At 34.8% G+C, this 72,089-nt stretch overlaps 1 protein-coding gene across 1 annotated transcript; it reads left to right on the top strand.

The window, feature by feature from the left end:
- The first annotated feature begins 46,074 nt into the window (after positions 1 to 46,074).
- LOC133038416 (uncharacterized mitochondrial protein AtMg00810-like) lies at positions 46,075 to 46,652 on the top strand. The gene is made up of 2 exons (XM_061116560.1): positions 46,075 to 46,171; positions 46,309 to 46,652. Exons 1-2 carry the CDS (start codon positions 46,075 to 46,077, stop codon positions 46,650 to 46,652), a joined length of 441 nt encoding a protein of 146 aa, XP_060972543.1.
- Positions 46,653 to 72,089: the final 25,437 nt, after the last annotated feature.

Below are 72,089 nucleotides of genomic sequence, written 5' to 3'. Positions count from 1 at the left end.
AATTTTTGGAGAAGCTACAGCTAAAAGCTAAAGCTGTTCTAACCCAATTTTTAGAGAAAGCTAAACTATTATAATTTTTTTTTGTATTTAAACCATATTTAATTATTGATTATATATTAAAAAAATAAAATTATTTAAAATAAATTAATTATCATAAATAAATCATTATGAAATCTCATAATTTGTTTAAAATAATAATTTATATTTTACTTTAATATCTACAAACAACATCAACCTAAAAAATTTCTTATATACTTAAGTTTCTATTTTTTTTTTTTTTACATTTAATAAAACATAATATAAAAATACTATAAATTATTTTTATCAAATGCATATAAATTAATATTTGAAAAAAAAATAAAAATATATAAAATAATAAAATATTACATAAATAAGTTTTTACATATTTGTGATTATGATAAACTAGATTATAACATTATCATTATCATTATAATATATATTAACAACTCACAGTACTTTAAAATTTATATTTACCAAACACTCAGCTAAGTTTTTTTTCTATAGTTTTGCTGCAGCTGCTTTTTCTTACAGCACAATTGCAGCTGCTTTTTATCAGAATTAGGGAGTCTGTTAGTTAGTTAGAGCTTAATCTTGATTAGTTATATTGTTACAACTAATTACTAAGGCTTCTGTTATTTCCTAAACTAATGCAGCTAGGTTTCCTACTGCTATATAAAAACCCCCTTTGTACTGTAAAAACATAATAGAGATTTATCAATAAAACAGTACTTTTACTTTCCCTGATTTCTCTCTTCTCTCTCGCTCTGTTCCTCATATGGTATCAGTAGACAACCTTGGCCACTCTTCCATGGCGAGGCCCTCCACACGATCGCAGGATGGTACTCATCCACCTACCTCTGATCTCAATCAATCGGATCTTCCCCCCGATTCTACTTCCGCACCAGTAGCCAACAACACCATGGCTCCAAATCGCATTCTAAGCTCTCGATCCAGATCTCAACCTGAGGAAGACAACCAAGAACCTGTTCATTCATCTCCAGTTCCACCAGCTGATTCATCTCAACAAAGGAGGCGTTCACTTCTTGATCGATTGGCTCATGAGGACATTTCCAGTCCTTTTTTTCTCAGTTCAGCCGATCATCCAGGCCTCCTCCTTGTCTCCACCGTTCTCAATGGAACAAACTATCAGTCTTGGAAAAGAGGTATAACCATGGCTTTGAATGCAAAGAAAAATCTGCCTTCATAGATGGCACTCTTCCTCGTCCCGTATCTGGTAACGCCCTTCTTAACTCTTGGAATCGTTGCAATAATATGGTCATGTCTTGGCTTGTAAACTCTGTGTCATCTGAAATAGCACAAAGTATCATGTATTTCGATCTTGCCACCGATATGTGGCATGATCTTCAAATGAGGGTAATGGACCTCGAATCTTTCAGTTGCAAACTCAACTCACACGTTTGCAACAAGGTGATCAATCCGTCACCACATACTTTACCAAGCTCAAATCCATTTGGGATGAGCTCCAAGAATTTCAACCTAATGTCGCTTGTTCCTGTGGTGCTATGAAAGTGTTTCTTGATTACTACAATCAAAATCAAGTATTACAATTCCTAACCGGCCTCAATGAATCTTTTGCCCATGTGAGAGCCCAAATCCTCTTAAATGAACCTCTTCCCGACCTATCTAGAGTGTTTTCGATGATAGTTCAAGAAGAGAGACAAAGGACCTTAGGTTCCTCTGAATTGTCTTCTCTTGCATCATCGGTTCGACCCTCTTCATCCACCACCAACCCCAAATCAAAGAAACCCATGCCTTCTTGCACTAATTGTGGCAAACCGGGACATTATGTGGACAAATGTTACTTTCTTCATGGATTTCCACCAGGTTATGGGGATAAAAAGAAAACTGACAAAGGAAAAGCTGCTGCCAATACTGTTACAGCAAGCTTTAAACCAGAAAATTCCACCAACAACACTCAGGCTGACCTTACCACTCAATGCTAGCAGCTCATCTCTTTACTCAGCCAACAATTGAGCCAAGGACCATCTCGGGATGACCCAAACAATGCCCCTGCTGCTTCAAACATGGCTGGTAACAAGCTTTTATTTCACAAATTTTCTTGGATTATTGATAGTGGAGCCACACATCATATGTGTTCCACCAAATCTTGCTTTTCTTATTTCATTAATCATGCTTTTCCTTCCCATGTGCTTTTCCCCAATGGGACTCAAATCCCTGTTAAAGGAATCGGTTCAGTCAAGATAAACCAGAAACTAATCCTCCATGATGTGCTTTTTGTACCTACATTCACCATAAATTTGTTTTCCATTCCCACTTTCTTAAATAACACTACTCACATGGTTTCTATCTACCATGATTTTTGTGTTTTACAGGCTCTTTCTCCGAATGTGGCGATTGGGACAGCTAGAAGACTTGGGAAACTATATGTTCTTCTCCAAGATTCACTTCCAATAGCTAGTTCTACTTGTCCTTTACTTTCTGTCAATAATGGAGACCATTGGCATAAACGCCTTGGTCATCCCTCAATGTACATTTCTCAAAGTTTCAATAAAATGCATAATCTTGGTTCAACTAATTCTAAGAATCATTTATGCCATATTTGTCATCTTGCTAAGCAAAAAAGGTTACCCTTTATATCAAATCACAATTTTGTTGACAACATATTTGATCTAATCCATATAGATATATGGGGACCATTTAACATCACAAGTGTTGAAGGTTACAAGTACTTTGTCACCATTGTTGATGACAAATCTCGATTTACATGGACCTTCATGCTTAAAACAAAATCTAATGTGCAAAATATCATTCCCATGTTTTATAACATGGCTTGCACACAATACTCAAAAAACATAAAAGCCATTAGATCCGATAATGCCAAAGAACTTGATATGCAATCTTTTTACGCTTCCAAAGGCATTATCCATTATCACTCATGTGTTGAAAGACCTCAACAAAACTCGGTTGTGGAACGCAAACATCAACATATTTTAAACATTGCTCGGGCTTTATGCTTTCAATCCAACATACCTCTAGCCTATTGGTCATATCTCATTCTCACGGCCACATACTTAATGAATAAAACTCCCTCTAATCTCCATCATGGCAGTACATCCTATGAGATCCTTCACAATAAACCTCCCCTATATGACCATCTTCGCTCATTTGGATGCCTAGCATATGCTTCTACCTTACCTTCAAGTAGACACAAATTTTCCCCTCGAAGTCGTGCCTCTATCTTTATTGGATATCCCCAAGGCATGAAAGCCTATACTTTACTTGACATTGAAACCAAACAAATATTTCAATCCCGAGATGTTGTTTTTTATGAGAACATTTTTCCATTAACTGGCCAGCTGTCACACCAGTCCATAAACCAGTTTTTTTCTATCCCAACATCTCATTCTCAGCCCTTAGATCGGGCTCAACCATTGGTACAGCAATCTGGTGTATTTCCCACACCAGATGCCTCTCCCAATACCACACTTATCAGCCACACTAAGCCTGGAAATTTCACACAACCTGTGGCTACAACAGATGACATTCCCTCATCTGATATACAACAGCCCACATTACCTAATCCTGGTAATAAAACAACAGCAACAACACCCTCTGCTGTGCTCAAGCTCAGCTGTATCAAACCTTGTCTCACTTCCGAGACCATTACAAAAGATAGTATCCCATCTTCTGCTACCAATTCACAAGATACACAACCTATATCTTCGACCTTAGCTGTCAAATCTTCCATCCAAACACGGGTTGGCAGACCAGTTACACAACCAAAACATCTTGCAGACTATGTTTGTCATGCAACCTCCACAGCCTTCCCTATTGAAAAATTCATATCTTATGCCAAACTAAGTCCTCACTTTAGAGCTGCTGTATTAGCTGCTTATTCCCAAGTTGAACCTCGCTCTTATTCTGAAGCTTCACAATTCACACATTGGCTTAAAGCCATGGATTGTGAAACTGAAGCTCTTGAAAAAAATAATACTTGGACCGTCACTAAATTGCCTCCCGGCCACAAAGCCATTGGATGCAAATGGGTCTATAAAATAAAATACAATGAACAAGGCGAAATTGTTCGGTTCAAAGCACGTCTTGTAGCTAAAGGATTCAATCAACAATAAGGCATAAACTATGATCAAACCTATGCCCCCGTAGCTAAATTCAACACTCTCAAAATCTTCCTTGCACTAGCTGCAATGTATAATTGGGATGTCCACCAAATTGACATCAACAATGCATTCCTTCATGGAGATCTCCATGAAGAAGTCTACATGAAAATCCCCCCGGATACAAGGCCCCCCCAAACTCTGTTTGTAAACTCAACAAGAGTATATATGGTCTTAAACAAGCCTCTCGGCAATGGTATGAAAAGTTAAGTACCACTCTCAAATCGGCTGGCTTTCATCATTCTCTTTTTGATAACTCATTGTTTATCAAAAACACATCTACGTTTATACTTGCTATCCTCATATACGTTGATGACATTATTGTGGCTAGCAATAACAAGCAAGCCATCACTCACTTTAAATCTTTTTTGGACAACAAGTTCACCCTTAAAGACATTGGATCTCTTCGCTTCTTTCTTGGCTTAGAAATAGGAAGAACCAAACAAGGGATATCCGTTTCTCAAAGACCTTTTACTTTACAATTACTAGCCGATACGGGTTACCTTGGAGCTAAACCTGCGTCTACTCCTATGGAAATTAACCTCAAACTCAGCAAAGATAAAGGGAACATCCTTCCCGATCCCACTTCCTATAGGAGTATAATCGGCAAACTCATTTATCTCACCATAACGAGGCCCGATATTTCCTATGCCGTCAATGATCTAAGTCAATTCCTAACCTGTCCAAGAGTACCACATTTACAAGCCGCTCATCGCGTACTACAATATCTAAAACGTACTCCCGGACAAGGGCTTTTTTTTCCATCTAACACAACACCTCATGTTTCAGCCTTTGCTGAAACTAGCTTATCTGCCTCCAATGTTTAATTGTCTTTTTTTGCAGATGCCGACTGGGGAGCTTGTCAAGATACACGCCGATCCATCTTCGGTTATTGCGTGTTCCTCGGCTAAGCTCTTGTTTCTTGGAAATCAAAAAAACAACAAGTTGTTTCTCGATCTTCAGCAGAAGCCGAATACCGTGCCATGGCAAATGCTACCTCCGAAGTAATATGGATCATTGCTCTCCTTAAAGATTTTGGCATCTCTCTCAACAAGCCCGCGTCTCTATACTGTGACAACACCGCAGCCATTCACATAAGCAAAAATCCGGTTTATCACGAGTGCACAAAGCACGTTGAAATCGACTGCCACTTCATTCGGGAGAAAATTCAGCAAGGAACACTAAAGTTACTCCATGTTTCTTCTCAGCAAAACCTGGCCGACATCTTCACCAAAGCTCTACTACCCTCCTCTTTCAACAACATTGTCTCCAAGATGGGTGTATCTAACATATACACTCCATCTTGACGGGGGCTATCAGAATTAGGGAGTCTGTTAGTTAGTTAGAGCTTAATCTTGATTAGTTATATTGTTACAACTAATTACTAAGGCTTCTGTTATTTCCTAAACTAATGCAGCTAGGTTTCCTACTGCTATATAAAAACCCCCTTTGTACTGTAAAAACATAATAGAGATTTATCAATAAAACAGTACTTTTACTTTCCCTGATTTCTCTCTTCTCTCTCGCTCTGTTCCTCATACTTTTTCCCACAGCACAACTGTGCTAAACTGGACCGAAAATTGTAATTAACTATTTTTGCGGAAAATCAAAGTATTTATAATTTCAAATGTAAACTAAAATTAAATAAGATATCTCAAATAAATACATTGAAAAGAAAATCACTAAAGTTTAAATACTATTGCTCATTTGAAAATGTCATACATCACCAAGCTCTTAGTTTACAACCTTAGTAAAGCGTTTCAGGTACTCTTAAGTAGAGTATATACATATTCAAAGTATATACACAAGTACGATTCTTTTCAAAAAAAAATATATATATATATTGCAAAGGTGAATTTATCTGGATTTAGTATCCATTTTCCTTTTCATATTTACAATTATTTAGATGATTCCAAAGCTCATCTAAGATTTAATTTACATATATTTTTTAATTCATATGCTTTCTTTGAGTTTTTACACGTGTATCTGTAGGTTTTAATAATTTAATAGTTTTATTTTTTTTTCCTTAATATTCAATATTAAAATTAGTATCAGTCTTTTATTTTTGGAGTGTAATTATCTTTTTAAAATTGGTGTCAATAATAATCTAGTACATACAAGTGTATATTAGATAATGTATACACTCAAAAGTCATATACATCAAAGGTTTTGTAATGACCGCTCTAGTAATTTAGATCAGTAAGGACAATTAGCATTAATTTTTATTATTTTATTATTATATGTAAATTAATTTAATTGTGGACCCCAATATTTAGAAATAAATATTAGAGTTATAATTTCTCAATTCTGGAGATTTTATTAAACTCTAGGGGTATTATTTAGTTTATATGAGAAATATGTTATTTTTGTAATTTTGCTCGGCGACAACGGAAAATGCAATGGATGACTAGATTGATCACATGGGTAAGTTTAGAACCTTATTTCATAGTGGGAAATATTTTAGAGAAAATAAATTATCGGGATTGAGCGGGGTTATGGAATTTGACCATTTTACCCCTAGCTTTTGAAACACCTAAGTTGTTAATTTAAAGGGCAAATTGGTAATTTGTTTGGGGTTGGGTGGCTGCCTAGAAGTGTGGCACGTGGCCACTTGTTTTCAGCCAAGAGAAATGAATTTTCCCTACTTTGATTTATCCCATTTAGTTAATTAGAAAGAAAATACAAAATTCAAAAAGAAAAGCTTCCTTTCTTCTCTCTTTCTCTTACTTTCCGCTGGGACAAACCAAGGGGGTTTGCTATTGATTATTGAGTTTCAGCAAGGAATCCAAAGGGGAAAATCAACCTAAGGTAAGTTTCAATGAAACCCTTCTTAGTTTTCAAGCTTTAAGTTAGGTTGAAATGGTGATTTTGAGATTGAAGGGCTGTTAGGTTTAGTTAGGTTTAGGGTTCGAATTTTAAGGTTTCTTTGAGTTAATTTTAGCACTTTGCAGCTGGTTTTGTGATTGATTGTAAGTTTTATGCAACTTTGAACATTGAGTTCAAAGCTTTGAGCTTTAATGGCAAATTGAGATTTAGTGATTTGTTCTGTGAAATACTGGCTGGATTATATTGTTTATGCATTGTATAGGAGCTCTGGAAGGTTTCATTGCATTTGGAGGAAAATTGATCAAGAAAAGAAGGTTTTGGGAAACCTGGTGCAAACCGGCTAGCCAGTTTTTGCAGGGTTCCCCGGGCCTTTCATTTTCTCAATTTTTGCCATTTCGATGCCTCGGTTGGGTGTTTCCCCATTTCCAGAGTTAGAATAACCCATTAAGGATATAGCAGAACCTAGGGTTTTGGTTTTGAGTTTCCCGGGATTAGGGTTATAATCGTGTGACTTACCCGGTTTCAAAATGTGATTAGCCATCCATCTAGCACGAGATTTCTGTTCGGGTCGGCCAGCACACTTGAATTTGGAAAACAGGTAAGAACTGAATATAATATGTGATGTGATTATCTGAATGTATGTATATGTGTTTGCATATGCATGCTCAAATTATGTTTTGCACTACCAACACTTGTATGAATATGTTACAGAGTGCATTGGTATAGTGAGTATTGTTGTTATGTATGCGGTATAGTGGTTGTACCCTAGGGTTGAACGTTCATACTCATTTGTTAAGTTCTGTAAATAGGTGTATGGGCGCCTATTTACAGGTCAGAAATTATATGATATGTTATATGAATTTCTTACTGAGTCTGGCGACTCACAGTTCTGCTTCCATGTGTAGGTAAAGGAAAGGCGAAGGCTGAACAGGAGTGAACCTGAGCTCAGATGGGATTGTACATGTCAAAGCAGCGCGACCTGGAGTGTTCGGTCTCGGGACATTTGGGGATTGTATTTTGATAGTCGCTGTGCGACCTGTAATAAATGTATATTTTGAAAAGTTAAATTTACAAAGTTTGAAAACGGGATCCCGACACTTGTAAATATTTTAATATTTTCCAAAGTTTAATATTTAATGCAAAAGTTTTAATTTGACACGTTTTTCAAGAAAATTCTTTGATTAGCAAAGATTGCACTATAATTGAAAAAAACACTGTAGCGTGCCTTAGCATTAGGGCGTTACAATTTTGGTATCAGAGCCGCCAGGTTTGTCTACCGAAGCTTGCTAAGATATGTACAATCTTCATCAGAGAAATCTCGGTTCACGGTTCAGTAAGCCTGTACTTGTTTAGTATTTTAAATAAATGTGAATGTGAAAGTATGTTAGGAAGCATATTTGATTTTAATTAATTATAAAAAAAAAATAAGTAAAGTGTGTTGCCTTTAAATCATTAAGAGCGGTGTTAAGTTTTGATCGCTGTCTAACCTGCCTGGCTTATGGATTCGCAGGCTAAGTCCTACTAAATGGACGCCCCGCGAAATACAAGAAGTCAGGGTGATATGGTTGAGACCGGAGGCGGTCAGAGGAATCCCCAAAATCCTCGTGGTCGCGGCCGTGGCCGTGGCAGAGCTCAGGGTGGTCGCCCTGTAAATCCACCTCAAGCTCCTCCTGACTGGGAGCAAAGATTTGCGGAAATGCAAGATAGAATCCGCCAACAAGATGAGGAGATTCAGAGATTGAGGCAGCAGGGTCCTCCTGCCGTGCCTCCTCAAGTGGTTCAGGCCGTGGCAGTTCCTGCGGTGCCAGCAGAACAACCTGTTGTTGGCAACCGTATGGAGCCATTGTACGAAAGGTTCCGGAAGCAGGCACCTCTAGTGTTTTCTGGGAGGTCCTGATGTAATGAAGGCTGAGCAGTGGCTCACAGTGATCGAGCGTATCCTCAACTTTATGGGAGTGGTTGGTAATGACCGGGTGACCTGCGCCACTTTCCAGTTTCAGGAAGACGCTCTCGTGTGGTGGGAGTTGATAACCCTCACTCGAGACGTCACAATGATGACCTGGGAAGAATTCAAGGAATTGTTTAACTCCAAGTATTACAACGAAGCAGTCCACAGTGCAAAGCGGAAAGAGTTCACCGAATTGGTTCAAACTGAGGGAATATCGGTTACTGAGTATACGACAAAGTTTGACCGTCTGGCCAAGCTCGCAGCGGGAATTGTGCCAACTGATTTCAGCAAGAAAGAAAAATATTTGGCGGGTTTGAGTGCGAAGATTAGACATGATCTGGTTATTACTACTACTGAGGCAACCACATATGCAGAGATGGTTGAAAAGGCTTTGAGAGCCGAGGGTGCAGTGAAATTTCTTCAGGAGCCTCGGGTGACTCCGAGTGTTGGTGGAACCCCCACTGTTCCTACTTCTGTTTATGGTAGGGATGGTGGTGACTCCACCACCGAGCAGAAAAGAAAAGTTGTTACAGCTTCTGGTGGCTCGGGGCAAAGTAAGCGGTTCCGTGGGAACCAAGGCAGAGGTGGACGCCAGGGCTACTCTAACCCTGAGTGTCCACGGTGCAAGAAACATCATCCGAGTGAGTGTAACCGGAAGATATGCTTCCTGTGTGGCATGGTGGGGCATTTCGAGAAAGATTGCCCCCATGCAAAGAAAGAGGAGCCAAAAGCTGAGGTGAAACCAGTTCCTGCTCGAGTGTTTGCCATCACCCAACGTGATGCTGCAGCCAGTCCTTCTGTTGTAACAGGTCAGCTTCCCGTCAACAACTTTTTGTTTTCAGTATTATTTGACTCGGGGGCTACACGTTCATATGTAGCTAAAAGAGTAATTGATCTTTTGGGTAGGCCTTGTGATATTTTAGAAAGAGGGTTTGGAACCCTAATGCCTAGCGGGGAATTGGTTATCTCTAATAGGCGCATTAGGTCTATGCCGGTTAGGATCGAAGATAGGGAGTTGAGCGCTGACCTTATAGAATTGAAATTAACTGAGTTTGACATTATACTGGGAATGGATTTCTGTCCAAATATTCGGCCAGTATAGATTGTAAGCGGAAAATGGTGACTTTTCAGCCGGAAGGAGAAGATCCATTTATTTATGTTGGATCCGTTCAGGGGTCTCGGATCCCGGTTATTTCTGTATTAAGGGCTAGGGATTTACTATGCGATGACTGTGTAGGATTTCTAGCGGTGGTATTTGACTCCAGCAGACCTGAAACATTTGGGCCTGAGGCAGTCAAGGTGGTGAAAGATTTTCTTGACGTGTTTCCCGAGGAGTTGCCGAGATTGCCGCCACAGCGAGAAATTGATTTTGTAATTGATCTGGCACCTAGAGTCGAACCTGTTTCTAAAGCTCCATATAGGATGGCTCCAGCAGAACTCAAGGAGCTTAAGTTGCAACTTCAGGGGATGCTTGACATTGGGTTTATTCGACCCAGTGTATCGCCTTGGGGGGCTCCGGTTCTGTTTGTGAAAAAGAAGGATGGTTCCCTCAGAATGTGTATTGATTATCGGGAACTAAACAAGCTGACGATTAAGAACAAGTACCCGTTCCCTAGAATCGACGATCTGTTCGATCAACTTCAGGGAAAGACAGTGTTTTCGAAGATTGATTTACGGTCTGGTTATCATCAACTTAGAATTCGAGAGGAGGACATACCGAAGACTGCTTTTAGAACCAGATATGGGCACTATGAGTTTCTGGTAATGTCATTCGGATTGACTAATGCTCCTGCGGCCTTTATGGATCTCATGAATAGGGTATTCAAGGATTTCCTCGATAACTGCGTTATAGTGTTTATCGATGACATTCTTGTATACTCTCAGTCACAAGAGGAGCCCGAGCATCACCTTCGAATGGTATTGCAGCGACTTAGGGATCACAAGTTGTATGCAAAGTTCAAAATGTACAAATTCTGGTTGTCTGAGGTGTCTTTTCTGGGTCATATTGTTGGGAAGAATGGAATTATGGTTGATCCAAACAAGGTGGAATCAGTGAAGAATTGGCCGAGGCCCAAGTCTGTGACGGAAGTTCGAAGTTTTCTCGGTTTAGCAGGGTATTATCAGCGTTTCGTCGAAGGATTTTCTAAACTTTCTATGCCCCTAACCGAATTGACCAAGAAAAATCAGAGATTTGTGTGGTCAGATAACAACTCCGGTGTTAGCTTTGCCATCAGATCAAGAGAAATTTGTGGTGTACTGTGATGCATCCAGACAGGGTCTGGGATGTGTACTGATGCAAGCTGACAGAGTCATAGCCTATGCCTCTCATCAACAGAAATATTATGAGCAGCGCTATCCAACTCATGATTTAGAGCTCGCTGCTGTGGTTTTTGCTTTAAAGATATGGCGACATTATCTTTACGGTGAAAAGTGCGAGATTTATACTGATCATAAGAGTCTCAAATACTTTTTCACCCAGAAAGATTTGAATATGAGGCAGAGAAGGTGGTTGGAGTTGGTTAAGGACTACGACTGTGAAATACTGTATCACCCCGGGAAAGCCAATGTTGTGGCCGATGCTTTAAGCAGAAAAGGTCCCGGGCAAGTTTATACCACGGTTATGATAGCCCCTCAACTAGCCTCTGAAATGGTTAGTGCAGGGATTGAGTTCGTGGTCGGGAAATTACATAATTTAACACTCCAATCTGATCTGTTGGAGAGAATCAGAAAGGCACAACTGGAAGATCCCGAGCTAGTTAAGGTTCGAGATGAAGTAATGGCTGGTCGGCCTTGGGGCTTTTCAGTCTCGAACAGTGGAATGTTGTTATACAAAGCTCGAGTTTGTGTTCCTAATGTTGATGAGCTTAAGAGAGAGATACTTGATGAAGCTCATACCACGCCTTATTCATTGCATCTGGGAACCACCAAAATGTATCAGGATTTAAAACCCTACTTCTGGTGGTATGGAATGAAAAGAGATGTGGTGGACTACGTGTCCAAGTGTTTAACCCCAGCAGATTAAAGCTGAACATCAGAGGCCGGTAGGGTTACTGCAACCTTTAGTCCTTCCAGAATGGAAGTGGGAGGACATTGCAATGGATTTCGTAACGGGTTTGCCTAGAACTACGGGGATGTATGATTCAGTATGGGTCATCGTGGACAGATTCACAAAGTCAGCTCACTTTCTACTAGTGAAAGTTACATATTCAGTGGATCAGTACGCTGAATTGTATGTGAAGGAGATAGTTCGTCTCCATGGAGCCCCTAAATCTATTGTGTCAGATAGGGATCCAAAGTTTACATCGAAGTTTTGGGTGAGTCTTCAAAAGGCTATGGGTACCAAGTTAAAGTTTAGCACAGCCTTTCACCCTCAGACTGATGGTCAGTCAGAAAGAACTATTCTGATTTCGGAAGACTTATTGCGAGCCTGTGTCATGGACTTTGAGGGTTCATGGAGTAAGTACTTGCCTTTAATTGAATTCTCCTACAACAATAGCTACCAGAGTACAATAGGGATGGCTCCCTATGAGATGTTATATGGTAGAAAATGTCGTTCTCCTATTCATTGGGACGAGACGGGAGAAAGGAAGTACTTGGGTCCAGAGTTAGTGCAGAGAACCAATGAGGCAATTGATAAGATCATGGCTTGGATGCTTGCTGCTCAAAGCAGGCAGAAAAGTTATGCTGATCCGAAGCGCAGAGATGTTACATTTCAGGCAGGGGAACATGTTTTCCTGCGGGTTTCACCAATGAAGGGTATTAGGCGCTTCAGGAAGAAGGGTAAGTTAAGCCCTAGGTTCATTGGACCATTTCAGATACTCGAGAAGGTCGGGCAGGTAGCATATCGACTAGCCTTACCACCAGCGTTATCGGCTGTTCATGACGTTTTTCACATTTCTATGTTAAGGAAATACGTGTCAGACCCGACTCATGTCTTGAGTTATGAAGCCCTTGAACTGCAACCAGACTTAACCTATGAAGAACAACCTGTACAGATTTTGGATAGAAAGGAAAAAGTTCTTCGGAACAAGACTATTGCACTGGTTAAGGTGCTCTGGAGGAACAGTAAGGTGGAAGAAGCCACCTGGGAATTGGAGTCGGATATGAGGACTCAACATCCAGAGCTATTCAGGTTAGATTTCGAGGACGAAATCCTATTAACGAGGGGATAATTGTAATGACCGCTCTAGTAATTTAGATTAGTAAAGGCAATTAGCACTAATTTTTATTATTTTATTATTATATGTGAATTAATTTAATTGTGGACCCCAATATTTAGAAATAAATATTAGAGTTATAATTTCTCAATTCCGGAGATTTTATTAAACTCTATGGGTATTATTTAGTTTATATGAGAAATATGTTATTTTTGTAATTTTGCTCGGCGACAACGGAAAATGAAATGGATGACTAGATTGATCACATGGGTTAGTTTAGAACCTTATTTCATAGTGGGAAATATTTTAGAGAAAATAAATTATTGGGATTGAGCGGGGTTATGGAATTTGACCATTTTACCACTAGCTTTTGAAACACCTAAGTTGTTAATTTAAAGGGCAAATTGGTAATTTTTTTGGGGTTGGGTGGCTGCCTAGAAGTGTGGCACCTGGCCACTTGTTTTCAGCCAAGAGAAATGAATTTTCCCTACTTTGATTTATCCCATTTAGTTAATTAGAAGAAAATACAAAATTCAAAAGGAAAAGCTTCCTTTCTTCTCTCTTTCTCTTGCTTTCGGCTGGGACAAACCAAGGTGGTTTTCTCTTGATTATTGAGTTTCAGCAAGGAATCCAAAGGGAAAATCAACCTAAGGTAAGTTTCATTGAAACCCTTCTTAGTTTTTAAGCTTTAAGTTAGGATGAAATGGTGATTTTGAGATTGAATGGTTGTTAGGTTTAGGGTTCGAATTTAAAGGTTTCTTTGAGTTAATTTTAGCACTTTGCAGCTGGTTTGTGATTGATTGTAAGTTTTATGCAACTTTGAACATTGAGTTCAAAGCTTTGAGCTTTAATGGCAAATTGAGATTTAGTGATTGTTCTGTGAAATACTGGCTGGATTATATTGTTTATGCATTGTATAGGAGTTCTAGAAGGTTTCATTGCATTTGGAGGAAAATTGAGCAAGAAATGAAGGTTTTGGGAAACCTGGTGCAAACCGGCTAGCCGGGCGGTTTGGTAAAGGTTAATAAAACCAAAGTTTGCCGGTTTTGGCAGGGTTACCCGGGCCTTTCATTTTCTCAATTTTTGCCATTTCGATGCTCGGTTGGGTATTTCCCCATTTCCAGAGTTAGAATAACCCATTAAGGATATAGCAGAACCTAGGGTTTTGCTTTTGAGTTTCCCGGGATTAGGGTTTTAATCGTGTGACTTACCCGGTTTCAAAATGTGATTAGGGACTCCATCTAGCACGAGATTTCCGTTCGGGTCGGCCAGCACACTTGAATTCGGAAAACAGGTAAGAACTGAATATAATATGAGATGTGATTATCTGAATGTATGTATATGTGTTTGTATATGCATGCTCAAATTATGTTTTGCACTACCAATACTTGTATGAATATGTTACAGAGTGCATTGGTATAGTGAGTATTGTTGTTGTGAGTACGATACAGTGATACCAACACGGGTACGGGAAAAAGCTAAGGTGTGTGGTATATCACTCAGTGGTACTCAGGGTACGGAATAAACCCTACCAACACTCGTACAGTGGGGTACGTTGTGTATGTGGTATAGTAGTTGTACCCTAGGGTTGAACGTTTATACTCATTTGTTAAGCTCTGTAAATAGGTGTATGGGCGCCTATTTACAGGTCGGAAATTATATGATATGCTATATGCATTTCTTACTTAGTCTGTCGACTCACAGTTCTGCTTCCATGTGTAGGTAAAGGAAAGGCGAAGGCTGAACAGGAGTGAACCTGAGCTCAGATGGGATTGTACATGTCAAAGCAGCGCGACCTGGAGTGTTCGGTCTCGGGACATCTGGGGATTGTATTTTGATAGTCGTTGTGCGACCTGTAATAAATGTATATTTTGAAAAGTTAAATTTACAAAGTTTGAAAACGGGATCCCGGAACTTGTAAATATTTTAATATATTAGAAAGTTTAATATTTAATGCAAAAGTTTTAATTTGACACGTTTTTCGAGAAAATTCTTTGATTAGCAAAGATTGCACTATAATTGAAAAAAACACTGTAGCGTGCCTTAGCATTAGGGCGTTACAGGTTTAAAAAATGTCCCTATACTATGAGAACAAAATATGTGTACCTACCATAGAATTATTCTATATTTATATATATATATATATATATTTCCATATCTAAACATTTAAACATGATAAAAGCAAAAAGCCTAGGTTACATTCATATTAGTTTTTTTTATTACATGTTTTTTACTGTATCTAATTTTTCATTCTTATAAAAAAAAATCTTTAGTATCCAATAATATGATCTACTACAACATTTATCGTTATTAGAAGCGGAAGAGTCCGCTGGTAATAATACATTAATCTGCTGGTAAAGGGTAATAGCGGCAGGACCCGCCGGTACTACTTGGTTGTTAATAATCAGTATTAGCGGCAGACTGACACTCCCACCGCTAATAATAGTGTCAGATTTATAATGTGATAGTATTATTAGCGGCGGATGTGTCCGCCTCTAATACTTTTATTTTTTTATTTTTTTAAATAAATTAATATTTGCTTCTTTTAAATAATAACATAAATTAATTAATATTAAATATATTTAAATTAAAATATTATTCATTAAATAATATTAACAGCATAAATGCTATATAAAAATATTTATCATTGAATATTTACTTATATAAATATTTAAACATTACATACTTATACAAATTAAATAAGTAATATATAAATTTTAAAATTCACATAACTAAATAAATAATTATGAGATCTTCCATATAAAAAAAAAATCATGAGATCTTAATTTCTTACAGTACAGTAGCGAACTGTGTTGGTAAAAGTGACATTTCTTGTAGTGTACTGCGCTACTTTTACCAGCGCATTTCGCAAACTGCGCTGGCAAAGAAGTCAAAATTTTACACAGTGGTTGAAATCTAACTTTTACCAGCGGATTTACGCTCTGGAAAAAGTTATTTTTGCCAGGGCTTTTCATTTTATGCTGGCAAAAGTTTTAATACCAACATTGATTTGCCAACACATCACAAGTAAATTTTATTTTACCAGCGCAATACTAACTTTTGCCAGCATAAAAATGTGCTTGCAAAAGTGACATTTCTTATAGTGATATAGCAATTATAAATGATTATTTAATTTAATTATTTAATAGTATTATTAAATATATTTTTTTTTGGGAATCAGGTGAGTATGTATTCATTTCACAACATGTTATATACAAACTTTAGTACCACATGGCTAGAAGGATTCTATCTATATGTTTACAACTGAGCAATTTATTGTCTATCTATAACAAACCTTTGATTTAACAAGTGAAAGTGTATTTTACTTATAATCTCATACTTAACTTGCTTAAAAATTACATCATAACATTGTACATTTTGGTACCGAAAAACTTGATTCCTGCTGTTCCAAATATGATATACTGCGGCGGCTACCATTGTTGCATACACTTGGCATTTACACTTTGACATTTTGCTCTTCCAAATTCACTTCAAAAGTTAACAATAGCAGCTGTAGTGTTCCAATTGAACCAATTCTTGAGAGCTTCCAAGATCTTATTACTATTTGTACCACCAAAGAAGAGATGTTGAATGATCTTTTCATGGCTGCTACAAACAACACAAATGTTGTTTAAAGTAATACCAAAATTTGAATAATTTATATTTTGTTTTCCATCTATTAAGCATAGTCAATCAAAATAAATTTATACTTTGGAAGGCTAAGTCTTTTCCAAACCTCCTTCCTCCGATCAACCTTGGAAATAAGATTACATAACAAAGTATATCTCGTTTTAATTTTATAAGCAGATAAAATAAAGTTCTTAAATCAATCACAGGTTTAATCAAGCTATCTTTTACCTTTTATGAATTTCGAATAAATCTATGGGGTAAGGATTTCTTGTTGAAAGATTTAAAATTGTATAAAAAGTGATTTACTCTGAATTCGATATAAATATTCAAAAAAAAAAGGTAGGGAAAACCGTTTTCTTAGACATAAATAGATATTTTTATTTATTGTTTTGAACAGTTTTCCACAAAAAAATGATCCCCCAACCTCGACTAAAATTTTCGCAAAATTTCTCTTTTTATAGTAAAAATAGAGTGTATACACCTACCCAATAATAAGAATGAATCACTATTTACTCGATTTATAAACTATAATCATTATGTAGGAGAGATGGCCGAGTGGTTCAAGGCGTAGTATTGGAACTGCTATGTAGGCTTTTGTTTATCGAAGGATCGAATCCTTCTCTTTCTGTATCCTTCACCCAATTTATCGATGTTATTGGCCGCAATATATCAAATCAAATACCAATAGATGTCATTATTCCAACACCAACCGTTAGACCTTTTGTTGATATGGATTCTCAAGTCCTAATCAAAATTTTTGTGATATGGAAAATATTGGAAAGTAATGGACAAGGAATGAAAATCCCCCTAGTTAGTTTAATTAGGTTTAAGTCTGACGATAATAATATTCGACAACTAGCTAGCAATTCATTTATTTTCAAACCGACTCATTTACTATCTATTATTTGATTGATCGATCCTTGATATTGGAATGGGTTAAAAAGTCATGTATCTTTTTGCGTATAAGGAGGTTGCGTATAGTCCAATTCCTAACCCCTTTCTACTAGCCAAACCCAATGGCATATACAACAGAACCTCTATTTAAGAATACTTCATTTAAGAATAACTTCTAATTTGTTATAAAAAAAAAATCAAGTCCTAATTTGAGCCAATTATAAATAAGAATAACCTCTTAATTGTAATTAGTTATACATTTTCTAAGTCCCGTATTAACAAAGTATAATAATAACATCTTAATAAAATATATACATATATTTTTGGGATAATTACATTAGACACCTTAAATTACATTTTAATATCAAAAATAACTTGACCCATTTAACCATATTCATTATAACGTTTCTGCATAATTACATACCGTTTTTTATTGTTGGACTTAGTTTAGTCACCCACGTTTTTAGCTTTAATCTACACATTTTTTTTATTTATTTATGATCTTTAATCTAGAAGCTAAGAAAATTCACCAAAAAAATCATGACCTGATGGATACATATCTTTAATGTTATTTATTTTCTTTATTATCTTTTTATATGGCAAATCACATTGAGGGATGTGCTTCAATTTTTTTAACAATTTTTTTCTAATTTTTTTTTTTGAAAAGTAATCATATATATATATATTTAAATTTAAATAATAAATTTTAAATACTTAATCATTGTTGATGTATATCACATCCATCACTTCTAAAGCTTGCTTAATTCACACACTCAAATTTTTTCTGTCACTATTTTTTTACTTTTTCAAATTTAATTCTATTAGAATGTATTAGAAATAGTTTATTTTTCAGAATAATAATTTTAAAAAATTAGAAGTATAAAAAATTGTCAAAATAAACTAATAGATTTAGTAACATATACAATAGGATATGTTATATAAAAATGCTAACATGTAAACAAAGAATGAAAATTTATTTCAATATGCCAAAATATATGAGTATAGGCATAGTATACTCAAAACTTTGACAAGTGCATATATTGTTATCCAAATTTACTATGTAAGTCTGTAAGACATGTTATAGTCATGTACTTTGCATATACAACCAAATTTGATGTCTCAACTTGAAAAAATAGACTAATTAGTTTGTTATTTTATAGGCACACATTTTATTTGAAACAAAAAATAAATTATTGTGTCAATATACGAAAAATAGACTAATAGGTTTATTAGTGTATATCATTATGTTTGATTATAGTTTACTTTGTATTGAAAAAATATAGTGTTCCAACAAACATAAATTAGTAGGTTTATTGACAAATATAATAATAGGTTATATAAAATGAAATGAATTATTGTTCCAGTATACGAAAAGAAAAATAAAAATTTGTTTCAATATGTCAAAATAAACTAATAAATTTATTAGCATATACGATGTTAGGCTATACGAAAAATGTAAACAAATAATGAAAAATTATTTTAATATGCCAAAATAAACTAATAAGTTTATTTGACATGATCATCATCTTTTTATTTTAAAATTGATTATTTTATTAAGGTAACCAACTGGTATCTTATCGAAATCATAACTAATTGGTCTAAAAAAAGTTGTATTTGTAATGATTTAAAAGTTATTTGTAACTTCATTGTTTATTTAATTAATAAAAATGCATATAATAATTTACATTTAAAAAATATAAGTGACTTAAATATTTATGATATATATTTTTTAAAATATAATTTATTAAAATGGTAGATTATTGAATGATAAATCATTATTTTTGAAAATAAACTTGAAAGTTACTCAAATGTATTAATATAACCTAAATAATTAGTTGATTATTAAAATGTATACATGGAAGTTTTAAAGGTAACCAAAATGTATCTCAAATTATATAATATAAAAATGATATTTTTTTGTAAAAAATTTACTTGTTGGTTTATTATCAACATCATATGCAACCAAAATGTTACTTGTGAAACGCAGGAAAATAATAATAAAAAAAAAAAGGAATTTTGGGATTAGTTTAGTTTCAGGCATATTATTTTAGAATTAAGATATTTTTTAATGACGTGGCAAGATATTATTGTAATTGAGATTTGTTAAGTTATTTTTGTAATTATTTTGTACTTTACATATATTTATGAAAAAATCCCAGCCCCCCTTAATTTTCAAAACTATACATAATAAATGTATAATATATGATATATACTCCCACCCCCATCATGAAATAGATACGGTTTTATCGAAGAAATAGATAAAATTGGAAGTTTAAGTTGTTGACTTAATCAATGTTATATATAATATATGCCTAAGTGCAAAATTATAATAATTTTTAAAATGAAAATTCAATATTTTATAATTGTGTATTTTTTATTTTCTTTATTTGAATTAAATATAAAATGTGCTTTTATTATACATTTTAAAAGGGGTATACTAATGTATTACTTATATGTTTTGGTATTTAGGGAAATTTTTTAATCTAATTATTTTTTTATACTTGTGTATATATTATAGTTATTGAAGACATCTTATAAAATTTTGATAAATTTATAGGATAATTTACAATATAGAAAGTTGTATTTAAGCAGTCCATTTCGTACGCGTATAAAATAAAAGAATTATGCGTGCAAAAAACTATTTGAATCTTATTTTCAGCATGTTAAATTTTTTTAAATTTCTCAAGATTTTACAAGATGTCTTAAATAACTACAACTCACACGACTGTAAAAAAAAATTAACTAAAAAATTCTTCAAGAATGCATCGGTGCACCATAGAATTTTCAATACTATACATACATGTATTAATTATAGGTATATAAATTTGTAAAATATTAGTATGCAGAATAAATAAAATAGAACATTCTTAATATTAATGGACACATCTCTTATTCTTTTCCATTTTAGAACTTACAAGTAAATTTTGATATAGTGATACTTTAGTTTCCTAACTTTATTACCGGTGTATTTTTATTTTGATTTCTTTATTCATATTTTATAGTTTATTGTATAAAATATATTTATAAAAATTAAGATACAATTTTTTTTCATCGACATGCACTCTTCAGAAAAGAATTTTAGTCACCGAATTCCCCGATTAATTTTACTGTATGTGTTATTTGACGTTGGCTCCCCTACTATTCAGTCCTGGCTCCACCCTTGTATATTTTGTAAATTTATTTTACATAAAATTAGTAATTTTATTCAAAATTGTAATATATGTATTAATATTATATTTACTCTAAAAATAATTTTATTATAGTATTAATAATTATTTATTGTTATTATTGTTACATTAATATTGTTTGGTATTTTTTTTTAATATGATTCTATTTAGTTATAATCTCCATGTGGATTCTTAAATAGAAGTGTATATATCTTATTTCAAGCAACATAAAAGGTACATTGTATATTCTTAATAAAATAAAGAAAGTACGTATCTATATCATGAAAAATTAACAATTACCACTATTGATGACATTCCACCAATAATATGATCAAGAAATAAAAATGACCTGTCTCAAACTCCCTATCCCAACAATAAAAAATTGACATTTATCAACTTTATTGATTTTATGTTAACTCTAAAAGCTCCAATAGATTTTTAGAACGGTTAGTCATAAAAAAAATAAGGGTTGAGATGTAAAATGATTCTAAATTTGGTAATTAAGTTAGTAAATATCACTTTTTTAAAAAAATTAAGAAAAGGACAAATCTAATAAAATAGCTAATAAAAATTATAAAAATATATTTATCACATATTTTTTAAAGAAATATATATAATAATAAAATTAAGTTACATAATTTTTTTAGTATTGCATATTGTCATATTGTAACAAAAATAAATAAATATATTAGATCATTTAAATATATACAGCAGTATTAGATATATCGTAGTACTGAAAATTAATATACCGTAATAATAAAATTATATACCACAAAAAAATTATAACAATACTAAATTAATACTCAAAAAATATATATATCATGCTAACAAAATTATATATACCACCATTAAAATATGAATACATACCAAAAAAAATATATATAATAAAATAGAAACTAAATATAATATTAAATAAATGATATATTATAGACAACAAAAACCATATACTATACAATAAAACGTATATACCTACAATAAAAAATAAAACAAAATAATATAATATTATTAAAAAAATTATATATCACCTTTATGTATACTAAAATAAAATCTAAACATCCATTATCTAAAATAAAATGATATACTATACAATAAAACTTATGTACCATGTAACATAAAATATATACCTTACAATAGAAATATATATAATAATAACAACAAATAAAAATAAAAATATATAGGATGCTAATAAAATTATATATCATGTCAACAAAAGTACAATAGAGAATAAAACTTAAATATTATTTTAAAAAATTATATACCGTATAACAAAAAATACATATACCATACACCAAAACATATATATAAAAAATAATATTAATAAAAATATAGATTACTAATATATATATATAGGTATGTATACTATACTAACCAAATTATATACTACAATTAACATATGTATACCATGACCATTGTATATAATAAAATAAAAACTAATTAAATATTATTTAAAATAAATAATCACAATCAAAAAATATAAAAATAATAATTAAATATATATAGCATGGAAATAAAATTATATACATACATTAAAATATTTTTATTATGCTAATAAAATTATATACCACTATTATACATATCATAATAAAAAATAAGTATCATCTAAGAATAATAATATACCATACAACAAAATAGAAATATGTCGTATAATAAAATCTATATACCAACAACCCAAAATAACTCATAAAAAATTAAAAAAATTGACATAACTTTAAAATAAAAAAGATTTTAACAAAATTAATTAATATAGATATACCATAATATTTAAATAATTTACTTCTAATTCTAAAAAAATAAAAAAAAAATTAATGATTTTGAAATGAGAACATTTACTAACATAGTCTTATGATTTATGGTCATTTGCTATATTTTTTTTAAATGAGGACATAAACTAACATAGTCCTATGATTTGGGGCCATTTACTATAATTTCTCAAAAAATAATTATATTTACATTGGAATTAGATCAGTTCATCTTGTTTCTTTATTTGCATGCTTAATTTTTTTTATTATTATTTTGCTTTAAATTTGTAATTTTATGAAAGCTTTATCTAATAATATTTTTCTTCAATTGGTAAATACTCTATTATATTATTTTAATTATATATTTTACAGTGTATTTTTATTATTAAAATTGAAGACTTTTCCATACATTTTTTATTTTTATTTTCATTACCTGATATAAAAATAAATAAAAAATTTATGCATAACAGATTACATAGCATAATTTTTTAATCCAGTGTTTGGGCAATCCAGTGTTTGGGCATGTTACAAGTCTAGATAACTAATCCAGTTAACCTCATTTGTCTGGGATTATTTATCCCATCCAGCAGGGTGGGATAAATAATCCCATGCATGTGAAATTTTTTTTTTTTATCGTTCTTTAATTTAAATTTTATTAATATATTTTAAATTTAATAAGAATTTCAAGGAAATAATTATCACACATTTATTTATACATTTTTTTATCAAAAACTTATTCATTAAAATTAGTGAAAATGTATAATTTTGAATTATTATACATAAGTTTTTAAAATTTAGAATATTATTAATTAAATAATAGTTACTTAAATTGATTCTAAGAAAAAAAGAATATGACAATAAAATTATATATTATTTTTAAATTACTAAAAAATTTATATAAATATTTTAAAAAATTAATATTTATATTAAATTAGTGTTTAAGATAAATAATTTTATATTATTCAAGTATTTTTATTTTACTATTTTAATTATTTATCAAATAAAAAATATGACAAAATATTTTATGATATATTTATGATATATTCTTAATTATATATGATATATTATTTTTTTTGCTACGAATTATTTATTTATATTTATTTATTATTATATATTTTAATTTTAATTTATTATTATATATTTTTATTTAATTTAAGTTTTTTTTTTCTAAAAAGAAATAAATAAAATAGTCCAGTCCATTCTTAAACCAAACACAGGATTACTTTCAGCATAATCCAATCTTGTCCAGTCCAGTCCAATCCTTTTCAGTCCAATCCAGTCCAATCCTGCGTACCAAACGGGCTCCAAGAGTATATGTAAATTTATATATATATATTAGGTTGAAGTTACGTGCAATGCCTGTATACCCAATTATATATTATATGCTTTTTTTAAAAAAAAATATTATTTTTAATTGTTATAATAAATAATGTCATATATTAAATAAATAATATTCTAAAATAATTATTAATATAAGGTATGAAAAATAATAATAATAATAATAATAATAATAATAATAATAATAATAATAATAATAATAAATTCAAGAAAATTATTAAGAAAACATTTCTAAGGTTTTATAACATATATTACAACCTTACTACCTTTGATTCTTTATTACTGTAATCATGTTTTTTTGACTTACTAAATATATTAAATGTATTTATTTTCTTATAAACTAAATTTTATTAATTATAAGAAATCCAAATCTTTTAATTTAGATTAAAATGAGAATCATTCAAAAATAAATAAATAAAGATTTATTTTAGATAAGCTATCCTTACTTTAAATTTTAAATCAAATTAAAAAATAAATCAACAAATTACAAACAATTACAAGTATCAAAATTTAAAAACTATTAATATTTTTTTAATAAGAAAATTTTTCATTATATAACAATATTATAGTATAAAAAAATTAAGATTAATTCCATATACAATAAATAAAAAATATAAGTTGTTTTATGGTAAATATCATTGGACCTGCAACAAACTATCTCTCAAGAAGATCATTTTCAGCTAATATGGTGGAAATGGTTGGCCTTTCAACCGCTGGACTTGAAATTATCAATAACACATTACTACAACAACAATAGATTTCTAAGTTTCATTTAGGTGGCGTTTGGTTGGAGGTAATGAAATGGAATGGAATGGAAAGGAAATAATTTTAATTCCATTCCTTTGTTTGGTTGCATTTTAAAGTATTGGAATGACATTCCAATGGAATGCTCTTTCCACCATTTTGGTGGAATGGCTATTCCATTTTAAAAAGGAAGGAATGACCATTCCAATGTAACAAGAAAACAAATTTAATTATTTTTTTATCAATTTTTTTTATGCATTTTAAATTTTATTCCATTCCATTCCTATTCTTATTTCCATTCCCATTCCTATTCCTATATTTTTATTCCTCCCAACCAAACGCCGACTTCAATTATTGCATGTTTTGATGCTGCACGCTCTTTACCATGCTTTATTGAAGGCAGTCCTAGCTAGCATTTTTTTCTTTAAGTGTTCTTCCTTTAAGATTCCATTGATTTTTTTTTTTTTTTCACGATTCTTGCTCAAGTAACCAAGTATGTGGTTCCCCATTGGTATCTTACCACATTTACATTGTCAACTACAAATGATAATATAAATAATTAATAAAAAGAATTCGAATTAAATAGCATTTGGAAAGATTTGTCATTGAGAAAGAACTAATAAAAATCTTCATATCTTGATCATAAAATAATAATATCTTTAATCCTAGTTAATTTTGTATAAAATACAATCTTTGTCATACTAAATTTGTGGCTTGAAAACTGATCCTAAAATATTATAAGATTTAACAAAATAGAAGATTAAAGAAATGAATATATACCACTACAACAATTATGGTCATTAGCGGCGGACCCTTTCTGGCGCTAATAACAGGAGTATTACTGGCGGACCCCACTATCCGTCGCTAATATTGACCGTTTGGAGTAATTTTTTTGAAATAGTATTAGCGGCGGGCAGTTCGCCGCTAATGCCTGCCGCTAATATTATTAGCAGCGGACTCCGCCGCAATTGCTCCGCCGCTAATAGTATTAGCGGCGGATCCCGCCGCAATTGCTCCGCCGCTAATAGTATTAGCGGCGGATCCCGCCGCAATTGCTCCGCCGCTAATAGTATTAGCGGCGGACCCCGCCGCAATTGCTCCACCGCTAATGCAGGATAAGCCCATTCATTTTGAAATTAATAGCGGCGGACTATTAGCGGCGGGGTCCGCCTCTAATACTAATAAAAATAAAAAAAAACTAATTACTATTAGCGGCGGACCCCCCTCCCCCCCTCCGCTAGTAGTCCGCCGTTACACCCCCTATAAATACCCTATCAGCCCCGTTTCCCCCATTTTTCTTTCTTCTTTTCAAATTTCAAAACCCTTTTTTTTCCCTTTTCTCCACCACCCACAACCACCACCCGACCCCCTTGGCTGCCCACCACCCCGACCCCGTTGACGCACCACCACCCCGACCCCCACACTCGGAGCAGTCGACGGTCCACCACCGACCACTTCTTAGAGCAGCCGACCACCACCACCGGCTATTGATTCTCCATTTTTGGTAAGTGTTGTTTTTTTATTTCACATTTGATATTATATAGTTTTATGTTTTAAATTGGTATATACAATGTGTATATAAATTTCGAATATTATGTATTTTAGGTTTTAAATAATTTTAGGGTTTATAAATTTAAGTATTTATATATAAAAGTCTGTGTATATATATATTTGTGTATATAAAATTGGGTATATTTATATATAAAAATCTGTTTATATATATATTTGTGTATATACAATTGGGTATATGAGTTTTGATTTTTTTAATTTTTTTTATCTGTGTATATATATCATAATCTGTGTGTATATATTTTTTTTATGTGTGTGTATATATATATATATATTAATCTGTGTGTATATATATATTAATATGTATATATTATAAATATTATATATATTGTATTGTATTATTTTATAAAATATATATACTGTATATTATATATAATATACTGTGTATTATATATATTGTATATAATATACTGTATATATATGATAGTATTTTGTAAATTATAAATATATTGTATATGTAAAGTATATATTATATGGTAGTGTCTATATATAATATAGATATTATATACAGTTTATTAATATATATATATACTATATTGTATTAGTTTTGTAAATTTTTTTATTAAATTCTGTAATTTATAATATATTATTCTTGTTATTTTCAGATTGGAGTAAAATATATTTTAAGAGATTGGAGAAGCTTTACACAAAAAATCTTTTTTCAAAGGTATATTTTTAATAATATGTATTTGTTTGTTTTATATTAGATTTAATTTAAATTAAATTTGTTAATTATGTGAAATTGTAATATTATCATAAAAAAGAAAATAGAATAAATATAAAATTTAAAAAATATAATTTATGATAAATTTATTTTATAAAGGTAAAATTTTAATTTCAAGAAATAAATAAAATTTTAATTTATAGCTTTATATATAAAATTAATTTTTAAATAATAATATTTATTTTAATAAAGTAATTAGTTTTTATTTGTATAATTTTAAAATGTAATTTTAGTAATGTGTTTTTATAAATAAATTAAAACATAACTTAAATATTATAAATTTAAAAGTTTAATAAGAAGAATTTTTTTTTTTTTTAATTTAAATATAAATTGTAATTAAATGAATAAAATTTTTGTTTAAGTTTTTAATAAATAAATGTGTATGTAATTTTATGTTGGTATAAAAAATTTAGAATAATTAATAAATAAGATAAGAGAATGATAATTTTTATGAATTTGTTTGATGAAGATAAATTTGTATATTTAGAAATTAAATATAAAATTATTTTAATTTTTAATAATTAATGATTTAATATAAATTTATTAATTTTTTTTTATAGAAATTAATGAATAACTTAAAAATTAAAAATTAATTATAATTTAACGAATAAATTTTTTATTTAAATATGTGTTTAATTAATAAAATATTCATAAAATTTTATAATAATAGTTAATAATAAATATTTATAAAGAATATATTACAGTTTTGGTATACTTATAAATGTATACCATAGGTTTGCTATATTTGAAAGTATATCATAGCTTTTATGTAGTTGCAAATAAAGTCTAGAACAAAATTATTCTGCACTTTTTTTACAATATACAGGAGCGATGAATACATGGCAAAATTTGCAATAAAATTTCATAACACTTTACAAATCATTCAAATTTTTAATACTTCATTTGTCGCCTAAATTGTAGATGGCGACAATCGATAAGTCTTGGACCAAAATTAGAAATCGTGGTTGTCATGAATTTTGGAATGGTCTACAAGCCTTTTAGCAATGGCATCAGAACATAAGGATTGTGATGGAAGAATTCGATGTCCTTGTGTGAGATGTATAAATAATAGGTTTGAAAAAATAGATAGGGTTAGAGCACACGTATTTGATCGAGGTTTTATGCAAGGATATGAGAAGTGGATTTATCATGGGGAGCCTGAGGATGCTGTCGATGATGTAGCAGTTGGCGATGTTGAATCAAATGATGAAATGATTCCTATTATAGAAGACTTCTTTCCCTCGACAACAAAGGATGTACAAGGAGAAGATGAACAACCAACCACAAACCCACATTTTGATGACTTATTTGAGGAAATTGAAGCTGAATTGTATCCCGGTTGTGATTGGATTTCGTCTCTCAACTTTTTAGCAAAGCTATTGCATTTAAAAGTTAGAGGAAAAATCCCTAATAACATCTTTGAAGAATCGTTGAAGCTGTTAAAGTTTGCATTTGCGAAGGAAAATAATATTCCAGCAACGTACTACGAGGCAAAAAAGAGATTGAAGAAATTAGGTTTGGGTTATGACTCTATCCATGTCTGTTTGTATAATTGTTGGTTATTTTATAAGGAGAATTCATCCAAGGAGGCTTGTCCAGTTTGCTGAACTAGTTGTTGGGTTACTTCCGAGAACGGTAAAGGAAAAAAAGTTCCTTACAAAGTCATGCGATACTTTCCGTTGACACCTCGACTGAAAAGATTATATAGTTCGAGGATTAAAGCGAAGAGCATGATATGGCATCATACTGGAAAATTAAAAGATGATGGGGTGTTGCGACACCCGGTCGATGGTCTCGCTTGGAAAGACTTTGATGCAAGACATCCTGAGTTTGCAAGGGACCCAAGAAATGTTCGACTGGGGTTAGCTGCTGATGGATTTAATCCATTTGGCAATGAGTCTTGCATACAGCATGTGGCCAGTGGTGTTGGCTAATTATAATCTACCACCTTGGTTATGTATGAAAGATAATTATTTTTTGCTATCTACCCTAATTCTTGGTGCAAAATCTCCGGGTAAAGACATGGATATATTTTTAAGACCGTTGGTGGATGAATTGAAGGAGTTGTGGAATAATGGGGTACCAACGAGAGATAGTTCGACCAACTCGATGTTCACCGTGCGTGCTGCGCTTTTGTGGACAGTGAATGATTTTCCTGCTCGTAGTAGCTTGTTTGGGTGGAGTGGTCAAGGTTATAAAGCTTGTCCTACTTGTAATGAAGACACAACGTCTATTCGAGTGATCGGGAAGACATCATATGTTGGTCATAGAAGGTTCTTGCCAAGTAATCATGCAATGAGAAGGGATACTCGATTTGATGGTAAACTTGAAAGAAGACCTCCTCCAAGACGATTTACTTGTGAAGAGATATTATCACAAGTTAATACTCTCGAACCTCAAATTCCCGAACATCATGAAGATTTTGGGGGTGTGAAACGTAGAAGAGTTGCAGAAACTTCTAATTGGAGGAAAAAAGTATTTTCTACGAGTTGGAGTATTGGAGCACGAATATTTTAAAACACAACCTTGATGTCATGCATGTTGAGAAGACTGTGTGTGACAGTCTCCTAGGAACCATCTTGGATAATGATAAATCAAAGGACACAACCAATGCACGACATGATTTAAAGAAGATGGGAATTAGGGAATCGTTGTGGATTTATGAAGATGGGAATGGCAGGCTAATGAAACTGCATGCTCCTTATGTTTTGACTCGTGAGAAAAGACAACTATTTTGTCAGTTTGTTAAAGGAATCAAGTTTCCCGATGGCTTTTGTTCAAATTTAAAGAGCAAAGTTTCTCCAGATGAGTCTAATATTATTGGGTTAAAATCTCACGATTGTCATGTCATTATGCAGCGAGTACTAGCGGTTGGTGTCCGTAAATTTCTACCTCGTGACACTGCAACCACTATTACTCAGCTGTGTAATTTTTTTCGACAATTATGCTCCAGAACTCTAAATGTAAAAGATATGGAGGATGCTCAAAATAATTTAATTCTGTTATTGTGCAAGATGGAATTGATTTTTCCTCCAGATTTTTTTGACATAATGATACATTTGGTATTCCATTTGCCTGAAGAAGCAATACTGGGTGGCCCGGTCTTTATGAGGTGGATGTATCCTTTTGAAAGGTACATGAAAAAATTGAAGAATTATGTGGGAAACAAGGCACGTCCTGAAGGGTCAATTGCAGAAGGTTATGTTGCTGATGAGGCAGTAACCTTTTGTTCAATGTACTTTAAAGGGTGTGAAACAAGATTTAATCGTCTTGATCGAAATGAAGATGCGCCTTCTGTGTCTCGCTATGTAAAGCCCGCTTAGTTAATTTGGAAATTAGCAGTTGTTTATGTTTAATCATGAAATTATTTATAGCTATTTAAATAATCTATGGTACTGTTATTTATGGAATTCAGAAATGCATGATTATGTCATCAGTAGTTTTTATATTTTGCATTTCCGGTGTCCGGTATTTTGGAACTCGGCGTTTGGCTCAGTAGAAATCACAACTTAGTATGTTAGTAATTTGGGGACGGGTTTTAGACATTGGGAATGTCGGGAATGGCCGGGAATTTAGAATTTCCCAAAAATACCCCTTTAGTATGATTTTTGTGATTTTATGGTGGAGGGGCAAAATGGTCTTTTTGCCCTAATGACTTTTTGTCTTTAGTGACTTTTTATTTGAAAAATTAAATGTTTATTTCATGGTTTATTTGGCTGAAATGAATAGTGCTTAGTTAGTTTAATTCTTTTTCATTTTCTCAAAATACTAAGTTTTGAAAAAAGAAAGAAAATTTCAAGCAAAACACTCTCTTTTCTCTCTCTCTTTTTGGGCTGAAACTTGGGGTGCTTGGAGCTGGATTTTGTGGTGATTCAAGCTTGATTTGCAAAACTCTAGTGAATTCTTGATTGTGGTAGGTGTCTTCTAGCTTTCTCCTCTTATTTTCTTAGGAAAAGTTTGATATATTGTTGATGCATGCATGCTTTTGTGGCTGTTTTTATGGCTGTGTTTGGTTGTTATTTTCTGAGGTTCAAAGCATGTTTAATTGATGTTAATTGAGTTGTTTGAAGCATGATTAGTTAGGTTGTTCAAGCTTTGAGTTTTCTATGTAAAATGTGGTTTTTTGGAAGGAAAATATTGTGAATCTGTTCTGTGATGTTGCTGTTGTTTCTATTAGTTTTCAGAGGTGATATTATGCTTATTTGAGTAGAATTAACTAGGTTTGGATGCATGTTAGGTGGATTTGCTCAAGCTTGAGTTTGGAACTCAAAGCTTGAGCTCCAATGGTGATTTTTGTATATGTGTTTTCTGGGTGGTTTTGATGCCTTGGATTTGTTCTTGGGATAGTTTAGAGCAGGTCTGGAAAGTTTGGGACCAATTGGGGTTGAATTGGTCGAGTTATGAGAATTTTAGTTGGCTGCCTGCGAGGAACCGGAATTCCGGTTGTGCATCCGGAATTCCGGATGAGGGTTCAGTAATTCCCAGAACCGGAATTCCGGTTGGGCAACCGATGCTGTAGGTTGGGGAATTTTTCCGAACCCTAGTTTTCCTCGTTTTTAGGTTTTTAGGGGTATTGCCATGCTTTTTATCGATAGGGAAACTTTTAGTTCCAAGTTTTAGTCCCCGGGAAGTGATTTAGCGTGTCACTTATAGCGTTGTGATTTTTATGGTTTAGGAGCCGATCCGCCGCTCGGCTTCGATTCCGGTCGGGTTGACGGCACACCTGAAATCGGAATCCAGGTAAGATTAGTATAACAGTATGCATATGTAGATTACATGTTTATCGTGCATGTAGGAAGCCTGCTAGATTACATTAGTTATGTATTTAGGCTTCGAACCATCCAACCCTGTCACGTCGGTACAGGCTGGAGTATGACGAGCAGCCAGAGTATGACCGGTTCGACCGATCAGGCTGACACTTGGTTGGTGGTTCAGTGCTATTGACCTATCCCGTCGGTACAGGCTGGAGTATGACCAGCAGCCGGAGTATGACCGGTTCGACCGATCAGGAGGATACTTGTCAATAGTACCGTCCCCTGAACGTTCAAAACTCAGTACCATGTTGGACATGGCAGTAGTGGCTCAGTACCATGTTGGACATGGCAGTAGCGGGACTCAGTATCGTGTTGGACACGGCAGTTAGTATTATGTATGATATTATTATGCTTTTCTTACTGAGTCTGTCGACTCACAGTTTATGTTCATGTGTAGGTAAAGGCAAGGCTATAGCTGATGGACCGTGAGCGAGCTTATGAGATTGTACATGTCGGGGCGGTTAGGCCTGGAGCGTACGATCCTCGGGACAGCAAGGCTGAATTTTTGTAACTGTCGTTAGACGACTTTTATTTTGATGTAATAGTTAAACAGTGAAACTTTTTGTAAATATTTTTATAATCGGGATCCCGAGTCTTTTATAATATGTTTTACAAGTTTAATCAAAAAGCAAAATTTTAATTAATCACGTTTTTCCATAAACCTCGTTGATTAGCAACGAGGTTTGCACCTGATACGTTTAAAAAAATCACGTAATACGCCTAAGGTAGTTAGGGTGTTACAATTTGGTATCAGAGCCGCCAGGTTGTCTTCCGAAGATCGTCACGACATGTACAATCATCATCAGCAGTTAGCTCGGTTCACGGTTCAGTAAGCCTTTATTGCTTTAGTAGTTTATTTTATTCAGTTATGAAAAAGAAAAGCCTGTTAGGAAGCATGTTAGTAGCCTGATAGTAGAATAGGCGCATGTTTCATTTCTAATTTCCAAATTAAGCGGCATTAGTAAGCTCGCCTTGAATACGACCTGATATGCCAACTCTTGGTTTCGCAGGCGGTTCTAACTAGATGGACGCCAGGCGGACTACCAGGAGTCAGGGCAACTCCGTAGGGTCGAATCAGGGACAGGGAGCTCAGTTTCCCCCACCTGCTAGGGGCCGAGGCAGAGGTCCCCGAGGCAGGGCTCGTGGCCGGGGTGATGAGAACCCGCCACAGGCTGCCCAAGCTCCCCCAGCCGATCAGGGAGCCCCGAATTGGGAGTTGCGGTTTGCGGAGATGCAAGCCCGGATCGAAGAGCAAGACCTCGAGATTCAGAGGTTGAGACAGCAGGGTGCTCCTGCAGTTCCTGTGCCCATAGTTCCAGTGGCACCTGCCCCTGCTGCCCAGGCCGAGATAGTGGTGGCGGCCCATAGATTGGAACCATTGTATGAGCGGTTCCGGAAGCAGGCACCTCCGGTATTCCTGGGAGGTCCGGATGTAATGAAAGCCGAGCAGTGGCTGACGGTGATTACCAGAATCCTGAATTTCATGGGTGTCACCGGTAACGACAGAGTGGTGTGCGCCACGTTTCAGTTCCAGGAGGACGCTCTGGTATGGTGCGACATGGTGTCTCAGATTCATGATGTCACCACCATGACCTGGGAAAGGTTCCAGGAACTCTTTAATGCGAAATACTATAATGAGGCGGTCAGAAGCGCCAAGAGGAAAGAGTTCGTTCACCTGACCCAGCGGGAGAACATGAGCGTCACTGAGTATACTACTCAGTTTGATCGGTTGGCGAGGTTAGCCTCGGGAATTGTGCCGACCGACTTCAGCAAGAAGAAGAAGTATCTGGATGGGTTGAATCCCAAGATCAAGCATGACCTGATGATCACCACAGACGACAGCACCACCTATGCTCAGATGGTGGAGAAGGCACTGCGAGCTGAGGGCGCAGTGGGGTGTATGTCAGAACCAGCCAGTACTCCGGTGAGTGGCGGAGCTCCTACCCCTCCTGCATCAGGCTATAGCAGGGGGAGTAGTGGTTCGGCCATTGATCAGAGGAAGAGGGCACCCACTGCTTCCGGCGGCTCGAGTCAGAACAAGAGGTTCCGGGGGAACCAGAACCGAGGGAGTCGTCCTGGTGGTAATGAGACCCGATTCTCCTACCCCGAGTGCCCTAGCTGCAAGAGGCACCATCGGGGTGAGTGCAAAGGTCAGGGATGCTTTCATTGTGGCATGCCCGGACACTTCAAAAGGGAATGCCCCCAGCTCCGACCAGAGGCACCGAGAGCTCCAGCGATACCCACTCCAGCCAGGGTGTTCGCTATCACGCAGGCTGATGCAGATGCCAGCCCATCAGTAGTCACAGGTCAGCTTTTCATTAACAACTCGCTTTATTCAGTGCTGTTTGATTCTGGGGCTACACATTCTTATGTGGCGGCCAGAGTCTTTAGTAAGTTGGGTAGACCCTATGATAGATATGAATCAGGGTTTGGAACCCTGTTACCTGGCGGAGAATTGGTTATCTCCAATAGGTGGATTAGGTCTATGCCGATCAGGATAGATGGTAGAGAGTTAAGCGCTGATCTGATAGAGATGAGCTTAGTCGAATTCGATATTATTTTAGGAATGGATTTCCTATCTAAATATTCGGCGAGCATTGACTGTAAAAGGAAGATGGTGGTCTTCCAACCGGAAAGTGAAGAACCGTTTGTATTTGTGGGTTCAGTTCAGGGATCTCGGATCCCGGTGATCTCGGCTATGTCAGCGAGAGAATTGTTGCACGGTGGGTGCTTAGGGTTTCTGGCCGTGGTGGTGGACACCACTCGGCCAGATACCAATCGGCCAGAGGACATCAGAGTGGTTCGGGAATTTTTGGACGTTTTTCCCGAAGAACTTCCAGGGTTACCACCTCAGCGGGAGATTGATTTCGTGATCTACTTGGCACCAGGGGTGGATCCGGTTTCCAAAGCCCCGTATAGGATGGCTCCAGCTGAACTTAAGGAATTAAAGATTCAGCTCCAAGGGTTGCTTGACATAGGGTTCATTCGGCCCAGTGTGTCACCTTGGGGAGCCCCGGTTTTGTTCGTCAAGAAGAAGGATGGATCTATGAGGATGTGCATCGACTACAGGGAGTTGAACAAGCTGACGGTGAAGAATAAATATCCATTACCTAGGATCGATGACTTGTTCGATCAGCTTCAGGGGAAGACGGTCTTTTCTAAGATTGATCTCCGTTCGGGTTATCATCAGTTGAGAATCCGAGAGGAGGACATTCCAAAGACGGCTTTCCGCACTAGGTATGGACATTACGAGTTTCTGGTTATGTCATTCGGACTAACCAATGCTCCTGCAGCATTCATGGACCTGATGAATAGAGTATTCAAGGATTTCCTCGATATCTGTGTGATTGTGTTTATCGACGACATCCTCGTGTACTCTCAATCAGAAGAGGAGCACGAGTTACATCTTCAGATGGTACTACAACGGCTTCGAGAACATAAGCTCTACGCCAAGTTCAAGAAATGTGAGTTCTGGTTGTCTCAGGTGTCCTTCCTAGGGCACATTGTGAGTAAAGATGGGATCAAGGTGGATCCCGGAAAGATTGAATCCGTCAGGGATTGGCCGAGACCGAAGACAGTGACAGAGATCAGAAGCTTCTTGGGATTAGCTGGGTACTACCGTAGGTTCGTGGAGGGGTTCTCCAAAATTTCAATGCCCCTAACCGAGCTTACAAAGAAGAATCAGCGATTTATCTGGTCAGATAAATGTGAAGCTAGCTTCCAGGAGCTGAAGCAGAGATTGATTACTGCTCCGGTACTAGCTTTGCCTTCGGACAAGGAGAAGTTCGTAGTCTACTGTGACGCATCCAAACAGGGTTTGGGGTGCGTATTGATGCAAGCCGATCGGGTTATCGCTTATGCCTCCCGTCAGTTAAAGGATTATGAACAGCGATACCCGACTCATGATTTAGAATTGGCCGCAGTGGTTTTTGCACTGAAGATTTGGCGGCATTACCTTTACGGGGAGAAGTGCGAGATCTATACCGACCATAAGAGTCTCAAGTATTTCTTTACTCAGAAAGATTTGAACATGAGACAAAGGCGTTGGTTGGAATTAGTGAAGGATTATGATTGCGAGATCCTCTATCATCCCGGAAAAGCCAATGTAGTGGCCGATGCCCTGAGCAGAAAGGGTCCCGGGCAAGTAGCTAGCATGGTTCAGATCTCACCTCAGTTAGCAGAGGATATGGTTAGATCCAGCATTGAGTTTGTGGTAGGTCAGCTTCACAACTTAACGCTGCAATCTGATCTGTTGGAAAGAATAAAGGTCGCTCAGATGACAGATCCGGAGTTAGTGAAGATCCGAGATGAGGTATTGGCTGGTCAAGCCAAAGACTTTTCAGTGTCAGATAGTGGGATGCTTTTGTATAAAGCCAGGGTTTGTGTTCCGAACAGTGTGGAACTGAGAAATGAGATCTTTGAGGAGGCTCATTCTACCCCGTATTCTCTGCATCCCGGCACCACCAAAATGTACCAAGATTTGAAACCGTACTTCTGGTGGAGCGGTATGAAGAAGAATTTGGTAGAATTCGTATCGAGATGCCTCACTTGTCAGCAGATCAAGGCTGAACATCAGAGACCAGCAGGGTTGTTACAGCCTCTAACCCTACCAGAATGGAAATGGGAGGATATTACGATGGATTTTGTGGTCGGGTTACCTAGGACCACGGGTTTACATGATTCCATCTGGGTAGTGGTGGACCGATTTACGAAATCTGCTCATTTTCTGCCGGTCAGAACAACATTTACAGTGGATCAGTTGGCAGAGTTATATGTCAGGGAGATAGTGAGACTTCACGGGGTACTGAAGTCTATAGTTTCGGACAGGGATCCGAAGTTCACCTCCAAATTTTGGCAAAGTTTGCAACGGGCAATGGGTACGAAGCTAAAATTCAGTACAGCATTCCATCCTCAGACAGATGGTCAGTCCGAAAGGACAATTCAGATATTGGAGGATATGTTGAGAGCCTGTGTTATGGACTTTGAGGGTTCATGGAGTAAATATCTACCGTTAATAGAATTTTCATACAACAACAGTTATCAGAGTACGATAGGGATGGCACCCTATGAACTGTTGTACGGTAGGAAATGTAGATCCCCTATCCACTGGGATGAGACAGGGGAGAGGAAATACCTAGGTCCAGAGTCAGTTCAGCGGACCAATGAGGCAATAGAAAAGATAAAAGCTAGAATGCTTGCCTCACAGAGCAGACAGAAGAGTTACGCAGATCCGAAACGTAGAGATGTTGAGTTCCAAGTAGGGGAACATGTGTTTTTACGAGTATCTCCGATGAAGGGGATTAAACGTTTCGGGAAAAGAGGCAAGTTATGCCCTAGATTTACAGGACCTTTCGAGATTCTCGAGAAGATAGGTCAAGTGGCATATCGGTTAGCATTGCCTCCAGCCTTATCAGCAGTGCACAACGTATTCCATGTCTCAATGTTGAGAAAATACGTTTCAGACCCCTCTCATATACTCAGTTATGAGAGTCTTCAGCTTCAACCAGACATGTCATATGAGGAACAACCAGTGCAGATCCTGGATAGAAAGGATAAAGTCCTTCGGAATAAGACCATAGCCTTGGTCAAGGTTCTCTGGAGAAACAGTAAGGTGGAAGAAGCCACCTGGGAGCTAGAGTCAGATATGCGAGCTCAATATCCAGAGTTATTCAGGTTAGATTTCGGGGACGAAATCCTTTTAAGGGGGGGATAGTTGTAAAGCACGCTTAGTTAATTTGGAAATTAGCAGTTGTTTATGTTTAATCATGAAATTATTTATAGCTATTTAAATAATCTATGGTACTGTTATTTATGGAATTCAGAAATGCATGATTATGTCATCAGTAGTTTTTATATTTCGCATTTCCGGTGTCCGGTATTTTGGAACTCGGCGTTTGGCTCAGTAGAAATCACAACTTAGTATGTTAGTAATTTGGGGACGGGTTTTAGACATTGGGAATGTCGGGAATGGCCGGGAATTTAGAATTTCCCAAAAATACCCCTTTAGTATGATTTTTGTGATTTTATGGTGGAGGGGCAAAATGGTCTTTTTGCCCCAATGACTTTTTGTCTTTAGTGACTTTTTATTTGAAAAATTAAATGTTTATTTCATGGTTTATTTGGCTGAAATGAATAGTGCTTAGTTAGTTTAATTCTTTTTCATTTTCTCAAAATACTAAGTTTTGAAAAAAGAAAGAAAATTTCAAGCAAAACACTCTCTTTTCTCTCTCTCTTTTTTCGGCTGAAACTTGGGGTGCTTGGAGCTGGATTTTGTGGTGATTCAAGCTTGATTTGCAAAACTCTAGTGAATTCTTGATTGTGGTAGGTGTCTTCTAGCTTTCTCCTCTTATTTTCTTAGGAAAAGTTTGATATATTGTTGATGCATGCATGCTTTTGTGGCTGTTTTTATGGCTGTGTTTGGTTGTTATTTTCTGAGGTTCAAAGCATGTTTAATTGATGTTAATTGAGTTGTTTGAAGCATGATTAGTTAGGTTGTTCAAGCTTTGAGTTTTCTATGTAAAATGTGGTTTTTTGGAAGGAAAATATTGTGAATCTGTTCTGTGATGTTGCTGTTGTTTCTATTAGTTTTCAGAGGTGATATTATGCTTATTTGAGTAGAATTAACTAGGTTTGGATGCATGTTAGGTGGATTCGCTCAAGCTTGAGTTTGGAACTCAAAGCTTGAGCTCCAATGGTGATTTTTGTATATGTGTTTTCTGGGTGGTTTTGATGCCTTGGATTTGTTCTTGGGATAGTTTAGAGCAGGTCTGGAAAGTTTGGGACCAATTGGGGTTGAATTGGTCGAGTTATGAGAATTTTAGTTGGCTGCCTGCGAGGAACCGGAATTCCGGTTGTGCATCCGGAATTCCGGATGAGGGTTCAGTAATTCCCAGAACCGGAATTCCGGTTGGGGAATTTTTCCGAACCCTAGTTTTCCTCGTTTTTAGGTTTTTAGGAGTATTGCCATGCTTTTTATCGATAGGGAAACTTTTAGTTCCAAGTTTTAGTCCCCGGGAAGTGATTTAGCGTGTCACTTATAGCGTTGTGATTTTTATGGTTTAGGAGCCGGTAATGTCCGCCGCTCGGCTTCGGTTCCGGTCGGGTTGACGGCACACCTGAAATCGGAATCCAGGTAAGATTAGTATAACAGTATGCATATGTAGATTACATGTTTAGCGTGCATGTAGGAAGCCTGCTAGATTACATTAGTTATGTATTTAGGCTTCGAACCATCCAACCCTGTCACGTCGGTACAGGCTGGAGTATGACCAGCAGCCGGAGTATGACCGGTTCGACCGATCAGCCGACACTTGGTTGGTGGTTCGGTGCTATTGACCTATCCCGTCTGTGACAGCCGGAGTATGACCAGCAGCCGGAGTATGACCGGTTCGACCGATCAGGAGGATACTTGTCAATAGTACCGTCCCCTGAACGTTCAAAACTCAGTACCATGTTGGACATGGCAGTAGTGGCTCAGTACCATGTTGGACATGGCAGTAGCGGGACTCAGTATCGTGTTGGACACGGCAGTTAGTATTATGTATGATATTATTATGCTTTTCTTACTGAGTCTGTCGACTCACAGTTTATGTTCATGTGTAGGTAAAGGCAAGGCTATAGCTGATGGACCGTGAGCGAGCTTATGAGATTGTACATGTCGGGGCGGTTAGGCCTGGAGCGTACGATCCTCGGGACAGCAAGGCTGAATTTTTGTAACTGTCGTTAGACGACTTTTATTTTGATGTAATAGTTAAACAGTGAAACTTTTTGTAAATATTTTTATAATCGGGATCCCGAGTCTTTTATAATATGTTTTACAAGTTTAATCAGAAAGCAAAATTTTAATTAATCACGTTTTTCCATAAACCTCGTTGATTAGCAACGAGCTGCACAGTACGTTTAAAAAAATCACGTAATACGCCTAAGGTAGTTAGGGTGTTACACGCTATCTCTCGGTTTTTAATTCTCAATCTCGTCCTCTGACTAGCGGAATTATCAAGCCTCTTGATTATATCGGTCGTGAAAAAGCTGAGTGGTACATTCTTCAAAATTCTCCTGAAATTCAAGCTTACTTAGAGTAAGTTTGTTACATTCTTGTAAATTATTTTATTAAATTTTTAGTTTTTATTCTCTATTTCCCTCTATCGTACCTTGACATTATCATACTTCACAGTGAACATTTGGAGAAAATCAGGCATGAATATCCTAATGGTAACCACGATGTTTTGCATAGGCAAACTTTCCGTCCGTGGTTTCATAAGAAGGTATAATGACAAAATTGTAAAGTTTTAATTTAACCATTTATATTCCTCTCATATTAATACATTTTATGTATTTAGATATATGAGTTGCACAAGCTTGGAACTTTACAAAATGGTGATGAGTTACTCGCTCTAGCTTCTGGCTCCGATTACTTAGCAACATTTTACGAAGGTTGTGTGGTGAATGGTGTTCGGTTTATTGCATCTAAGAGAGACCAAAAGCGAAAGACACAAAATAGTGGTGTTATTGTTGCTGGAACTGAAGGGTTTAATTACTACGGCACACTTGAAGATGTAATCACTATATCTTATACTGGTGCATATACAGTGACATTGTTTGAATGTAAATGGTATAACACTAATCCATTAAGAAAGAAGACAATCGCTGAAAATAATATAACCAGTATAAATATACATGGATTTTGGTATCAAGATGAACCGTACATCCTTGCTAACCAGGCCAAGCAAGTTTACTATCTTGAAGATCCACTCAGAGGTCGCGATTGGAAGGTTGTTGAAGATATTAGCCATCGACAAATTTGGGATATTAATGACAATGAAGATGAGACAGATGTTGATGTTGTTTGTGATTCTAACTCTTCAAATTTTGTGTTGACGGTTGATCTTGGAGAGTTGATTTTGCAATCGAATGAACCTCCAGTAATTGTTGAATCGTCCGATCAGTTATTGGATTCTGAGATAGAGAATAATGAACTTGATGAAAATTATGTTGCCGAAGAAGTAGATGATTTACTAGTTGAACATGTGGAGGATGAAAATGAAAACTTGGTGAATGATGGAAATGATAGTGATTTGTCGGTGTAACTTTAATTTTCTAAATGTTTGTTACAAAAACTTTTTACAATTAAATGACTTTTTAATTTCTTTCGTATTAATATTTGTATCAACTTTGAATTATGTGTTTCACATTTTGTGAATTTTTACATTTTTTTATTTTTCATCTTCAAAGTAAAGTACAATGTCAGCTACTCTAGCGACATACCACGGTGGGGATGGTGATGGCAGGGATCCCCCTGATCCTTCTAGGGTACCCTCGTCCTGCGAATCAGGTTTTCATATTTTTTCAGATCTAACATTGTTCTTAATATAAATGGTGAATGTTCAATTTACTAATAAAATTATTTTTCTCTCGAATAAATAAAGTTCCACCTCCTGTCAGAAAGGGTCGTGAGCTTACAGCAAACACTAACCTTGAAAAAAAAAATAGAGAAGCTGGTAAGCCCTTAACAGTGGAGGTGGATCTTGAAACTGGCAAAGTTGTTGGCACTGAAGCAAGCAATTATGTTCGATTTATTGGCCAGCAAGTAAGCATGTTGTGCCCAGGTCATCATCTAAATTTTTCTGATGTACCCCAACAATATAAGGATCAAGTGCTCAATCGAATAAGAGTGAGTGATTTTTAATTATTCATGGTTGTAATTATTTTATATCTTTATTTGTAAATTAATATAATTTTTAAATTATTTTATTACATAGTACTATTTTGATATCGATGGGAATCCCCACCGAGACCTACTTATGGGGACTTTATATTCGGGGATGGCGGAGAGGTATAGTGAGCGAAAGACACTCAGACACAGGAATTTTAAACAACATTACAAAAAACCAGAAGATTGGGAGACAGTTCTCAAATTCCCTCCTGATTACTTGAATACCGAGACTTGGAAACCAGTTTGCGAATTATTTGTTAGCGAGGCATTTTTGAATCGCTCAAGTAAAAATAAATCGAATCGGCAACAAATGAAATATCCAACAACGCAAGGCACAAAATCGTTGGCTTCCATACGCCACGGAATGGTATAGATTAATTCTTTAATTGTTAATAATGTTTTTCCCTTATAATAAACTAACTTAATTGTTTATGTTCGTATAGGGGGGGTCCTCCTGGAGAGCATGTAGTTGACGCATGGAAGGAGGTTCATGTGAAAAAACCCTCTGGCACTTTCGTTAATGAAGCTGCTGCAAAAGATTATGTAAGTGAATAAAATGATTTATTATTAAAATTTATATTTTATATTAATTATATATTCTAATAATTTTTATTTAAATAGGAGGAACTGTTGAAGGAGCTTGATAGGAAAAGACTTGAACGACAATCCCAGAGCGATACATCAGGTACTGAATTTGATACTGGTTATCAATTTGACGTTTTGGAAACAGTTCTAGGTGAAAGATCTGACTATCAAAGAGGCGTGGGTAAAAGGCTCAAGGGCAAAGGAAAGAAGTCATTCACTCAAAGTCAATCGACGGTGCCTCCCCCACCAACTACTGAAATGATGAGCACTGTGGCAGAAATATTCTCCACTATGCGTGCCACTTGGAGGGGTAATTTGACGCCTGAACAACGTGCTCATTTATTTAACCCACGATTTGAGAACTTTATTCAAACGTATAGTCAGTCGCAGTCGTCTAGTGGTTCGTCTTCTCAGAGTTATGCCGCTCCTCCACAACAGCAACAACAACCTCCTGAACCACAACAGCCGTCTTCGCAACAATTCCAAAATTTGTCACAGCAACAATTTGAAAATTTTTTGCAGCAGCAACAACAGTCTGGTCCGCCATTGGGAAATCAGTTCTTATACTGAACACCATCAGAGTCTCCTCCGCTCGGCTCAAATTTTTTTGATTTTGGATTATTTGGGAGTTCATCGCAGGAGAACCAATTTTATTCAACTCCTATTTTTAACCAAGCTGAGCTCGGTAATTTAACACTGGGTTTATCATCAGACCAAGCATATGTGTCTTCTCCGCCACGGGCTTCGGGGACTCGTAACGATAATAATTCGGATCAAGACTTTATAATTGGAGACCTTAATGAAGATGTTAATGAATAATTTATTTATGTTTTTTAATAATTTACTTTAATTTTGAGACAATATAATTTGTTAAAGTTATTTACCTTTGAGTCATTTTTAAATTATTAATAAATTTTATTGAATTATTATAATTGTATTAATTGGAATTTTATTTATTAAATATTTATATATATTATTTATATAAATAATTATTTATATATAGGATTAATATATAAATAATTATTTATATATATTTATTAAATATTTTTTTTATTTTTATAGGTAGTAGCGGCGGAGCATTAGCGGCGGCACCCCGCCGCTAATGCTCCGCCGCTAATACTATTAATAGCGGCGGACCCCTTTTTCGGCCGCTAATACTATTAATAGCAGCGGACCCCTTTTTTGGCCGCTAATACTACTAATAGCGGCGAAGCATTAGCGGCGAACCAATAGCGGCCGAATTCCGCCGCTAATACCCTATAGCGGCCAAGAGAGAGAGTATTAGCGGGGGAGTGGTCCGCCGCTAATGCTGTAGAATGTTGTAGTGTACTTACATGAAAAAAGTTATAAAAGCACTTGCTGGACTCTTAAATTTGTTAGAGTTTCGGGCAACCTAAATATGAAAGAGGCCTACATATTCCAACCCAACAAAACACAATCTTCATACGGAACATCGAGAAGAATTTTAGGATTCCCAAATTAATTTAATATTAAACGAAAGAACAAAAATTGCAAAACAAACAACGGTGAATGGTAGACTCTGAGTCTGTTTGGGTATTTTCTTAATCTCACTATACAAATTGAACCGAGGTTGATAACATGAGCGAGAGAATGAACAACAGTATACTGCCCAAGTGAGAAAAAGGATTGAGTCACCAAAAATAAAAGAAAAAGAAAGAAAGACCTTCAACTTACATTGAACGAAGAATGCAAAAGAAAAAGAGAACGATCAATGAATCTTCTTGGGTATTCTCTCAACAAAATATTCTTCCTATTTTATCATTTTTAAATTCTACAATGATTTATTTTCTAGATGGTTCACCTTAATTTTTTTTACTATATAAGAAATTTGGTGTTAGAGAAAGTCATTACCGAGATGTAAGAAGCGAGGAATCGCCGGCAGACATGTGACCAAGCACTGGCGATATTCCACAATCAAGCCCAGGAATCCTTGTAGCCAGAACACTGTTGAACATAAAAAAAAATAGAGAGAATCAAATACCAGACCAAACCCTGTTTATTCTAATCAACAAGAGGGGGTTTGATTCTAATGAGACATTTGCCCCTGTTATCAAGCTAGTTTCTGTCAAACTCATCCTTGCGTAGGTAGCCATTCAAGGATTGGTTCTTCACCAACTTCATCTCAATAATGCAGTCCTTCCTAGTTGTTGGGTTTTATGCCCTAAATAAAACTCATTTCATATAATCAGATTTACTTATTAATAAAGATTAGAAATAATATTTTATGTTGCATGGTTCACATGATTTATTTCATGATTATATGTATATAATGTATGAATTCTTTTTAAGTCCAAAACATATGAGTTTGTTAAAGATTATAGTGTTGTCAGTACAGTGGAATATAATCTTTATTGTATGTTCAAAAGTTTATTCCCTGATTTGTCAGAACACTGGATTTAGACTGACATGGTATAATCAGCGATAGGTATTCTTACACCTTGGAAAAGTGTTATGTCCTTTCCAGGACATTGGCAAAGTTTACCAGTATCGGATGTATGGAGTATACATCGGAAGGGACCGATATTGAACTTTGATTAGATATGTTAAAATTTACCGTAATATCTATTCAATTCAATATCACCTGTTGATCCTAGATCACATGATCGAAATCCTGATATGGTTAGGCTCAATTTCAAGAGTGTTACTCGTGTTCTTTGATTTGTTAGTTAAGCCTAGTTTTGTATCAGGGTGATACGTACATTTTGGGAACACGGTAGTGCAATTGAGTGGGAGCGCTAACATAAATATGGAATCTATAGCTTCTATTTGGCAAATAGAAGTAAAGGATGATTTCCTTCGAGCTTAACCAAACGAAGATAAATGGTGGAGATCTCATTTCACTTAGGTGAAATATCATTTATACAGGGTTAAGTGTTTTAAGGATAAAATACATTGTAGGGTGTTACGATAATTTAATCCCTGTACAGTGTAAATCATCTATATAGAGGATCATTGATCACATTAGGGTTATAACAATGGATAACTAATGACGTGTCTATATCGTGTAACATATAGAGCGTTTCTATATGACTGAGAATGCAATTCCAAGTTCTAAGTGTGGATTCAATGAGGAATTAATAAGTTAGGGAATTTACTTGGTAAATTCGGTTCGACTTATTGGAAGCTCGGTTATATAGACCCATGGTCCCCATACTAGTTGAGACCATACTGCTTGTAAGACTCAGTTAATTGATTTTAATTAATCAATTATAATTCTAAAAGTTAGACTATGTCTACTTTATGAATTTTCACTAAGCAAAGGGCGTAATTGTAAAGAAAAGAGATTTTAGGTTTATTTATTGATTAAGAGACTTTATATGTCTAAATTAATAAATATATTAAATGGCAATATTATTTGATAATTATTTCCAAGTTATTAAATAATTAGAATTGGCATTTAAAAAGGTTAAATTGAAAAATTGGCATTTTTGAGAAAATGGGAATGGAAAATAACAAAATGGGAAAGTTGCAAAGTGAGGCCCAATACCCTTTGTATGACCGGCCCTATGCATAGGAAATTCCATTTGTAGTTTCTATTATTTTAATGCCATACAATTCTAACCTAAACCTAGAGGGTTTTCTATAAGTAGAAAGTGTTGGCTTGAGGAAACTAACACACACATCTTTGATCACTTTGTTTCTCTCAGAAAAAGCCTCACACGACTCTCTCTCTTTTCTTCTCTCTAAATTTCGAAACTTTGAGTGAATGAGTAGTGCCCACACACATCAAGTGGTATCTCAATCATAGTATGGAAGACTATAGAATTTCTGTATCAAGGAAGGAGAAAAGAAGATCCAGGTTCAGATCTTGGTGATGCTCTGCTACAGAAAGGAATCAAGGGCTAGAGATCTGAACGGAAGGAGTCATATTATTCCGCTGCACCCACTGTAAGGTTTTCTAACTTTATATGTGTTTATTTTCATTGTTTTAGAATTCATATTAGGTTGTTAATCCAACATACTTGTTAGTAAATCTAGATCCTGGTAAAATAATTTCCAATACTAGTGACCTACATGAGGATGTGTTTATGACTCTACCTCCAGGGTATAGTCCTAAGGGGGAGTTGCCACCTAATGCTGTTGTAAGCTCAAGAAATCTCTCTATGGCCTTAAGCAAGCCTCTAGGTAATGGTTCAAAAAGTTTTCCACAATTTTAATTGAAGTAGGATTTCAACACTCAGCCTCAGATCACTCTTTGTTCATCCAACAAAATAGTTCAACCATCATAATTATTTTGGTATATGTGGATGATGTAATCTTAGCCAGCAATGATACAACAACCTTAGAAAAATTGAAGCTTAACTTGAATAACAAATTCAAATTGAAAGATCTTCGTGGGTTAAAGCACTTCCTTGGCATTGAAATTGCTAAAACTAAACAAGGCATTTTTATATCCCAAAGATACTATGTTTTGCAACTGTTGGAAGACTTGGGACATTTGGGATGTAAACCTGGCAATACACCAATGGAAGTGAATTTGAATCTCAGTCAAGATGGAGAAGAAAAACTTGCTGATCCAAAACTTTATAGAAGAATCATTGACAAGTTACAATACTTAAGAATCACTAGACCTGATTTAGCCTACACAGTTAATAAGCTAAGTTAGTTCCTAGTCACTCTCAAAGTCACACACATTAATGTTGCACAAAGGGCTCTTCAGTATGTCAAAAGTTCTCCTAGACAGGGGCTATTCTATCATATTGATTCTAAAACCAAACTCGAGGCATACACTGATGCAGATTGGGCAGCATGTGTTGCAGATTGGGCAGCATGTGTGGATACCAAAAGATCAACAACTGGCTTTTGTGTGTTTGTTGGAAGATCTCTGATATCGTGGAAGAGCAAGAAACAACACACAGTCTCAAGATCCTCAACAGAAGCTGAGTACAAAACAATGTCAAACACCATTTGTGAACTGGTTTGGCTACTTTCCTTGCTGCAGGAGATAAAGATTTAGCATAAGAGTCCTGCTATACTACACTATGATAATAAAGCCACTCAACAAATTGTAGCCAACCCCGTGTTCCATGAAAGAGCCAAACATAAAGAAACAGATTGCCATTTGGTAAGAGAAAAGGTTCAAGAGGGAAACGTAAAAGCTGTTCACACTTCTAGCAAAGACCAAATAGCTGACATATACACCAAAGCTCTTCTTCATAACCAGTTTCAAGTTCTCAAAAATAAGATTGGAATTTGTAATATTTATACTCCACCTTAAGGGGGAGTATTAAGAGTTGTAAGCTGGAGTGTTAGTTAGGAGTTAGTTAAAGTTGTTAGCTAGTTGTTAGAAAGTGGTTAGCTTGATTATCGAAGTGTATAAATAGACATTGTATTGCTCTGTTTTCTGGTAATGAGAATTTCAGTCACTTTGATCCATTTCTCTCTTCTTCTTGTTTATTCTTTCCTCTCTCGTCCCTAAACTAAAGTAATTGAATTAATTAGACACAAGAGAAATAAACAAATGCAACAAGAGTTAACATGGTTCAAATTTAATTTCTCGAGTACATCCATGGGGAACGAATTCTATAGGACAATTAATTTCTCGAGTACAACCATAGCGCGTGGGACAAATACTAAGCCTTCTTCTTTATTGCCTCCAAGAATATTGAGTTACAAATAACAAGGATTACATAGAAGAGTTCTTAAACCGGTCTTTAGAGTAGAAAAAAATTATATCAACTCTCATGTAGAAATATTAAACTCTTTAGAAGAAACTTTCTAAACACTAATAAAGAAATACTAAACTCTCAATACAAATGGAGAATCATTAAGTACTAATTAATTCAAATAGCTTGGTTCATCAAATCTTTTATTCTTTCTCGTTCCCATCTTGAAATTGCTTTGGTCTTTACATAGAAGCCAACACCCTACCGCCTTTACTATAAACATTCTTGATAGTCACTAACATCTCGTAACTTACATGTTTAAGTATTTCAATTACTTCATCAATAATTACATTAAATTACTGAGTCAATGAACTTTCTAATTTTATTTGTTCATATATTTATTTTTAAAAAATTGTTCTTTAAATGGTTGCATTTATTTTATGATGAAAATCGCACAACAAAATAAGTAATAGTTGATTATCATTATTAGGCATTACAAATTTATCATACACACCAAATTTATCGCAATAAACAATGACATAATTTTTAGGGCCGACAACATTTGAGGCGATAAAAAGTCGCCTCTAATCAATTGTCGCCCCCTAAAATATAGTTTTTTTTTTTTAATTCTGGGAGGCGACACATTTATTTTATATTGACTTTAGAATTCTTTTGGTATTAACTTTGGATCTTTGCATCTAAATAATGTAATAAATCTTTTATGTCACAAGAGAATATACACTTATAATAATATGAGCTTTAGAGACTTATATTGTGGTGTAGCTAAAGGATGAAATGTCCTTACATTAATTTACGTTTATTTTGTTAATATTATTATATTATTTGTTTTGTAAGTTTTTATCTTTTTTTTTTTTTTTTTGCAGCTAATAAATTTTAATAAATCTACTATGTAATTCTCACCAAATATACCTGATGATATGCAATCCTTATATACATGAACTTTTCACATGCAAATCATTAAAGCTATTGAGAAGTATTTTGGGGTTGTCGATGTTAAGCGGACAAAATAAACAAATATTGTTTAATGATGTTAAAAAGAAAGTTTGGTCTCGACTAAATTCCTAGAATAATAAGCTTTTCTCTTATGGTGGTAAAGAGATACTTCTAAAAATTGTTATTCAATCTATCCTCATCTACGCGATGTCTTATTTTCACTTACCTTTGAAAGCTTGTGAGGAGTTGAAAGGGTTAATGACAAGATATTGGTTGACTTCTTCTGTGAATGAACAAAAAGTTCATTAGTTGGCATGGTATAAATTATGTTTTTCAAAGAAACAAGATGGCTTAGGTTTTCGTTCATTTATTTTTTTTCTAATCAAGCCATGTTAGCGGCTCGAGCTTGGAGAATTCTTACTTGTCCAAACACTTTACCAGCTCAAATTTATAAAGCAAATATTATCACCATACTACCTTTTTGGAAGCTTCACATTTGTGTTTTATATAAAAATGTTTTTATTTAAGGAAATATATTTCTATTTAAATAAATAAATTTCTATTTAAGGAAATAAATGAATAATTGATTTTTTGATAAATAAATATTTTATATTCATTGAATTTGGACAAAATCAATTATGTAATATTCTATATATGGTCAGATTTCTATATTCATTACCTGATTTGATTTCCTGAATTAATTGTCAAAATATTCTGAAAATTAATATGGTGCAGATACTGATGGAGTATCTCACCTATAAATATAGGGTCTCGATCCCCGAGCTCCTCACTCCTTTCTGTTCATAACAGCAAAATCCATCTAAAGAGAGTTGAGAGAGCGAGGAAGCCTGATTACCCACATCAATCGGTTTCTTTTGCAGATCAAGCTTATGTGGGATTAAAGCTCAAAGATTCAATGGCTAGAGGTATATTGATCCTTCATTGTATATATATTATTGATATGTTTATAGTTTTTCCACATTACATATCGTTTATATATATGCTATATTTCATATACTATATATTATAGTCTAACATTTTAATCTATAATGTATAATTCTTAGCACAAACTAAATCTGAGGTTAATTTATTTTTTCATATTGTCCTATTTGAATAGGATTACAGTTCCTTATAACCAACTAAATTAGGAGTATTTTGGATCAATGTATTTAATTTTTTTTAGCTTTTAGTACGTTCTCTTTATGTGTTATTACGATAGGTAACATTTATGACCAAAGTTTAACTATTATTTGATTGCTATGTTATCCTTCTATTTTCTTTTTTCTAATTTAAGGTTTAAATTGTTTAACAAAGTGGTTGACTAATAATATTATTCTTGGTCAATTTTTTTTTATTATTGTATAGTTTTACTTGGTTCATTACTACTATTTTATTTGAGTTGTGGTAACATTGGATATTTATACAGTTGTAAAATCTCTTAGCTATATCTGGCATGGTATTATTTGGGGTCACTCTTGTTGGGTTTTATGCCCTAAATAAAACTCCATTTCAATGTAATCCAGTTTATCCAACATCAATAAAGAAACATAAGTATTTTTAACTCATTTGTGTATGTTTTGGTTCATCTTATCAATTGCTTGTCTATTTGATTTATAAATTCATCTGAAACCCTTTTCACATACTTGATCCTGTTTATTGTGTTGTCAACACATTGGAAAGTAAATATGACTATGTGAATAAAGATTCCTAGATTTATCAGACATAGAGTTTGTTGAGTTTTGTGCCCTAAATAAAACCCTTTACAATCTGATTAGTTATCAATATAAGAAATTTGAGGTGATTTATGTTTGCATGAATTTTACATGCTAATAGTTTAATATGTTTATTACATTTATACACAAAATCAGTTAAGTCCAGATCATATGTTTATTCACAATTACAGTATCGTCAACACAGTGAAATGTGATTGTGATCATATGAATCAAAAGACTAAGTCCCTGTTTCATCAGTATTTTGGATTTACACTGATGTGATAATCAGCGATGATGTGTACTTACACTTGGAGTAAGTGTTATGTTCTTTCCAGGACATTAGTAAAGTATACTAGTTTCGAATGTATGGAGTATACATTGGACTGGACCGATATTGCAACTTAGTTAAGATATTATAAACTTACAGTTATATCTTTCCAAGTGAATATCAGTAGTTGATCTTAAGATTAAAAGAATCTAAATCCTGATATGTTGGGCTCAACTCAGGAGTGTTATTCATGTTCTTTGATTTATTAGTTAAGCCTACTTTTGGGTCAGGGTGATACGTATATTTTGGGAACATGATAGTATGATTGAGTGGGAGTGCTGAACATAAATATGGAATCTATAGCTTCTACTGGTGTATAGAAGTTAAGTGATGATTCCCTTCGAGCTTAGCTAAATATAAGTAAATGGATGAGCTCTTGTTTAAGTGACTAATTCTTAGATCACTAAACATCATTTACAGGTAGCTAAGTGTTTTAAGGGGCAAAATACGTTGAGGGATGAGAACGATAAAATTATCCCATCTCGATGTAAATCATCTATATAGAGGATCTTTGATCACAATAAGATTATAACAATGGTTAAATGAGATAGCATATTTATATCGTGGAACATATAATATGCTCTATATAAGTCTGAGAGTGCAATTCTAAGTTCTAAGAGTGGATTCAACGAAGAATTAATAAGTAGGAATTTACTTAGTAAATTCGGTTCACTTATTGGAAGCTCAGCATATAGATCTATGGTCCCCATTCTAGTTGAGACTATACTGCTTGTAAGACTCAATAATTGATTTGTGATTAATCAATTATAATTCTAAAGTTAGACTATGTCTAATTTGTGAATTTTCACTAAGCGGGGGCGAAATTGCAAAGAAAAGAGATTCTAGGTTTATTTATTTATTAATAGACTTTATATGTCTAATTAATAATTAAATTAAATGACAATATTATTTAATAATCTATTTTAGTTATTAAATAATTAGTTTTGGCATTTAAATGGTTAGAATTGGAAAATTGGCGTTTTGAGAAAATAGAAATAAAATTTGTGAAAACTGCAAAAACCAAGTGGGGCCCATTACACACCATGGCCGGCCACTTAAAGTGGTTTTTCAAATTAATATTTTCATTATTTTAATGCCAAATAATTCCTAACCTAAACCTAGTAGTTTCCTATAAATAGAAAGTGATGGCTCAGTCAAAATCATAACTTTGAATAATCTTTTCTGTCAGAAAATTCTCTCTTCAGAAAAACTGAGCCTTCCCTTTTCTCTCTATAGCCGAAATCATCTCTCTCTCTTTTCCTCTTCTATATTTCGAACCTTAGTGATAGAGTAAGTGCCCACACACAGCAAGTGGTAACTCAATCATAGATTGGAAGACTGTGAAGGATCACACACAAAGAGAAGGACATTCGGGCTCAGATCTTGATAATACTCTGCGACAGAAAGGATACAAGGGTTAGAGATCTGAGTGGAAGGAGACATTAATTCTGCTGCCATCAATGTAAGGTTTTCTTAACTTTATATGTGTTTATTTATCGTTTTGAAAGTTCATATTTAGGGTGTTAAACAGCATACTTGTTAGTAGATCTAAGATCCTGGTAAAATATATTCTAACAACTGGCCTCAGAGCCATGGTAATTGATTTGCTTGCAAGAAATTTGGACTTTAAAACGATTGTTTGTGATTTGGATGGTTTCATGTTGTGTTGTGTGTTGTATGATGATTGATTGATGTTTGTGAATTTTCGTGAGAAATAATTGAAATTATGTTTCTGGAATTATTTTTATTGGATATTATGGAAAAAAATTAAGTAATTTACTTTTTTACAGAACTCAATTTCGATTTAATTTGAATTAGTTATGATTTTTTGAAGTTTCGAAAAATATCGGGATGGTGTCACTGCCCCACGCGCGCGCATGAGGGGCTTCCCTCGGACAGCACGCGCACGGACACGAATCCGTGTCTGAAGTCGAGCTTCCGCGCGTGGAAATCCTGCTGGACACCTCCAGCACCGAGCTTGCTCGGCCGTGCACTCCACTTGCGCGCGCGGACAGTATGCTGTACAGTATGCACAGCATACTGTCCGTACAGCTCGCAATTTTTTCGTTTTTCTTCGATTTTTCATGCTATTTCATGGATTTAACTTCCGATTTTTTTGTGTAGTTTTGTATTTAGACATTTACTATTCCTATTTCAATTCTAAATATCATAATTAAATTAATTAATATTTTTTTTAATTTAATTCATGATATTAGTGTAATTTGAATTTGAAAATAGTAAATATCTATCTTTTTGCTTAATTATCTATTTTATTTTTAAATTTAATTATATCTTATCTTATTTTTAAATTTAAGGTCAGATATTAAATTTTTTAAATTAATTTTTTTTAAATAATTTGACCTTATTTAAATTTAAAATAAGATAACTATAATCATGATATTTTAAATAGATGTAAGATATGTTGCTAACTTTTAAATTTTGTTATTTTATTTATTTAAATTAAATCATAAAATCTGAAAAAGATATTTATTTATCTTTTTTAATTTTTATTTATAAAATAACATTAAATTTTTAAAAAAAAAAGTAGTTAGCAAATTTTGAAATGATATTGAGGTTAGTTGAAACCTAATTTTTCAAAATTGTAGGTTTAATTTTAAATATTATTTTTTAATTAATTTCGAAATATATATTTTATTTTAATTTTTTTTAATTCGAAAATAAATATTTTTTTATTTATTTTTTTTTTCGAAATTTAATTATTTAAAATTAAATAAATCCTACATCCAACTATCCAGCTAACCTTGTTGCAGGAGTATGTGTTTTAGCTTGTTTGTAAGTTTTATAAAACCTATTATTGCTTGATTGCAAATAGCCATGGTTAACTTGTTGACATATCCAATGATCTGATTTTAACTCATAACTCCCTTGGTCAAGTAAATAATTTGTAACAAGTAATTTTCACAATCTTCTTTCATCTGTGTATGACCTAGCAATATGATAGGATCCATCCAAATGTGTGCATGTGTGAGCCTATATGTTTATTTTATTATATAGATGCATATAGGTTGTTGCTAAATAAAATGTCACACCATGATAGATTTTATTTAGGTCCATTTAGTTTTTGGACCTATTCAATTAATAACAGTTATTTATTTTAAGGTTAAATTCCTCTCTTTTGGGCCTTGTGTGAGAGTTGGGGGCCAATAGAAGTGGGTACGACATACTGAACCCAGCTCCCCCTCACATGAACTACCCCAATTGTGAAGGCCCATTTGCTTGATTTGAATAACTGTGCTAGGTTAATTAAATTAGTTTAACCTAATAAAATTGATTAGCAACATAATTAACTTTTAAAATATATGAAATTTATTTTCATTTTAATATTTTAAAGTTAATTTTGAGAAAAACACTCTTAGTTTTATATATTATTTCTAGAGAAACTATTTGTATTTTTCTTGTATTTAATTAGATAAAGAATTTTAACTAACTAGATTCTTTCTGAAGCTTATTTAATTAAATATTCCTATTTAAGTTATAAATTAGTTACTTTAACTAATTTTTCTTATCTAATTTAAATTTGAATATTTTATTTAAATTTAAAATTAAGTTGAGGAATTCTAGGCATTAGTTATTAAAGATTCGTAAGATATTTTTTAAGTTAATTTTAAAATTAAAATGGAATGTTTTTCAAATTAAGTGGTTACAACTTAATTTTTGATATTTAATTAAATTTAAATTTGAAAATATTTAAGTTCTAGATTTTTTCTATAACAACTTAAATTAGATACTTTTTCAAATTTTTGTTGAAAAGATACTTAGTCAAATAAGATATTTTCTAGATAGTTATTTCTAGGCTACTTATTATTTCTAATATTAAATAGGAAAATATTATACATTGTGAAATTAATTATTTAAATAATTAATTTTGGTACAATTTAATTTAAGTATATATTTTTTCCTAGTATTAAACTAGAGATTAATAATTAAGCCTTCTCTACACTTAATTATTTATTTCTTGAATTTAATACATTTAATTAAATTGAAAAAATTAAATATCTAAGTTGATTTTCATCATGATACTTAAATATTTATTTTTCATGACACTTAATTAAATAGAAAAATATTTTTTTGGTTGAAATTTAATTTTTCAACTTAAATTTAAATAATTTTTAAAATATATTTTTCTTTATTTTGTTAATCAATTTCGAAATCGCATTTTAATTATGCAAGATGATTTTGAATTTATCTTGAAAAATAGATTAAGTTGTAAATTAATTATTTATTTTAATTAATTCTTGGACCAACTTAAATCAATGATTTTTTTTCATTTATTGATTAATTTTAAAATAAATGAATTAAAGTATAGTATTAGAAATTGAATTAATTAGTCAATGGAGAATCTAGATAGGTGATATTTTTGCTTGAAGTATTTTTTCTAAGTATTTATTATTAAGTATTTCGAAAATAAAGTTTTATACTTTCTTTTTCAAAATACAATAAATATATTCTCATGAAAATTTATTTTAAATTGTAAATTAATTTAAATTAATACAACTTAAATTAATTTTCTTAATATTTATATATCAAAATTACTACTAAGATGGAAATAATTCAATTTATTTCAATCACTATCTAAGTATAATTTTATAAATATTAAATTAAATTCTAATTTAGAATTTTAATTCTAAATTCGATATTTAATGAATATATTTTATTAAAATAATAAACAAAATACATTTTAAAAAATGAGCTTAATTATTATTAAGATATTCGATCTCCATTGTTGGTTTTACATCGCGTTTGTTTTAGTGAGTAATCCTCCCTAATGGAGGAACGTTCATTAGCAATTTCGCTCCGTTTAATCTCGAAAGATAAGTAGCTTTGTAAGTGTTTTAAATGGTATGGATCACCCTAATGGTGGCGACCATATTTGACTTGTAAAATATGAAACAATGGTAGAAATATTGGAAATTATTTTACCAGGATCTTAGATCTACTCACAAGTATGTTGATTAACACCATAAATATGAACTTTCTAAAACGATGAAATAAACACTTATAAAGTTTAGGAAACCTTACATTGGGTGCAGCGGAATAATATGACTCCTTCCGTTCAGATATCTAGCCCTTGATTCCTTTCTGTAGCAGAGCATTATCAATATCTGAACCTAGATCTCTTTCTCTGAATCTTTAGTGCTGAAACTCCTTCTTGCTGAAAGTCTTTCTTCACGATCTTCCTCACTATGATTGAGGTATCACTTGTTGTGTGTGGGCACTACTCTAACATTAAGAATTTCGAAATTCAAGAGGGAAGGAAGAGAGCAAGGTGGTGGCTAAAGATAGGGAGAGAGAGAGGCTCAGTTTTTTCTGAATGAAAAGTCAGAAGAAAAGTGTTATTTTCCTGAAGCCTTCACTATCTATTTATAGCATTCCACTAGGGTTAGGTTTGAATTATTTGGCATTAAAATAATGAAAATATCAGAGGGAAAACCCTACAAAAGTGGCCGACCCTATACATGTGGATTTGGGCCTCACTTTTTGCAATTTTACAGTTTTATCTTTTCTGCATCTGATTTTCTCAAAAACGCCAATTTTCTAATTCAACCATTTAAATGCCAATTCTAACTATTTAATAACTATAAATAATTATTAAATAATATTGTCATTTATCATATTTATTAATTGAACCATACAAAGTATCATAATTAACAAATATGCCCCTAAAACTCTTTCTTTACAATTTCGCCCTTACTTAGTGAAAAATTCACAAATAGACATAGTCTAATTTGAGAATTATAATTGATTAATCAAAACCAATTACATGAGTCTTACAAGCAATATTATCTCAACTAGTGCGGGGACCATGGGTCTATATAACCGAGCTTCCAATAAGTAGATCAAGAATTTATAACCAAAATTCACTAACTTATTAATTCTTCGTTGAATCCACACATAGAACTTAGAATTGCACTCTCAATATATAGAATGTTCTATATGTTCCACCATATAGACACATCATTAGTTATCCATTGTTATAATCCTAATTTGATCAATGATCCTCTATATGAATGATCTACAATGTAAAGGGATTAGATTACCGTTACACCCTACAATGTATTTAATCCTTAAAACACTTAACCCCGTATAAATGATATTTTAGCTTATGTGAAATGATATCTCCACCATTTATTTTCGTTTGGTCAAGCTCGAAGGAGATCATCCGTTACTTACTATTCGCCAGATAGAAGCTATAGATTCCATGTTTATGTTAGCGCTCCCACTCAATTGCACTACCGTGTTCCCAAAATGTACGTATCACCCTGACCTAAAAGTAGGCTTAACTAACAAATCAAAGAACACGAATAGCCTCTTGAGATTGAGCCTAATCATAACAGGATTAAGATCATTTTATCTAGGATCAACTAGGCGATATTGACTTGAATAGATATTACTGTAAGTTTAATAAATCTAAGTCAAAGTTCGATATCGGTCCCTTCCGATGCATACTCCATGCATCCAACCTGAGCTTTACTTTAACCAATGCTCTGGAAAGAACATAACACTTCTCCAAATGCAAGTAAACTCTGTTGTAGATTATCATATCAGTAAAACCCTATGTCTGATAAATCTAGGAAACTTTATTCACATAGTCATGTTTACTTTCCAATGTGTTGACAACACAATAAATAGGATCAAGTATGTGAAAAGGGTTTTAGATGAATTCATACATTATGTACATATAATCATGAAATAAATCATGTGAATCATGCAACATTAAATGTTATTTCTGATCTATATAAATAAGTAAATCTGATTATATTGAAATGAGTTTTATTTAGGGCATAAAACCCAACAAACTCCCACTTGCACTAATATAAAACAAAAGGTGCATTTCAAATAATCTCAACATCTTGATATACAAATCAAGTGTAGTAGTAGTAAACTCCTCGTAATAGGATCTGAAAGGTTGAATTAAACACAACCTTTTCTCCACCATTACTCTTCCTTAATCACAAAATCATTGATAATGTGAAATTCCTCTCTATATGTCTACTCTCTTGGGATACTGGATTCTATACCTTTGGCAACTACTTTTGGTTAATCAGGAAATAACACTAGTAGTTAAGGCAATTTGGAATGGTGCCAAAGATGTATAGAACTTTCCTTAGACTGAATAAGTACCTTTCCTGCAACTTTAACATTCAGTCCCTTTCTGGTAGACCTAGAGACTTCAGATAGGTTTTTACACTTCTCCAAAATCACTATTCCACCCCCAGAGTAATCACCATCTTATCAGAAAGATTTTCTAGCACAAAGGCAAATTTCAAAATTTGATGTGGTGTAGTCTAAGAGTTTTAAACACACCCTTATAGACTAACATATAGTTGTTGGGTTTTATGCCCTAAATAAAACTCATTTCAATATAATCAAATTTACTTATTAATATAGATCAGAAACAACATTTAATGTTGCATGGTTCACATGATTTATTTCTTGATTATATGTACATAATGTATAAATTCATCTGAAACCCTTTTCACATACTTGATCCTGTTTATTGTGCCGTCAACACATTGGAAAGTAAACATGACTATGTGAATAAAGTTTCCTAGATTTATCAGACACAGGGTTTTACTGATATGATAATCTACAACAAGAGTTTACTTGTATTTGGAGAAATACTATGTTCTTTCCAGAACATTGGTTAAAGTAAAGCTCAGGTTGGATGCATGGAGTATGCATCGGAAGGGACCGATATTGAACTTTGACTTAGATTTATTAAACTTACCGTAATATCTATTCAAGTCAATATTGCCAAGTTGATCCTAGATCAAATGATCTTAATCCTGATATGATTAGGCTCAATCTTGAAAGGCTATTCGTGTTCTTTGATTTGTTAGTTAAGCCTACTTTTAGGTCAGGGTGATACGTACATTTTGGGAACACGGTAGTGCAATTGAGTGGGAGCGCTATCATAAACATGGAATCTGTAAAGCCCGCTTAGTTAATTTGGAAATTAGCAGTTATTTATGTTAATCAGGAAATTATTTATAGCCATTTAAATAAATTATTATGGAATTCAGATATGCATGAGTATGTTATCAGTAGCTTTTATATTTCGCATTTCCGGTGTCCGGTATTTTGGAACGCGGCGTTTGGCTCAGTAGAGATCACAACTTAGTATGTTAGTATTATGGGGACGGGTTTAGACATTGGGAATGTCGGGAATGGCCGGGAATTTAGAATGTCCCAAAAATACCCCTTAAGTATGATTTATGTGGTTTTTGTATGGAGGGGCAAAATGGTCTTTTTGCCCCAATGATATTTTGTCTTATGTGACTTTTAATTGGAATTAAATGTTTATTTAATTAATTTCTTTTGGCTGAAAAAGGATTTATTAAATGATAATATATGGCTTTATTCTTTAGTTCCTTCATTTTACACTTAGCCAAAAAAATTAGAAAGTTTAAAACATAGAAAACTCTCTCTCTTTTCTCTTGCTTTTCGGCTGAACCTTGGGGGTGCAAGGGCTGGTTTTCTTTGGTGATTCAAGCCCTAGTTTGCAAGCTTTAGTGATCTCTTGTTGTGGTATGTGTTTTCTAGTTCTTTTCTCTTTAAATTCCTTGAAGAAAATGATGAAAATGGATGATAATGCATGTGATTTTTGAGAGATGTTTCTGCTGTGTTTTGTTGTTGATTTAAGTTGTTTAAAGCATGATTATTGTTGTTGTTTAAGCTATGTTAGGAGCATGTAGGTTAGATTGTTAAAGCCTTGAGTTTTCTTTGAAAAAGTATGAATTTTGGAAGGAAATTGTTATGTTTCTGTTCTGTGATATTGCTGTTATTTCTAAATGTTTTCTGAGGTAATATTATGCTAGTTTAAGGTGAATTAAGCTAGTGGATTGCTTGTTTAGTTGGTTTTGCTCAAGCTTGAGTTTGGAACTCAAAGCTTGAGCTTCAATGGTGAATTTTGCATGTGGGATTTCTGGGTAGGTTTGATGCTCTAGAATTGTTATTTGGGACCTATAGAGGAGGTCTGGAAAGTTTGGGATCAATTGGGTTTGAATTGGTCAAGTTATGAATTTTTGTTGTTGCTGCCTGCGAGGAACCGGAATTCCGGTTGAGCATCCGGAATTCCGGATGGGGGTTCAGATTTTCCCAGAACCGGAATTCCGGTTGGGCAACCGGTCTTCCGGATGGGGGATTTTTCAGAACCCTAGTTTTCCTCGTTTTTGGGTTTTTAGGGGTATTGCCATGCTTTTTATCGATAGGGAAACTTTTAGTTTCGAGTTTTAGTCCCCGGGAAGTGATTTAGCGTGTCACTTATAGCGTTGTGATTTTTATGGTTTAGGAGCCAGTAATCCGCCGTTCAGCTTCAGTTCCAGTCAGGTTGACTCAAGCACACCCGAAATCGGAATCCGTGTAAGATTAGTATAACAAAGATGCATATGTAGATTACATGTTTAGCGTGCATGTAGGAAGCCCGTTAGATTACATTAGATATGTATTTAGGCTTCGAACCATCCAACCCCGTCACGTCGGTACAGCCGGGAGTATGACCAAGCGGCCGAGTATGACCGGTTTGACCGATCAGCCGACACCGGTTGGTGGTTCCGTGCTATTGACCTATCCGTCGGTACAGCCGGAGTATGACCCAGCGGAGTATGACCGGTTCGACCGATCAGGAGGATACTTGTCAATAGTACCGTCCCTTGAACGTTCAAAACTCAGTACCATGTTGGACATGGCAAGTAGTGCTCGCACCATGTTGGACATGGCAAGCGGGACTCGCATCGTGTTGGACACGGCAATCGGTTTTATGTATGATATTATTATGCTTTTCTTGCGAGTCCGTCGACTCACGGTTTACGTTCATGTGTAGGTAAAGGCAAGGCGATGCCGATGGACCGTGAGCGAGCTTATGAGATTGTACATGTCGGGGCGGTTAGGCCTGGAGCGTACGATCCTCGGGACAAAGACGGCCGAGATTTTGTAACTGTCGTTAGACGACTTTATTTTGATGTAAAAGTTGAACAGTAAAAACGTTTGTAAATATTTTTATAAATCGGGATCCCGAGACTTTTTGTAAAATGGTTTATAAGTTTAATGAAAAAGCAAAATTTTAAATAATCACGTTTTTCCATAAACCTCGTTGATTAGCAACGGGCTGCACAGTACGTTTAAAAATCACGTAATACGCCTAAGTTAGTTAGGGTGTTACAATTTGGTATCGTAGCCGCTGTGTTGTCTTCCGAAGATCGTCACGACATGTACAATCATCATCGCCAGATTAGCTCGGTTCACGGTTCGCAAGCCTTTATTGCTTTAGTAGTTTATTTTATGCGATTATGAAAAAGAAAAGCTCGTTAGGAAGCATGTTAGTAGCCTGATAGTAGAATAGGCGCATGTTTCATTTCTAATTTCCAAATTAAGCGGCATTAGTAAGCTCGCCCTGAATACGACCTGATATGCCAACTCTTGGTTTCGCAGGCGGTTCTAACTAGATGGACGCCAGGCGGACCACGAGGAGTCAGGGCAACTCCGTAGGGTCGAATCAGGGACAGGGAGCTCAGTTTCCCCCACCTGCTAGGGGCCGAGGCAGAGGTCCCCGAGGCAGGGCTCGTGGTCGGGGTGATGAGAACCCGCCACAGGCTGCCCAGGCTCCCCCAGCCGATCAAGGAGCCCCGAACTGGGAGTTACGGTTTGCGGAGATGCAAGCCAGGATCGAAGAGCAGGACCTCGAGATTCAGAGGTTGAGACAGCAGGGTGCTCCCGGCAGCCGGTGCCGTAGTTCCAAAGTGGCACCGCCCCTCGCCGCCTGTGCCGAGATAGTGGTGGCGGCCCACGATTGGAACCTTTATATGAGCGGTTCGGAAACAAGCACCTCCGGTATTCCCGGGAGGTCCGGATGTGTCGAAAGCCGAGCGGTGGCTTACGCGTGATCACTCGAATTCGAACTTCATGGGTGTCACCGCAAGAACGACGCAGTGGTGTGCGCCACATTTCAGTTCCAGGAGGATGCCCTGGTATGGTGGGACATGGTGTCTCAGATTCATGATGTCACCACCATGACCTGGGAAAGGTTCCAGGAACTCTTCAACGCGAAGTACTACAATGAGGCGGTTAGAAGCGCCAAGAGGAAAGAGTTCGTTCACCTGACCCAGCGGGAGAACATGAGTGTCACTGAGTATACCACTCAGTTTGACCGGTTGGCGAGGTTAGCCTCGGGAATCGTGCCGACCAACTTCAGCAGGAAGGAGAAGTATCTGGACGGGTTGAATCCCAAGATCAGGCATGACCTGATGATTACCACAGACGACAGCACCACCTATGCTCAGATGGTGGAGAAGGCACTGCGAGCTGAGGGCGCAGTGGGGTGCATGTCAGATTCAGTTAGTACTCCGGTTGGTGGCGGAGCTCCTACCCCTCCTGCATCAGGCTTTAGCAGGGGGAGTAGTGGTTCGGCCAATGATCAGAGGAAGAGGGCACCCACTGCTTCCGGCGGCTCGAGTCAGAATAAGAGGTTCCGGGGGAACCAGAACAGAGGGAGTCGTCCTGGTGGTAATGAGACCCGATTCTCCTACCCCGAGTGCCCTATCTGCAAGAGGCACCATCGGGGAGAGTGCAAGGGGCAGGGATGCTTTCATTGTGGCATGCCCGGGCACTTCAAGAGGGAATGTCCCCAGCTCCGGCCAGAGGCACCGAGAGCTCCAGCGATACCCACTCCAGCCAGGGTATTCGCGATCACGCAGGCTGATGCAGATGCCAGCCCATCAGTTGTTACAGGTCAGATTCTTATTAACGACTCGTTTTATTCGGTGCTGTTTGATTCTGGGGCTACACGTTCTTATGTGGCGGCCAGAGTCTTTAGTAAGTTGGGTAGACCCTTTGATAGATATGAGTCAGGGTTTGGAACCCTGTTACCTGGCGGAGAATTGGTTATCTCCAACAGGTGGATTAGGTCTATGCCGATCAGGATAGATGGTAGAGAGTTAAGCGCTGATCTGATAGAGATGAGCTTAGTCGAATTTGATATTATTTTAGGAATGGATTTCCTATCTAAATATTCGGCGAGCATTGACTGTAAGAGAAAGATGGTGGTCTTCCAACCGGAAAGTGAAGAACCGTTCGTATTTGTGGGTTCGGTTCAGGGATCTCGGATCCCGGTGATCTCGGCTATGTCAGCGAGAGAATTATTGTGCGGTGGGTGCTTAGGGTTTCTGGCCGTGGTGGTGGACACCACTCGGCCAGACACCATTCGGCCAGAGGACATCAGTGTGGTTCGGGAATTTTTGGACGTTTTTCCCGAAGAACTTCCAGGGTTACCACCTCATCGGGAGATTGACTTCGTGATTGACTTGGCACCAGGGGTGGATCCGGTTTCTAAAGCCCCGTATAGGATGGCTCCAGCTGAACTTAAGGAATTGAAGATTCAGCTCCAGGGGTTGCTTGACATAGGGTTCATTCGGCCCAGTGTGTCACCCTGGGGAGCCCCGGTTTTGTTCGTGAAGAAGAAGGATGGATCTATGAGGATGTGCATCGACTACAGGGAGTTGAACAAGCTGACGGTGAAGAATAAATATCCATTACCTAGGATCGATGACTTGTTCGATCAGCTTCAGGGGAAGACAGTCTTTTCTAAGATTGACCTCCGTTCGGGTTATCATCAGTTGAGGATCCGAGAGGAGGACATTCCAAAGACGGCTTTCCGCACTAGGTATGGACACTACGAGTTTCTGGTTATGTCATTCGGACTAACCAATGCTCCTGCAGCATTCATGGACCTGATGAATAGAGTGTTCAAGGATTTCCTCGATATCTGTGTAATTGTGTTTATCGACGACATCCTCGTGTACTCTCAGTCAGAAGAGGAGCATGAGTTACATCTTCAGATGGTACTGCAACGACTTCGAGAACATAGACTCTACGCCAAGTTCAAGAAATGTGAGTTCTGGTTGTCTCAGGTGTCCTTCCTAGGGCACATTGTGAGTAAAGACGGGATCAAGGTGGATCCCGGGAAGATTGAATCCGTCAGGGATTGGCCGAGACCGAAGACAGTGACAGAGATCAGAAGCTTCTTGGGATTAGCTGGGTACTACCGTAGGTTCGTGGAGGGGTTCTCCAAAATTTCAATGCCCCTAACCGAGCTTACAAAGAAGAATCAGCGATTTATCTGGTCAGATAAATGCGAAGCTAGTTTTCAGGAACTGAAGCAGAGGTTGATTACTGCTCCGGTACTAGCTTTGCCTTCGGACAAGGAGAAGTTCGTGGTCTATTGTGACGCATCCAAACAGGGTTTGGGGTGCGTATTGATGCAAGCCGATCGGGTTATCGCTTACGCCTCCCGTCAGTTAAAGGATTATGAACAACGATACCCGACTCATGATTTAGAATTGGCCGCAGTGGTTTTTGCACTGAAGATTTGGCGGCATTACTTGTATGGTGAGAAGTGCGAGATCTATACCGACCATAAAAGTCTCAAGTATTTCTTTACTCAGAAAGATTTGAACATGAGACAAAGGCGTTGGTTGGAATTAGTGAAGGACTATGATTGTGAGATCCTTTACCATCCCGGGAAAGCCAATGTTGTGGCCGATGCCCTGAGCAGAAAGGGTCCCGGGCAAGTGGCTAGCATGGTTCAGATCTCACCTCAGCTAGCAGAGGATATGGTTAGGTCCAGCATTGAGTTTGTGGTAGGTCAGCTTCACAACTTAACGCTGCAATCTGATCTGTTAGAAAGAATAAAGGTTGCTCAGACAACAGATCCGGAGTTAGTGAAGATCCGAGATGAGGTACTGGCTGGTCAAGCCAAAGACTTTTCAGTGTCAGATAGTGGAATGCTTTTGTATAAAGCCAGGGTTTGTGTCCCGAACAGTGTGGACTTGAGAAACGAGATCTTTGAGGAGGCTCATTCTACTCCATATTCTCTGCATCCCGGCACCACCAAGATGTACCAAGATTTGAAACCGTACTTCTGGTGGAGCGGTATGAAGAAGAATTTGGTAGAATTCGTATCGAGATGCCTCACTTGTCAGCAGATCAAGGCTGAACATCAGAGACCAGCAGGGTTGTTGCAGCCTCTAACCCTACCAGAGTGGAAATGGGAGGATATTACGATGGATTTTGTGGTCGGGTTACCTAGGACCACGGGTATGTATGATTCCATCTGGGTAGTGGTGGATCGATTTACGAAATCTGCTCATTTTCTGACGGTTAGAACAACGTTTACAGTGGATCAGTTGGCAGAGTTATATGTCAGGGAGATAGTGAGACTTCACGGGGTACCGAAGTCTATAGTTTCGGACAGGGATCCGAAATTCACCTCCAAATTTTGGCAAAGTTTGCAACGGGCAATGGGTACAAAACTAAAATTCAGTACAGCATTTCATCCTCAGACAGATGGTCAGTCCGAAAGGACAATTCAGATATTGGAGGATATGCTGAGAGCCTGCGTTATGGACTTTGAGGGTTCATGGAGTAAATACCTACCGTTAATAGAGTTTTCATACAACAACAGTTATCAGAGTACGATAGGGATGGCACCCTATGAACTGTTGTACGGTAGGAAGTGCAGATCCCCTATCCACTGGGATGAGACAGGGGAGAGGAAATACCTAGGTCCGGAGTCAGTTCAGCGGACCAATGAGGCAATAGAAAAGATAAAAGCTAGAATGCTTGCCTCCCAGAGCAGACAGAAGAGTTACGCAGATCCAAAACGTAGAGATGTTGAGTTCCGAGTAGGGGACCACGTATTTTTGCGAGTATCTCCGATGAAGGGGATTAAACGTTTCGGGAAAAGAGGCAAGTTATGCCCTAGATTTACAGGACCTTTCGAGATTCTCGAGAAGATAGGTCAAGTGGCATATCGGTTAGCATTGCCTCCAGCGTTATCAGCAGTGCACAACGTATTTCATGTCTCAATGTTGAGAAAATACGTTTCAGACCCCTCTCATATACTCAGTTATGAGAGCATTCAGCTTCAGTCAGATATGTCTTATGAGGAACAGCCAGTGCAGATCCTGGATAGAAAGGATAAAGTCCTTCGGAATAAGACCATAGCGTTGGTCAAGGTTCTCTGGAGAAACAGTAAGGTGGAAGAAGCCACCTGGGAGCTAGAATCAGATATGCGAGCTCAATATCCAGAGTTATTCAGGTTAGATTTCGAGGACGAAATCCTTTTAAGGGGGGGATAGTTGTAAAGCCCGCTTAGTTAATTTGGAAATTAGCAGTTATTTATGTTAATCAGGAAATTATTTATAGCCATTTAAATAAATTATTATGGAATTCAGATATGCATGAGTATGTTATCAGTAGCTTTTATATTTCGCATTTCCGGTGTCCGGTATTTTGGAACGCGGCGTTTGGCTCAGTAGAGATCACAACTTAGTATGTTAGTATTATGGGGACGGGTTTAGACATTGGGAATGTCGGGAATGGCCGGGAATTTAGAATGTCCCAAAAATACCCCTTAAGTATGATTTATGTGGTTTTTGTATGGAGGGGCAAAATGGTCTTTTTGCCCCAATGATATTTTGTCTTATGTGACTTTTAATTGGAATTAAATGTTTATTTAATTAATTTCTTTTGGCTGAAAAAGGATTTATTAAATGATAATATATGGCTTTATTCTTTAGTTCCTTCATTTTACACTTAGCCAAAAAAATTAGAAAGTTTAAAACATAGAAAACTCTCTCTCTTTTCTCTTGCTTTTAATTTGAACCTTGGGGGTGCAAGGGCTGGTTTTCTTTGGTGATTCAAGCCCTAGTTTGCAAGCTTTAGTGATCTCTTGTTGTGGTATGTGTTTTCTAGTTCTTTTCTCTTTAAATTCCTTGAAGAAAATGATGAAAATGGATGATAATGCATGTGATTTTTGAGAGATGTTTCTGCTGTGTTTTGTTGTTGATTTAAGTTGTTTAAAGCATGATTATTGTTGTTGTTTAAGCTATGTTAGGAGCATGTAGGTTAGATTGTTAAAGCCTTGAGTTTTCTTTGAAAAAGTATGAATTTTGGAAGGAAATTGTTATGTTTACGTTTCCGTGATATTCTTGTTATTTCTAAATGTTTTCTGAGGTAATATTATGCTAGTTTAAGGTGAATTAAGCTAGTGGATTGCTTGTTTAGTTGGTTTTGCTCAAGCTTGAGTTTGGAACTCAAAGCTTGAGCTTCAATGGTGAATTTTGCATGTGGGATTTCTGGGTAGGTTTGATGCTCTAGAATTGTTATTTGGGACCTATAGAGGAGGTACGGAAAGTTTGGGATCAATTGGGTTCGAATTGGTCAAGTTATGAATTTTTGTTGTTCTGCTGCGAGGAACCGAATTCCGGTTGAGCATCCGAATTCCGGATGGGGGTTCGATTTTTCCGAACCGGAATTCCGGTTGGGCAACCGGTCTTCCGGATGGGGGATTTTTCAGAACCCTAGTTTTCCTCGTTTTTGGGTTTTTAGGGGTATTGCCATGCTTTTTATCGATAGGGAAACTTTTAGTTTCGAGTTTTAGTCCGGGAAGTGATTTAGCGTGTCACTTATAGCGTTGTGATTTTTATGGTTTAGGAGCCGAATCCGCCGTTCGGCTTCGGTTCCGGTCGAGTTGGCCGGCACACACGAAATCGGAATCCGTGTAAGATTAGTATAACAGTATGCATATGTAGATTACATGTTTAGCGTGCATGTAGGAAGCCTGTTAGATTACATTAGATATGTATTTAGGCTTCGAACCATCCAACCCTGTCACGTCGGTACAGCCGGAGTATGACCAACGGCGGAGTATGACCGGTTTGACCGATCAGCCGACACCGGTTGGTGGTTCCGTGCTATTGACCTATCCCGTCGGTACAGCCGGAGTATGACCAAGCGGCGGAGTATGACCGGTTCGACCGATCAGGAGGATACTTGTCAATAGTACCGTCCCTTGAACGTTCAAAACTCAGTACCATGTTGGACATGGCAGTAGTGCTCAGTACCATGTTGGACATGGCAGTAGCGGGACTCAGTATCGTGTTGGACACGGCAGTCAGTTTTATGTATGATATTATTATGCTTTTCTTACTGAGTCTGTCGACTCACAGTTTACGTTCATGTGTAGGTAAAGGCAAGGCAGTTGCTGATGGACCGTGAGCGAGCTTATGAGATTGTACATGTCGGGGCGGTTAGGCCTGGAGCGTACGATCCTCGGGACAGCACGGCTGAGATTTTGTAACTGTCGTTAGACGACTTTATTTTGATGTAAAAGTTGAACAGTAAAAACGTTTGTAAATATTTTTATAAATCGGGATCCCGAGACTTTTTGTAAAATGGTTTATAAGTTTAATGAAAAAGCAAAATTTTAAATAATCACGTTTTTCCATAAACCTCGTTGATTAGCAACGGGCTGCACAGTACGTTTAAAAATCACGTAATACGCCTAAGTTAGTTAGGGTGTTACAGAATCTATAGCTTCTATCTGGCGAATAGTAAGCAAAGGATGATCTCCTTCGAGCTTGACCAAACGAACATAAATGGTGGAGTACTCATTTCACATAAGCTGAAATATCATTTATACGGGGTCAAGTGTTTTAAGGAATAAATACATTGTAGGGTGTAACGGTAATTTAATCCCTTTACAGTGTAGATCATTCATATAGAGGATCATTGATCACATTAGGATTATAACAATGGATAACTAATGATGTGTCTATATGGTGGAACATATAGAGCATTCTATATACTGAGAGTTCAATTCTAAGTTCTGTGCGTGGATTCAACGAAGAATTAATAAGTTAGTGAATTTTAGTGCTAAATTCTTGATCTACTTATTGGAAGCTCGGTTATATAGACCCATGGTCCCCCCACTAGTTGAGATAATATTGCTTGTAAGACTCATGTAATTGGTTTTGATTAATCAATTATAATTCTCAAATTAGACTATGTCTATTTGTGAATTTTTCACTAAGTAAGGGCAAAATTGTAAAGAAAGAGTTTATAGGGGCATATTTGTTAATTATGATACTTTGTATGGTTCAATTAATGAATATGATAAATGACAATATTATTTAATAATTATTTATAGTTATTAATAGTTAGAATTGGCATTTAAATGGTTGAATTGGGAAATTGGCATTTTTGAGAAAATCAGATACAAAAGGTGTTAAAATTGCAAAATTGCAAAAAGCAAGGCCCAATCCACTAAGTGTATGGCCTGCCACTTTTGTAGGAAATTTGAACTGATATTTTCATTATTTTAATGCCAAATAATTCAAACCTAACCCTAGTGGAATGCTATAAATAGATAGTGAAGGCTTCAGGAAAATTACACTAAAATTTTCTATTTTTCCTTCAGAGAAAAACCTGAGCCTTTCTCTCTCCCTATCTTTAGCTGCCACTTCTTCTTTCTCTTCCCTCTTGAAATTTCGAAATTTCTTAGTGTATGAGTAGTGCCCACACACAGCAAGTGATACCTCAATCATAGTGAGGAAGATCGTGAAGAAAGATCATCAGCAAAGGAGTTTCAGCATAAAAGATTCAGAGAAAGAGATCCAGGTTCAGATATTGATAATGCTCTGCTACAGAAAGGAATCAAGGGCTAGATATCTGAACGGAAGGAGTCATTTAATTCCGCTGCAACCAATGTAAGGTTTCTTAAACTTTATATGTGTTTAATTTATCGTTTTAGAAAGTTCTTATTTAGGATGTTAATAAACATACTTGTGAGTAGATCTAAGATCCTGGTAAAATAATTTCCAACAACTGGTATCAGAGCCATGGTAATTGATTTACTTGCAAGAAATTTGGACTTTAAAACGATTGTTTGTATGTTCTTTGGATGGTATCATGTTGTATTGAGTGTTATTTGATGATTGATTGATGTTTGTGAAATTTTCGTGAAACATAATTGCGATTTTATCTCTGTAATTATTTTTATTGGATAGTATGGAAAAAATTAAGCAAGTTAGCCTTTTACAGAACTTAATTTGGATTTTATTTGAATTAGTTATGATTTTTTGAAGATTTGAAAAAATCGGGAAATTTGTCTTGATATTTTCCTGCGATCGCAAATCTGTCCGTACAGTTTCGAAATTTTTTGTTTTTCTTCAATTTTTCATGCTTTTTCATGGAATTAACTTCCAATTTTTTGTATAGTTTTGTATTTATACTATTACTATTCCTAATTCAATTCTAATTATCATTTTGAATTAATTTAATATTTTTTAAATTTAATTCAAGATATTAGTGTAATTTGAATTTGAATAGAATTAGTATCTATCTTCTTGCTTAAAAATCTATCTTATTTTTTAAATTTGATTATATCTTATTTTTTTTAAATTTAAGGTCAGATTTTATAAGATATTTATAAAATCTTTTAAGATATTTATAAAATCTTTTAAGATATTTTTAAGATATCTTATCTTTTAAGATATTTTTAATTATATCTTATCTTTTAAGATATTTTTTTTAAAAAAATTAAATCTTTTTAGATATTTTGACCTTATTTAAATTTAAAATAAGATATTTATAATTTAAATAGATGTAAGATATTTTGCTAACTTTTAAATTTTGTTATTTTATTTATTTAAATTAAATTTAAACTCTGAAAAGATATTTCATTTATCTTTTCTAATTTTTATTTAATTTTTATTTTTAAAATAACATTTAATTTTTAAAAGTAGTTAGCAAATTTTGAAATGATATTTAGGTTGGTTGAAACCTAATTTTTCAAAAAGTAGGTTTAATTTTAAATATTTTTTTTAAAATTTCGAAATTTAAATTTTATTTCCGAAATTAATTTTTTTTTTAAATTTTATTTTATTTTTCGAATATTAAAATTTTTTTAATTATTTATTTTTCGAAATTATTTATTTAAAATTAAATAAATCCTACTTCCAACTATCCAGCTAACCTTGTTGCAGGAGTATGTGGTTTTAGCTTGTATGTAAGTTTTTAAAACCTATTATTACTTGATTGCAAATAGCCATGGTTACCTTTCGCCAGATCTAATGATCTGATGGCTCCCTTGGTCAAGATAATAATTTGTAACAGGTATATTTACAATCTTCTTTCATCTGTGTATGACCTAGCAACATGATAGGACCCATCCAAAGTGTGCCTGTGTGAGCCTATGTGTTTAATTTTATTATAGATGCATATAGGTTAATGTTGCTAAAATAAATTATCATAGTTAATGATAGAATTTATTTAGGCCCATTTAGTTTTTGGGCCTATTCAATTAATAACAGTTGTTCTTATTAAGGTTAAATTCCTCTCTTTTGGGCCTTGTGTGAGAGTTGGGAGCCATAGAAGTGGGTACGACATACCGAACCCAAAGACCCCCTCACACAAACCACCCCAATTGTGAAGGCCCATTTGCCTGATTTGAATGACTGTACTAGGTTAATTACACTAGTTTAACCTAATTAAAATTGATTAGCAACATAATTAATTTCATTTATTTTGAAATTAATTTAAGAAAATTATAGTTTAAAGAATTTTTTATTTTAAGCTAAACTATATGTATTTTCTTGTATTTAATTAAATATAGAATTATAACCATCTAGATTCTTTCTGAAACTTAATTTAAATTTTTCATTAAATATTCCTATTTAAGTTGATATTTAGTTATCTACAACTAACCAACTTAAATCTGAATATCTTTTGAATTTCAAATTTCAAAATTAAGTTGAGGAATTTTAGGCATTGGTTATTAAGATTCTTTAGATATTTTTTAAGTTAATATCTTTTTGAATATTAACTTAAAATGGAATATTTTTTAAATTAAGTGGTTACAACTTAATTTTTGATATTTAATTAAATTTAAATTTGAAAAATATTTAAGTTCTAGATTTTTTCTAATACAACTTAAATTAGATATTTTTTCAAATTTTGTGGAAAAGATACTTAGTCAAATAAGATATTTTCTAGATAGTTATTTCTAGACTACTTATTATTTTTAATATTAAATAGGAAATATTATACATTGTGAAATTAATTATTTATTAATTAATTTTGGTACAATTTATTTTAAGTATATTTTTCCTAGTATTAAACTAGAGATTAATAATTAAGCCTTCTCTACACTTAATTATTTATTTCTTGAATTTAATACATTTAATTAATTTGAAAATTAAATATCTAAGTTGATTTTTTTTTCATCATACTTAAATATTTCTTTTTCATGACATTTAATTAAATAGAAAATTATTTTTAGTTGAAATTTATTTTTTCAACTAAATTTAAATAATTTTCAAAATATATATTTTTTCTTTATTTTATTAATCAATTTTCGAAATTGCATTTCTTAAATGCTAGAATTTCGAATTTTATCTTGAAAAATAGATTAAGTTGTAAATTAATTATTTATTTTAATTAATTCTTGGATCAACTTAAATCAATGATTTTTTCATTTATTGATTAATTTAAAATAAATTGAATTAAAATATATTATTAGAAATTGAATTAATTAGTCAAAGGAAAATCTAGATAGATGATATTTTTGCTTGAAGTATTTTTCT

This window comes from Cannabis sativa, chromosome 5, assembly GCF_029168945.1.
Source record: "Cannabis sativa cultivar Pink pepper isolate KNU-18-1 chromosome 5, ASM2916894v1, whole genome shotgun sequence".
NCBI classification, from domain to species: Eukaryota; Viridiplantae; Streptophyta; class Magnoliopsida; order Rosales; family Cannabaceae; genus Cannabis; species Cannabis sativa.
This window is presented reverse-complemented; position numbering and strand designations above follow the sequence as displayed.

Excerpts from the sequence above, each read along its gene's own strand:
- LOC133038416 (XM_061116560.1), top strand. The coding sequence starts at position 46,075 with ATGACTCTACCTCCAGGGTATAGTCCTAAGGGGGAGTTGCCACCTAAT. Across the intron at positions 46,172-46,308 it reads GGCCTTAAGCAAGCCTCTAG|CCAGCAATGATACAACAACC; the intron begins GTAATGGTTCAA and ends ATGTAATCTTAG.